The 72,089-nt window shown below is 34.8% G+C and overlaps 4 protein-coding genes and 1 pseudogene across 5 annotated transcripts; 4 read left to right on the top strand and 1 right to left on the bottom strand.

Annotated features, from left to right (window-relative positions):
- The first annotated feature begins 1,141 nt into the window (after positions 1-1,141).
- LOC114191471 (protein CANDIDATE G PROTEIN-COUPLED RECEPTOR 7 pseudogene) lies at positions 1,142-3,551 on the top strand (annotated as a pseudogene). Its single transcript, XR_014996837.1, has 2 exons — positions 1,142-2,667; positions 3,108-3,551. The product of XR_014996837.1 is annotated as a protein CANDIDATE G PROTEIN-COUPLED RECEPTOR 7 pseudogene (transcript).
- Positions 3,552-13,315: 9,764 nt separating this feature from the next.
- Positions 13,316-14,213, top strand: LOC114192767 (pathogenesis-related protein 1A-like). The gene has a single exon (XM_028082579.2). It carries the CDS (start codon positions 13,348-13,350, stop codon positions 13,918-13,920), a length of 573 nt encoding a protein of 190 aa, XP_027938380.1. The 5' UTR covers positions 13,316-13,347; the 3' UTR covers positions 13,921-14,213.
- A 671-nt stretch (positions 14,214-14,884) lies between these two features.
- Positions 14,885-16,994, bottom strand: LOC114191166 (zinc finger BED domain-containing protein RICESLEEPER 2-like). The gene is made up of 3 exons (XM_028080348.2): positions 15,460-16,994; positions 15,048-15,374; positions 14,885-14,956 (listed from the first exon to the last, which is right to left on the bottom strand). The coding sequence occupies exons 1-3, from the start codon at positions 16,318-16,320 to the stop codon at positions 14,885-14,887; spliced, it is 1,260 nt and encodes a 419-aa protein (XP_027936149.2). The 5' UTR covers positions 16,321-16,994.
- A 13,325-nt stretch (positions 16,995-30,319) lies between these two features.
- Positions 30,320-34,466, top strand: LOC114191636 (Pentatricopeptide repeat (PPR) superfamily protein). The gene is made up of 2 exons (XM_028080935.2): positions 30,320-32,873; positions 33,040-34,466. The coding sequence occupies exon 1, from the start codon at positions 30,715-30,717 to the stop codon at positions 32,629-32,631; it is 1,917 nt and encodes a 638-aa protein (XP_027936736.1). The 5' UTR covers positions 30,320-30,714; the 3' UTR covers positions 32,632-32,873; positions 33,040-34,466.
- Positions 34,467-34,638: 172 nt separating this feature from the next.
- SGR9 (RING/U-box superfamily protein) lies at positions 34,639-36,161 on the top strand. The gene has a single exon (XM_028080936.2). The coding sequence runs from the start codon at positions 34,945-34,947 to the stop codon at positions 35,743-35,745; it is 801 nt and encodes a 266-aa protein (XP_027936737.1). The 5' UTR covers positions 34,639-34,944; the 3' UTR covers positions 35,746-36,161.
- Positions 36,162-72,089: the final 35,928 nt, after the last annotated feature.

Below are 72,089 nucleotides of genomic sequence, written 5' to 3'. Positions count from 1 at the left end.
AGTGTATTAACTGCGACATAAGTTGTGGCAATATGAGGCATCCGTAGAGAACATTCCAAGGATATAAATAATTCATTACTCTTCTCCAACACTAAAGAATAGAAGTAGAACCTAAACCTAAACTCCCTTTGTAATGTTCTCTTTACCTTTGCAAAAGCACAAAAATTATACTATGTAGGAAACGGATTTCACAAACCGTTTCAAAAAAAAAAAAAACCCTAAACGGAATGTGAAATCCGTTTCATCTATGTAGGAAACGGATTTCACAAACCGTTTTAGAAAAAAAAAACCTAAACGGAATGTGAAATCCGTTCCATCTATGTAGGAAACGGATTTCACAATCCGTTTCAGAAAAAAAAAAAAAAACTTACTACAAAACGGATTTCACAAACCGTTTCAGAAAACAAAAATAAATAAAACCCTAAACGGAATGTGTATTCCGTTTCATCTACCTAGGAAACGGCTTTCACAAACCGTTTTAGTAAAAAAAAAAATCCTAAACGGAATGTGTATTCCGTGTGATCTACCTAAACGGCATGTGTTCCCTTTCACGAATGTTACAAACGCATCAATGAAATATAAAAAACAAGACATGGATCAGTGAAATATCGCTAAAATCAATTACAACATACACACTTAACTGCGCAAATGGAGAAGATGGGGTTGCACGAAAACAGGAGCCTGCGTGCGCTGCTGGGAGAAGAACAACGGAGAAGAACACTAACAGCGGGAGAAAAAGGATGTGGAGAAAAAGGATGAGGAGTGTGTGGAGGTGGGGAGGGTGCGTGGGAAGAAGAGGAGGGATAAAAGAGGTCAAAGATTCTTGGGGGTGCAGGGGGTGCAGGCTGGAGCAGGGAATCTGCTTTATTTGGGGGGTGCAGTGTATGGTTTCGGGGGTGAAGAGATACGCGGTGAATGGCTTCACAGTAACTGATTTTTTTACCATAGACAAACATGGAAATAATTTAGGTTTTAGAGGTACAAGAGAAATCATTGAAGGTGTAGGGAGAAGCCCAAAAAAAATTGGGTCGGTGAAGAAGTTGGGCCACAATAACCCAATGTAAAAATTGCCACTTTTCGGGAATATTAAAATTTGTTGCAATATCCGCGTTGCGTGAGGACTAATTGCTCACGACGTCGTTTGCAAACGCGGCATTGTTTGTCCACATTGCAATCATCGACGCTGCGACCGTATTTGCCTTCAACCATACGCCAACAACCCAAGGGAACACTCGTTTACTTCGATCTTCAGGTCATTGCTCCTTTCCTTTCCCTAATTTCTCATTTCCAATTTCCAACGGTCAAAACCTAGCCGGTCAAAAATGGGGAAAACTGCCTTAGCCACCGTCGTCGCCGCCTTCCTGCTCCTCCTTCTCGTTCCCCCCTCCACGGCGGAGATAAAAACCCTCACCATAACCTCCGACACTCGCCCCATGATCCTCTTGGAAAAATTCGGGTTCACGCACACTGGCCACGTGTCGATCGCGGTATCCTCTGTGTCCGTTGTGGCGTCGTCAGGGTCGCAACCAGACCCTTCCCGGTTAGGGTTCTTCCTCCTGAGCGAAGAGTCCCTTCTCCAAGTCCTAATTGAGATCCAGCAAAACCCTAGCTTCTGCGTCCTTGACTCGCACTACATCAAGAGCCTTTTCACCTTCCGCGACCTTTCTCCCCCTCCAGCCGCCTCCGTCAACCGCACCTTCCCCGTTACAATCGCCAATGAATACAGTCTCTTCTTCGCCAATTGCGCGCCCGAAACCTCCGTCTCCATGGCGGTCCACACGGCGCTCTACAACCTCGACCCCGACAACTCCCGCGACTACCTCTCCGCCGGCCAGACCCAGCTTCCCTCCCTTTTCTCCCTCTTCTCCGTCGCCTACTTCGCCTTCCTCGGCCTCTGGCTCTACCTTTGCCACTCCAACCGCCGCTCCCTCCACCGGATCCACCTTCTCATGGGTGCCCTTCTTCTCATGAAGGCCCTCAACCTCCTCTGCGCCGCCGAGGACAAGCACTACGTCAAAATCACGGGTACACCCCATGGCTGGGACGTCCTCTTCTACATCTTCCAGTTCATCCGCGTCGTCCTCCTTTTCACCGTCATCGTCCTCGTCGGCACTGGCTGGTCCTTCCTCAAACCTTTCCTCCAGGAGCGCGAAAAAAAGGTCCTTATGATCGTCATCCCCCTCCAGCTCCTCGCTAACGTCGCTTCCGTAGTCATCGGTGAAACCGGCCCCTTCATCAAGGACTGGGTCACTTGGAACCAGGTCTTCTTGCTCGTCGACATCATCTGCTGCTGCGCCATAATCTTCCCTATCGTCTGGTCCATTAGGTCTCTCAGGGAAACCTCCAAAACCGACGGAAAAGCCGCCAGGAACCTCGCCAAGTTAACCCTCTTCAGACAGTTCTACATTGTTGTCATTGGCTACTTGTACTTCACGCGCATTGTTGTCTTTGCACTTAAAACCATTGCGGCGTACAAGTACCAGTGGGTGAGCAATCTCGCCGAGGAGACTGCTAGCCTAGCCTTTTATGTGGTCATGTTCTACATGTTTAGGCCTGTGGAGAGGAATGAATACTTTGTGCTCGATGAGGAGGAAGAAGAGGCCGCGGAGATTGCCCTCAGGGATGAAGAATTTGAGCTGTGAAACAAATTCACTGACTACATATCAGGTTCTTCAATCACTTTGTTGCTACTTGATAGTTGATCCATCTACTGTTAGAGATGTGTCGATACTTGAATACTGTGTCAGTATGTTAAGTTTTTGTGTGTGTTTGCAATTAATATGCGGAACAGAAGAGAAGGAAGAGTGTGATCATGTTCTCTGCCATTTTCACTTTAGGAGCCGTACTGTACACGCTTAGTTGTTACTTCTCTCTCAAATGCATTTTTACTGTCCACAATCTCAACTTTTCTTGTTGTTCTCTATTTTTGTTCAGGGTTGTCATTTAATTAGTGATAGCAATTGCTTCTTGATTTATGTTACATAGGATGTCTTGCAGTTTTCTTCATGTGTGTGTTCCTTCTATGATAAAAGGCATTCCTGTCATAATTTGTAATATTGATTGATTTTTAGATTTAATTCACAAGGGCTTTGATGTTTTTTTATCAGTGCATGGTTGCATGCGTGGATGACTTAGGAGAAAATTGACATATTGAGCAAATGAAGGTGCAATTGAACAGAGTAATACCTGGCTCCGCATTTTTTTTCAGAGTACCTTGAAGCAAAGCAAGACTTGATTGATGGGCAAGTGGGGATTTTGTGGTTTAACTATACTGCGTAACTAGTTACGTATTAAATGTATGTATGATTTTTTATTCGCCCTTGGTATTTACTTGTTCTATTTTGTGAAAGATGTGCTAGAAATGCTGTTGTGTTTATTGTTTGATATATAAACTGTGCAGACTCATATAAAACGGATACTCAGTGTAGAGTTTCCTGCTTGAAAGCGTTAGAACTAGTCACCTTATGTCTGTTCTTATCTCAGTGAACTTCACTTGTTTAGGAAAAAAAGCCCGACCTTACGTTGTAAAAGGTAGGCCATATTGGTTTTTACATCATAATCTCTCTGGTATTCGTAGTGTTTCCCCAACCGTTCGAGTTGAATGGAGTATAGATCTAGTTCTGCGTGAGAGGATAATCTTCTATTGGTGCTCATGTAGAAACTGAGTATAGTTCTAGTTCTTGAAGTTTGTTGATGCAACAGAAAAGTTTATGAACTTTTAAGGCACAGGATATAATTTGTGTTGGTTTACTCATCCATTGAACTTGGTGCACTCATGCTTTTGGTTTGAAGTCAGCTTATATTAGTGTCATCTTTTGATTGCTGTGATGCCGATGTTTTGTATGTTCATATTTAGAAATGATGCTTTGAGTGCAAAACGGTGTTTAGTCCGATACTCCGATTAACCCTTACCTCCTGAATTTTGTATGGTCCAAGTGATTTGGTAGTTTATTATAGTTGTGTACAGATTTTTGCAATGCATGGATCTGATCTTCACTTATGGGCTCTTTAGAGAAAATGGAAGTAATGTTTGGTTATATCTTCGAATGATCATCTGCCACCACAAGATAATTTGTTATGAAATTTTACTTAAAATAGAAAGGTATAGATAGAGTTTTCTTTCCTTTATTAAAAGGCTAAAATACTCTTTTAATCTTCTAATTCTTATAAAAAATTCAATTAGATCTTTAGTTTTTATTCAATTAGATCTCTAGTTTTTATTTGGTCTAATTTAGTCCTCTAATTTTATAAAATGATTTAATTAGATTGTTTTTGGTTAAATTGATGTTAGATTTTGGTTGAAATTAATATATCAAATCACTTCATTTAAGAAGTTTAAATATTCAAATTAATTTTATTTTTTAGATGAAGTGATTAGAAAAATAATTTAAGGTTAATCTAACTTAAAGTATATAATTGAATTATTTTAAAGAATTAGAGGACTAATTGAATAAGATAAAAAAGGAAGATCTTATTGAATTTTTCAGGGAAATTATAGGATGAAATTAGGATTTTAATCTAACTTTAAACTTGTTCATACAAAATTTTGCTTGATGAAATTGCCATATAACTTATTGTTTTAGAAGAATTTATTGGAAATTTGCAGAAGCCTAGTATAGTTTAATTACGTGAGTTTGAGTATCATTTTGTTTAAATTAATCGTGAATAATTATTTTTTAAATTTAGTTTAGTTTTATTATTTTATAAGTTTAGAATTAACACTTCTAATCATTATTAAAACCAGGTTACGCACATGCGATTAATAAAATACATTTTTTTTGGTAGAAAATGTCAAAAAAAATTGTACTTAATAAATGTTAATGAGACTTACATTTATATGGTTTCTATTTAGATTTATCTGTGTTTTGAAATTTGATTTAATACATGAAAAATGTTAAAAAAATTGTACATGATAAATGTTAATGAGACTTACACTTATATGGTTTCTATTTAGATTTATCTGTGTTTTGAAATTGATTGGATACATGTCTGGTTTTCTTCAAGCAAGTAACATTTTCAAAAATTAATTGGTAAGATTTGGGAGACATTCATAGCAAGGGATTGATAAGATTCGTCCTATTCATTAAATTTAGGCATCCACGTGTTGGAAAATACAATACTTTTTTATTGGAAACATGTAATGAATTTTAATCAATTTTATTACTCATGAAAATACTTTGATCATAACAATTTTTAATGTTCTTATAAAAGTGTATTATGACTTTTTAATATTATTGTAGTTGTTAAAAATAATCATTTTGTTAAGAATGTGCGTGAAAATAGGTTTTGATCCAAAAGTATTAATTTTAATCGTTTTTAAAAAAATTTATGGTAATGTTTTAATCATTTTTTGTAACTGTGTTGATGTTATATTGAAGGATTATGCTAAACTTGGATAAACAAGTGAAGTAAATTCTTTAGTAAGGTGTTATTGTTTTTGTATGATGTGATCTTTACATGGTTGTAGAATTATGTGGATGATCTCCTGAAAGACGACAAAATTTATTGTGAAAAGAATTGAAATTATGTTTGATTCAATTATATATATATATATATATATATATATATATATATATATATATGTATGTATATGTATGTATGTATGGAGTATTATTTAAATAGATGTTTTTGGCATTAGCATTTAGAGAGTGATGAAGGATTATCTTGTTCCTTTTTAAGAATATTGAATATGGTGTGAGTTGATTAAGAAAGCTAAGTGAAATCCCCACTGGACATTAAGATAGCAAGCTATCTAGATGTGAAGGTTCCTTTCACAAAGCTCAAGAGAAGAAGATGATGGATTGATTCAAAATAAAAAGAAAATGGAAAGCACATAAACCATAGAAAACCAAGAATAATTAAAGGAAGATGAAAACATAAAATGGAAAGGGAAGAAATGGTAAAAATGTGAGAAGCACGCCATTACAAGGCTAGGCTAGAAGCCATGGCAACCTTGAAGATGAGTGGATGTGTGCCGCCACTTGCTATGCAAGATAAGGCTTAAAAGTATTCACTCTCAAGGGAGGAAACTCTCACAAATGGTTGAGACACAAGAGTGTTTTACTTCAAAATCTTCAACCCTTTTACATGTCTAGGAGCACCCCTTATATAGAAGAGTTTAGGGGCCTCTAAGCAAATAAAAGATACCTAAGGATGTCTCTACAAAAACCTAACCCTAGCTTCTAGAAACTAGGTCAAATAAGGTTACAAAAAATAAGAGACAAAAGAGCTAGCTATGGTGTGTGCAAGGCTAATTTCATTCTAGCACAAAAGGAGACAAAGAATGTGTCTCATATGTCTCCAAAAAGTGGCCAAAGAGTGCTAAAAACAAAGGAGACCAAAGGTACATAGGTACACTTGCTTCATGCCTTTTACTTTATGCTTTATGCCTTTGCTTTACTCTCTCTTCCACATCATTTATGCTCCCCAATCACCATGCGCCACCTAGTATTGCTTTCTTACTCCTAATTAACCTACAAAGCAAATAAACATAGATTAGCATGTTGGCTTAAGTCAAGTCAACTATAGTCAATAAGTCAAACCTAGTCAAAGGTCAACAAGTCAACTAAAGTTGATTCAACTAAGTCAACTTTGGGAATCAAAAATAATAAACACATATGAAAAGGGATGAAGGATTAATGAACTTCCTTTCTAAACATGCTTAGTCTTCTTAAGCATGTGCCTTCATCCTTGATTGGGGTCAATCCTTCATCAGAGAGGGGGTGGTATATTATTGCCATTTGTCTTTCTTTTTGTATATATTACTTTATGTATAAGTCAAGACAATCCAATTGTCCTTACTCAATATATTTATTTTTTCTGATAAAAAAATATATGAAACTGAATATAAATAAAAATTTTAAAGTATTGAAATGTTAACTTTTGTTTATTATATTTCCTTTTCTTTTTTTATGGTTAATAGGATATTATGATATTTTTTATTCATCTAAAATTTTCTTTTATCAGTTTAGAAGTTATAAAAAATTAAAATGTCTTTTAATAAAATACATGAAAATATTAAGTTTTTTTAAAGTATATTATTTATATATGGGTTAACTATATTTTTAGTCCTTTAATTATTAAGCGATTTTAGTTTTAATTTCTCTTTTAAAGTTTTGTCTAATTAGGTCTTCATTCTTTCAAAATTCATAGGATAGTCCTTAATGGCAAACAACATTACTGATTTTATTAGTGATTTTTATGACGTGACAAACAAAGTGTCACATCACCACCCTATTTTAAGACATGTTTAGTGTGAGACTTGCTACTTTGGAAAATGAATAATTAGACATGTTATTTTCATTTAGCAGGGATGGAATTTGAGGAAGACACCACATTATCGTTTATTTCACTCACTCGAACTAACAAGGGATTTGAGAAATTCCATAAAATGTATCACATGTGATTTGGTTTTCATATTGAAGGAAGAATCACAATTTTTATGAAAGGTTCTAACATAGGTTAAGAAAGCGACGTAGAAGAATTTGGAGAATAAAAAATGCATTCAAACAGAGGGGGTTGAAATCGCGATTTCTACAAGTGAGGTTAATTTGCATAAACGTTTCATTTTTTTGAATGTTTATGTGTTTGGTGATGTCATTTAGGGTTATGGTTGTTTGAATTTGTTCTAATTGAATGCTGATTGAAAATGTAGGGTTCGAAAGGAAGAGAGAATTGATTGAACCATTCGAGGGATAATTTGAGTCCCAAAGGCTGAAAGGAACTTTAGAAACCTAGTCACCCGCACTCCTATTCTTTTTGGTTTAGATGTAGAAAAAGGTTGTTGCTTTATCTACCTGGATGTTAAGTCCAAAGGCAAATAAGTTGATATTCTATTGGTAAATGATTAAGTTTTGTCATGTTTGTTTTTGTTATTTGCAATTTTCTTATTGCATCAACTAATACCAAATTACATAGTATCAGGGGGAGACTCCAGTCCTACCCCGTCTTCTTAGGATTAAGGTTGCAGCACAGTTTGATGTAGAAGTGGCTATGATAGCAAAGAGCAGAAGAGAATAAAGATATGTATTCTATATAATAAGATAATAGTTGAGAGCACTGCTAGAAAGATAAAGATGGCGATAAGAGATTCATTCTGTCTTTCTTCACTTCTTATCTTTATCTATGATATTAACTTGAACTTGAAGACGAGTCTTATTCATAACTAGAAAGCAGATCGAAAGAAGCATAGGTACACTGAACACTAACCCAATCCAGATGAAACTACTATTATCGGAACCCAGCTTCTCTTTTTTAGCGAATAAAGATTGAAGTCGAAAGTTCAATATGTTCGTGTTTCGTCTATTATTTATACTTTATTTTTTGTATTTTTATCTTTATGTATTTAGAAGTGGTAGGTGATGTTTTGTTTCCTCATTAACATTATTGTTTTTACCTTTTAGAAGGACAATGGTCATTTGAACTACATAATGTTGAAATTGAATAGAAAATTAATGTTGAATATAAACTTTTTAACTTTTATTTACCGACGTTAAGTTTGTAAATCTCACAAATTGATTTTCTTAACGTTGAAATTGAATAGAAAATTAAATAACAATATATCTAAATTATACTACACTTAAAATAACTAAATTCCTAGATCATTGTGCATTAATTTAGTTTTAAAAATAAATCTAATTTAGACCATTAATCTAATTCACTTTTAAAGTTGAGATAGACCAATTTGGCAGCGAAATGGATCTTTGACAATCAAATTATCAAATTTAATTTAAAAAAAGCATATACTAATACCTAAATGTTCTCTATTTTATAGAGTTAATTCCTTGAATTCACCACAACAATCTTAAGAATAAATAAACAAGATTGTACCATATGAAAATTGCAACGCAGTCAATTGTTGAATGATTAAAATAAAAATTAAATCCTCTGATAAACCCAAAGATTCACCCTAAAAATAAATGTCTCTTCAACAACATTAACTAACGGGGAATGATATTATAATAAAGAAAATTTTAATAAATTTTGACAATCCTTTATCCTTTATCCTTTTTTCAACCAATGTGAAAAACTTAATTAAATATATAAAAATTAAAAATTAAAATTTAAGTATCTTTAGTGTAAAAAACAAACTTTGTCAAGTTTATAAAAATTTTCCTTTTATCAAACTATAATTTTTGTTAACTAATTCATATTCAACTAAAAAAACTTGTTATCCTCTTTAACTTCAAAATTTGCAGGTTCCGTCACCTCAATACGCCCCATCTATCAACTGCCAGCCTCATAGATCCCTTGCACATATTGATCTTTCCACTATGCTGAGTTAAAAATAAATGCATTAAATAAATTAAATTAAATGCATTAAATGAGGTTAAACGGAAAGCACTCCAATGGAAGAACACAATGACAATGCACAAAGAAAGGAGAGAAAGGTATGTCGTAGAACAAATGAGAATGGAAAATTGAAATGGAGACAAATTCCAATGCATCGAGCCTTAAACGGTTAGTCGCATATTAAACAGTTTCATCTTTAAGTCAAAATGAAAATATTATTCCAAAACAAAATTGTTACCAAATTTAAAGAAACTTGTTACAAGAACCTATATCAATACCCCAAATTTTTCACTGGATTTTTCATCCCTCACAATTTTGGAAGAGGGGAAGGGAAAATGCTCATGGAGCTTCCGATTGCAACTGTCTTCGTCGATGAATTTCCTACTCAAGCAAAGGAGCGCGAAGGAAGAAGAAGTACCCTGCCATATCCATTGCTGTGCGATTGAAGAAGAAAAAGAGGAATGTCTCTCGTGGCAACGTAGTGAAAGCGACGACACGACGACAATTAGCGATAATAGGGTCTCGTCTTGGAAGGACCTTCGATCTGGGTAGATATTGGAGAAGAATCCTCTACAGAGATTTAGGAGGTGAAGCAACCTTTCATGGAGATTTGGAGGGAGAAGCTCTACCCGAAAAGAAGAAGATGGAGTGAAAAATCATTTTATTTTTTAAATTAAATAATCTGTCACGTGTTTTAAATAAAATACTAATATAGCACTCCGTTTGCCAAGTTAAAAAATAAATATTACCTATGTTAATCATTAAAGACTTATGCCATGAATTTTGAATGAGGACTTAATTAGAACAAACTTTGAAAGAGAAACTAAAACCAAAATCTTTTAATAATTAAGGAACTAAAAACATAATTAATTCTTTATATATATATATATATATATATATATATATATATATATATACTTTGCATAACACATAAGAATTACATAAAACAAAATCAATCATTCAAAAAATGAAAAATAGGCAATAATAGCCTCTAAGCATACCGTGTTCTGTCCAAGAGGGCCCCTAAGAGCCAACTAATCAAATGTCAAACATTCTAGTCATGGACCTTGCAATGGTAAAGGTCTCATAGTGAGTTGGGATCACATTTCTCGTCAGTGACTACAAAGAAAAAAAACATGAGAGAACTGAACTGAGAATACAACTCAAAAATCAAATATACAGTTTATGATTTCATCTCACAAAAAACGCTTAGACCTATTTGGGAACTCAGTACCAAAAAATTACTTAGCCATTAGGGTTTATCACTTTTAATCAACAATGCAGTAAATGAGCTTCTATCACTTACCTAGACGCTTCACAAATCCACCAGCTGCGAACGAAAACCCCCTTTGCCTCACAATGTCCAAATGTTGCCACTGAATCACCTCCCAAATGTGCCACTCAATCACCTCTTTGTCGCGAACGGAGCGGCTTCTCTGTTCGCAAAGAAAGGGCTACTCAAGCTCTTCTTCAAATGTTCGCAAGTGTCCGCAGAGAAAGGGATTTTCTTCGTAGTCGAAGATAGGATCGTTGCAGAGCTGAAGGATGAAGGAAATCATAGACAAATCTAAAAGTCGCTCACTCTTGATACTCGGTGAAGGGACATAGTGGGTCTCACACTCTCTTTGTGCACTCGTTCAAACTCACCTCTCGAAAGGGGAAAAAGGGGATTGTGAAATCTGCAAACTTTCCCACCTAATAATTTCATAAGAATTTGTTTTTTTTTTTTAAATTCAATCACCTCTTCGACACGCTATCAATTTATTTTCTATATATTTTTGCTTCTTTAAATCGGATTTGTGTCCCTTAAGTCGACGCCCTTTGCGTCGTACTGCAATCAATGTCCATTTTAGGACGTTAAAATGAAACATTCTTATAAATTTTGACTTTTGAAATTAGTTCATATCACGATATAACTGCTAAGATTGAGAGATTTTTTTTCCCAGACAGCACTATTCCGCTTTTTTTTACGTGAATAGCACACTGTACATTAATATTACATGGATGACACATTTTTTATCTTAGTTGGGAATTCGGTCCTCCGGGAGCCGAATTCCAACTTGTTATGTTTATTTTTTTTTTTTGGTTCCAAGTCAGAATTTGGTCTCTAGGGATCTGAATTCTGAACTTGTTTTTTTTTTTAAATTAGAATTAATTTTTTAAAATTTTTGTAATAAAATAGATATAAGATTTATTTTTTATCTTTTATCTTTTGTAAAATTTTTATCTTAAAGGTTAAATATATATTTTTTTAGAAATAGATATAGATTTGTATTTTTAGTTATTTTAGGTATTATTTGAAAGAAAAAGAATAATAAATAATACCTAAAATAACTAAAAACACAATACTACATCTATTTTAAAAAAATATATTTAACCTTTAATGTAACATTTTTTACAAAAAGAAAACAAAAAATAACTCATATATATTTTATTAAAAAAGTTTAAAAATATTATTTCTAATTTATTTAAAATAAAAAAACAAGTTCAGAATTCGGATCCCTGGAGACCGAATTCTGACTTGGAATAAAAAGAAAAAAAAAAGCATCATAAGTTGGAATTCGGCTGCCAGAGGACCGAATTCTCAACTGAAAAAAAAAAAACCGTGTCTTTCACATAAATTTAAACTACAGTATGCTATTTAAGTAAAAAAACTGATCAACCGTGCTTTTTGGAAAAAAAAATCAAGATTGAGAATCTTGATGAATAGCTATAGAGAATGAAGTAACAAGTAATGTACAAATCAAAGCATTATTTTTTCGAAAGGCACAAAGAGCAACACTACAGTAGACAATTAAAATAAAGACAATAAAACCAAATAATGAGAAGAATAACAGGTCCAATAACTTGTTTAAGGATGTAATTTAAAGCTAGATATGTTAATATAATTATGGAAAACAAGTGTGGAAAATAATAACTAACAATTTTCCTTTCAAGTATAACCTGGATCTGATTGATCATTTAAAACCACTATTCATCATTTGGAACTGCTTTTAGCTGCCATAATAATATGCAGCCTCATGGGGCTCCAAATGGTTCCAAGAATCACAACAAAAACCGAGCTTCCAACAAAAGAAGGGGAAAAAGAATTCTGAGTTTACTTATCGTGTTAGAATCATAACCTTTTGGGAATTAACTTTTTCAAAAAATAAAAATAAAAAAATTATTCGTATAAATTGTAATTTATTTTGACTTATATATTGCTCTTTTTGGTCTTTATATATATATATATATATATATATATATATATATATATATATATATTCTTATTTCTTATTTTCATTATACCTATAAAAAGTTTTGAAATTAGAGTAAAAACAAAAATCAGTTTGTAATCTTTAGCTGCCGACAAAGAAATTGCTACCTGAAATTTATTGGATGTATGCAATAAAATTCTAACCTGATAGATTTTGTCTTCAACCTTTTAATTTACATTTTCTTAACTAAAGAAAAGCTTCAGTGTCCAGAGAAGATCTACAAAGATAAACATCAAACACATTACATTTCTTTTTCCAATCTAGGTTTCTTCAAGATGCATGAAACATTTCTCGAAGTAAGATTATCATACACTTTTTTATTTAAGATGTTTTAGAAAAAAAAGAGTAAAATACTTTATGTATAACTGTTCTAATTTTTATAATTATACAAATTAATTTTAACTTATAAACTCACTTTTCTTTCTTGAAAATATTTGTATTGAAAATTTATTTTTATGGGTCTCCTGTTCCATACACTGACCTAGAAAAACAAAAAAAAAATGACAAAATTGACAAACATTCTATAAATTGGATTAAAGTAGATTAATTTTTTATATTTTAATAAAAAGTAATAAAAATAGTATTTTTTACCTTATTTAGTAATTTGTAATGTATCATTCTCCTTATTTGCTTTCTACTTTCTTGACTATTCACACGCTCTATCTTTCGATGCAATTCGATAGCCTTAACATTTGCAAATAGGAAACTAAAAATAGTAACACACATATATATAAAACCCCCAATCCCATATTTCTTCCTCCGTAGTAGTTGCTCTCGCAGGAGGAAGGTTCTTCAAACCATGTCTTCCTTCCCAGTCATGTGCACCGTTCTCCTCCTCCTCCTCGCCACAGCTGTCTCCGCCCATGATCGCGTCGACGCCAGAAATTACTTCGGTTACGTCCCCGCGATTGTCGACGAGACCTTCGCGAACCAAACGTTGCTGGCTGAGGAGTTCATGAACACACATAACTGGGTAAGGAAGCAGTACAACCTTCCCTTGCTCGCTTGGGACGAGAACCTTGCGTCCTACGCGCGGGAGTACCTCATGCAGCGTTACGAGGATTGCAAACTCATCCACTCCAACTCCAACTACGGCGAGAACATCTTCTGGGGGAAGACGCGCCATTGGAACCCCTCCGATGCTACCTTCTACTGGTACGTGGAGAAGGACTGGTACGATTTCAAAACTCTCACGTGCGCCCCACCGCCAAAAGCCTGCGGCCACTTCACCCAGGTAGTGTGGCGGGACTCCGAACGAATCGGCTGCGCTCTTCAGAATTGCCACAACCCTGATCTGGGCATGCTCATGGCGTGCGAATACGATCCTCCTGGTAACTACGCCAACGAGAACCCTTTGCAATCACATGTCTGATCACAATCACCTCAAACATTCCAACATTACATCTATCTAATCGTAATCACATAGTTCTGTTAGCTTCTGTTCAGATTAATTGACAGACCGCTTCGGGATAAATTTCCATGTATGATCGACCAGATGGCTGATACAAATGTGGTTTAACCATTGTAATGTAGGTTTCTCGTCAGAGTTTAGGATGTTAGCTTAGGCAGGCCCTCATGCCCATTTCCTTGTGGCTTCTAGTATTAGCTTTGTGTGTATTTATAGCACATCTATTAATATCATTCAATATACAATTCTTTTGCAAATTTCTATCGGAGTTATGTTATGAAAAACTTTTTTCATCAAAAGTCTATTTGGGATTATGTTATGAAGTTGATAATTTTAAAATTAGAGCTGTTAAAACGGGTCAACCAGTTTAGCCCACCACGGGTTGGCCACTCAGTGAGCCTACCCAATCCGGCTCATTTATTTGCGAGCCAAGAAAATGCTAACCCGGTCTGGCCCACCACGAGTTGATGGGTTAAACGGGTTGGTTCACTTATTTTAAAAAAAATTATTTTTTCAATTCTAAAAAAAATTAAATTCCTATTCTAATTAAAATGTAAATAAAGGTAAGGCATTGAGTGGCTTTAAGTTACAAAATTAAAAATAAAAATAAAACACAACCATTATTACAAAAAAATGCCACTAAAGTTCATGATTCAAATGCCATCACTGCAAATATAAGTGAATTCAATTGAATCTAATGCAATATTCACGTAATTGTAGATTTGTCATCCAAACTTGAATACACCAATAATTTAAGAAAATTATACACTGTCATCCAAACCTCTTAATAATTTAACAAAATCATCCACTCTTATCCAAACCTTAATACACCATTAATCTAACAAAATAATCCACAACATTACATGATGATGCACATCCAAAAATCTACATATGACACACAAGTCACATCCAAATACAATCCAAATTATTATCCAACTAAAACATTAGAGTCTTGAATGAAGAAATCCACAACATTTTCATCTCTTGATGTATCTTCTTTGTCCCATCTACAATAAAAAAGAATGTTAACTAACAGTATTGAAATACTAAGTAATAAATAATTAAATTAATTTCACAATAATAACAATAATGTTACCTGTTAATTCAAAACCATGCAACCAATTTTGAGTTAAAATGAGTGCCTCGACACTCTTGGGAAGAATGGAAGAACGATATTTGGTTAGCACACGAGAACCAAGACTAAAGGCAGACTCACTAGAAACGATAGTGATTGGAATGGTAAGCACATCACAAGCCATCTTAGACAAGTTTGGATATCGATCTCGACGATCCTTCCAATAGCTCAATACATCCAACTTATAAAAAAACTTTGGATCAAGATTCCCTTCATCTAAATAAAGATCCAATTCAGACCTTCCAGTATCATTAACATGTTGGCTCAAATAATCAACATATTCCGAATACAATATTGAAAAAAAAAATTAATATGTGATTCATAAGTAAGAATTAAAATATAGATAAATTTGAAAATTAAAAACTTACATCAAATGCATCCATCACTGGCTCATCATTTGAAAAAGAAGTAAGTTGTGTTGGAGGGAAAACTTGAGAACTTGAAGTATTTGAGTCATTTGAATTCAATTTGACATATTCTTCAAACAACTTATAGATGTTGTGCTTTAAAATACTAATCTTTTCTTCACAAGTACAAGGATTAATCTTTGAATAACAAAATCGAATTGCTACAAACTTCATACGTGGATCAAGAATAGCCGTAATAGCAAGAATGTCACAATAGTGATCCCAATACTTACTAAACTTGTTCACCATATTCAATGACATATCTTTAATTGTCGGATCATCACTTTTTGCATTTTTCCGCAACAAACACTTAATTTTCCAAACTTGCATAAAGTAATGATTAGAAGTTGGATAAGAAGAACCTGAAATCAAATTAGTCATTACATAAGATGGCTTCAAGAACTCACACATTTTTTCAGTTCTTTTCCACTCATCATTTAATGGACAATGAACATAATTTCTGTCACGGATAGCCAAACATCCAAAGGCACGTTGATATCTAATTGCACTCTCAAGCATAAGATAGGTAGAATTCCATCCAGTAACAACATCCATTCTCAAACCTACTTTGGTATCAATTCCCCTCACTTGAATAACACATTCTTTAAATGCAACTTTTCTTGCCTCTGATCCTCTCACATACTTGATACTCTCTCTAATCTTATGCAAAGCATCAGAAGCCACCCTTAATCCCTCTTGCACAATAATATTCAACACATGTGCACTACACCTTACATGAAAGTAATCACCATTACATATCAAACTATTTTGCAATTTCAATTGCTCACTCAATTTTTTGCAACACCTCATTGGCACTACCATTGTCTAATGTGATAGAAAAAAATCTTCCTATCTATTCCCCAATCAAGCAACAAAGCAAAATTTTTGTGTGTCAAATCATGACTAGTATGTGGAGGTTCCATTTTACAAAAGGCAATAATCTTACTATTCAACCTCCAACTAGCATCAACAAAATGAGCAGTCAAACAAATAAACCCTTCTTGATTTATAGAAGTCTAACAATCAGATGTCAAACAAATTTGACTATGAGATTTACGCATTGCAAGTTTCACCCTTTCTTTGTGTTCATGAAATTTCTTTGAAATGTTAGACACATTTGTATTCCTACTTGGAACTCTTACTTCTGGATTTAGATACAGAAGTAATTCTTTAATCCACTTATATTCAACAAAATTATATGGAAGCCCATGTTGAATAATAGCCATTGAAATAAGATCATCTACAACTTTTTGATCAATTTCCCTAGATCTTAATTTCCCAGCGTGATCAATTATCATTTTCCCCACGTCATTGTCCTTTAATTTCTTTAGGACCAAACACTTTGACAAATGACGCAATATTGTTGAGGTTCCTATTTTTGTACCACCAGCAACGTATTCTGCACCACACCCATTGCATTTTGCCTTTTCTTTACCATCTTTTATACCAATTTTTGTAAAATGATCCCAAACTTTAGAAGTACCTACCCTAGGTCTCTTACTTTCTCTATCACAATCCTTATCCTCATTCTCAATCTCTTCTACACTTGGTGGCAAAAAATTATTCAAATTATCATGAACACATTGATCATCTACGGTTTCAGAATTCATTTTGTTTTGTAATAATAACACGATATAATATCATCAATCATTCATTCAAGTCTAAAAGAATTGATAAATACTCTATGAAGTATGAACTAATATAGTAATATTTAACAAAGAAAAAACTCTCTGTGACAAGTATCAATAACTTTGGAATGCACCTCTTGTATCAACAACTCTTCAACAACAATCTGCACTCTAGAATACATATTTGAAATTTTTATAAGCATAGGCAGTGATGGCGGTGGGACAAGAATATAATAAGATAGGTACATAGTTTCTACACGTTGGGAACTGAAGTAAAAGATTTGACTCACAATGGAGCCAAAGGGCAAATGGCATCCCTGTTTTCATATTATCAGTGGGTGGGGAATGATTATGCATCATCAAACCACTACTTTATTGGACTTGAAATATATACTAAATACTTTACTAGGCAAGTGAACAACATATACTAAATACTCCTCTTGAAAAATTACTACAATTTAAACACTTAGAAAAATCTCGAAGCTTGCCAACAAAAGTGTCAACGTATAGGCAAGGAAATCAAACAAAATTGGCCATGATGGCTTACTCACAATTCATAAAAACAATGTTTTTTAGGATGATATATGCTAAATAAAGTCTTCCAAAATGATTTGGATATACGTGCACAAAACAACGTGGCAAGCTAATTAATTTAGTTTTGGACACATATAGAATGATATATTTATGTCGCAAATTCAAAGAAAATTAAAGTGAACCATATGATTATGCAATTATTATTTTGGCTAGTGAGAAAGGATAAATTCCATGTCAAACAAACACATCCCAACTAATTCTATGCATGCACATTTAAGAACAAAGCATTCATGCATGTATATCAATATTTCATTAACCTTTTAATCTAGCACTAGTTTATCTTCTGACATACCTTTCCCTCAGTTTAGGAGTCAAATGTGAGCAAAACCTTCTGCTGATAAAAGTGATCAAAGTAGCAAGGCTATACAGTTAAAAAAACCTCAATCTCTTTTCAATCAACAACAACTAGATAAACTTTTTTAAAACAAAACATTAATTTTAACAATTATAAAGGGAAAATAGGGAAGCGGAAGGAAATGTTGCGTCCTGTCATTTAGGACCAAAGCTACTGTCATAAATCTTCCTAATCCCACATACCACCGAACCACATATGACTTCCCATAAATCTTCCCAAAGTTACTGTTATTTAGCTTATTCTACTGAAGCTATTTAAACTATTGCAGCCACCGAATATGCTTTCTTCTACAATCTCAACCTTCTCTTTTAATACAAAATAAAAGCAACTGAGATAGAATAACAAACAACAACTGTAAAATCAAACCAAAGCTACAATAACACAAGCTTAAAAAAAGTAAATCCTAGTATTCCTTATCACACCTGACTGCGAAGGAGGAGGAGCTCATTCGGATGGGAAACAACACAGCGCCGTTGTCTTCGAAGCCTGTGCTGCGTAGGAGCACAATTGTTAGTCAGAGAAGTGATCGCGTTGTCGGGTGGAGACTGAGAGCAGAAGTTGTGAAGAAGGAGAAAAAGAGAGAAACTTTCGTTTGAAAGGAGACACATTTAGGTTTTTAGGGTTTCTATTTTTATTTTTTAATGTAATTTAAATTAAATAATTTAATATTTATAATTGGGTGGGTTGGTGAGCCAACCCGGCTCACCACGGGTTCAACCCGGGTGAGCCGGGTTCTTAGTGGACCGGGTTCATTTTTGGCCTGTACGAAAAATTTTAATTTTTTTAACCCAACTCGGCTCGAACCTGTGGTGGGCCGGGTTGGCTCACGGGTTATAACCCGTTTTGACGGCTTTATCTAAAATTATCATTTGGGTCAATAATTTTATTTCACATTTGATTGACACTCAACTGACAAAATATGATACTATTGTTCTCGCCAAGTCTGAGCAGGGTGACACCGAGGATGTAGGCCTCGGTATGCTCGGATGATTAACGAGGGTAGATACTCATACAGATACCACTCTCTTCTATGTTAAAGTAGTATAAAACCAGATGATCCTTCTTTAATAAGAAGACCCCCTTTTATACACATGATTTTCCCCCTTGTACAGTCATGGTTGCTCGAATCTCAGGAATAACCACCGAATCCAATCCTTCCTTGGACTGAATTCATCGAGAAGTCAATTATTTTCACTACTGGAAAATGGGCTTATAATGATAGGTAAAACGAGCTTACTATGACAGGTATTCTAGTGTCATAATTCCAAGAGTCATAGAAAATGTACACTTTTTATGAGAGAGTCACGACTAGGATTCTACTTAGTTTCCTCTAGCCACCTTCCTCTATGATAGTCTTCTATTCCTAAACTTCTACCATTCACCACTCCACACCACTACCGCAAGAGCCTTCAAGCTTGTTTCCATTCCATTCCGTTGTGACGTATGGAGCTTCTTCATCTTCACCACCGTCCAAGAAGTTTTATCACAAAGCTTCATATGGTGCTATTCCAATGCTAGAGTGATAACTATTATTATACATGAACTCCACTATATGTAAGATCTCACTTCAACCTCCCAAATGATCCAGGAAGTAACCCCAAATACTTAGATGTAGTTGTGTTGACACAACACTTAAAACACGAATGTCAACACCCAATTTCGTCCGGGTGAATAAATTTATTTTGAAAAAAACATTTTTTTAGTTAATGGAAAATAAAAAAATGTGAAACAAAATTTTCTTCAAAGATTTTCAAACTTTAATTTTAGAAAAAAAAAGAAAAAAAAGAGAGATAAAAAAAAAGGAAAAAAAGGAAGAAGAGCCTAATTTGTTATCACATCCCTCTTCATGAGCCCAACAGCTCAACATATCTTTTACCTTTGTTCTGATAGAGAAATTAGTGATATAATTCTAATAATTAAAAGCAATATCTCTTCATATAATTAGAATCAATATTACTAATTGGGATTGATTTTGTTAACGGTTAGAATCGATATTACTGATTTTGATTGATTTTGTGCTCTGATTTGCTATGATTTGATCTCTATAATGTGTTGCTATCATGACCAATTCCTTCCTTATATTGTTCATTACAATTAAGGCTGAGATTGCATTGATATTGCAAGGTGCATGTATAAATATGCGCTCTGTTAGGACCGAAAAAAAATTCTCTACACTTCTCTAATTCTTTCACATCACCACTCCCACATACACACCTCCTCTTTCATCTCTCCTTAAAAAAAACATATTGAAGGAGGTAAAAAAAAAAGATAAGAAGATTCTCTATACTCTCTTTTTCTCTCTCATTACCACCCACACGGATGCATCTCATTTTTATCTATCTTAAAAAAAACACAAAAATGTTATAAAAGGAGACAAGAAAAAAAGAAAAGGCAGAAGGTACGTCATTATTAGTTTCTTTTTCTTTTGATTTTTTTTTAATTTTCATTAATTTGTTTAAATCATAAAAAATATTTCCTATTTCTTTGGTGTCTGCTCGACCGCTAGCGTTGCATGACACCCATTTTAGACTTTTGTTCTTTTTTTTCTAAAAAATATATACCAATCTAAGAATAAAAAAATAGCTTTGTTTGATTACTTTTTAATATCTATCTGGTTGCTCACGTCGTAGTGACACCCACATCCACTTTTAAATAACTTTAAAAAAATATAAAAAATTGTAAAAGATTAAAAAGATTAAAAAAAAGAATTTATTTTCATTGTTGGTCTGGCCGCTCGCGTCGCATGACACCAATAATAAAATAATACTAAAAATTTGAATGAAAATGTTTTCAAAATTATTAAAAATAAATAAATCATTTTTCAAATATTTTTCCAAATAGCTTTATCAAAAAGAACTACGTAACCCTGATTTTCCATTATAAATGGAGATACGTAGGAGCGAGGATTAATCCTTATCGGGCCCACAAAACCAAAAAAAATATTTTTGTTTCTTTTGTAAATTCATTTATTATTATTTTTTGGGAAAAATAAATATTTTGAAAAACCACATAACTTTTGCACATTTAATTAAAGGTACCGTCTTAGGACGGGCGTTGTGGGGTGTTAATACCTTCCCTTCGCGTAACCGACTCCCTGACCCAAAATCTGGTTTTTCGCATACCTTGTTTTATCTTTTTTTTGGTTTTTCTTTAGTTTTCCAAAATAAACTATGACGACGACTCCAAAACTCTTTATTTTTTCAAATTTTATTTTTTGGTTCGTCGTCCCGTCGCGATTTCGGTTGCGACAACGAAGAACACCCAAGGTGAATTCGTCAAACCAATTTAAGTCGTTAAAACCAAAACTCATTACAAGTTATATCAAGTTCAAAACTCAATCAAACTACTACATTTGCCTTATTCAAAAGTAAACACTTTTAAATGCTTTTCATAAAAAATCTCAAAAAGCTTTCCCATGAGCTCCTCATAACTATGCTTTTCCAATAGCATATGCATCCACATCTGCTCTCGTATAACACACACATTATACGATCATCGCACACACATATACAACAAACCAAATCAAGGGTGAGCTAACCAATTAAAACCTTATACAACAGTATTTTACCCACATATAACTCACTGTGCATTAACCCAACATACGCATAACTCAACCAAGATAACCACCCATCACATGTTTCCACACTAAAAACATGCAATCATCAACATAATATGACCATGTAATATCCAATGGTATGAAATTCTCTCATAACCCACCTGCTAAGACTTTGGCAAGTGTACCAAGTCGCACAAGTAGTAATCGGTAAGACTGAGATATCGTTTCCCAAGAGACTCGTGTATACTAAATAATTGTGTAATTAGTGACTAATTTAAACTAAAGAATGAATCCATATTTTGAGTTTCATGTAAGAAATTTAATTTTGCATAAATGATTAAAATTAAACTTTGGAAGTTAGAGGCACTTAGTGAATGGAAAAGATTAGAAATGATATAAATTGATATTGTCGGGGTTAGAATTCACTAACTATGCTCTCATGCAACTACAATTTTACATCTTCTACATTAATATGCTAATGTTAACCCACAAATCTACTCAAACCCTAATTCCTTAGTGGAATGAGCCTAAATTTCCTTATTAAGAGTCAATCCCTTGAACTCTTAATAAGCAAATCCGCATTATGCACTAGGGTTTAAGAGAACCAATAGGTCAAGTCCCATTCCTAGATAAAAGTTTCATTGGGTTTTCTTGTTCCAATTCAAGGTTCCAAAAGATATTTCCACACCCAATGAACCAAATATCATGCAATGGATGATCAAATCAATGCAAGCATTAAGTGAAAAAACAAGAAGACTATCAATTAATGAAAGAGGCATATATATATACATACATATATATATATATATATATATATATATATAATCAAAACATTGCAATTACATAAGAGTGCAGTGGCTACATCTAACCCCAGCAAAAATGGGTTTAGCTCTCCATTGTCATGGAGAGCTGAAGCTTGCAAATAGAAGAAGATGAAGATACAAGGAGGAGGAAGGGATAGTTCCCACAATCCCTAGCACACCTCCAAGCTCTCCAAGAGTGAAAAACCGCGTCCCAAACTGCCAAAGATGTATTCCCACTGAGCAAACCAGAAGAAATAGGTTAAAATTGCCACATCAGCATAAGTGTCGCTCAGCGTCGTCCCCACACCGCTCAGCGTCCAAAAAATGCGAGTCAATCAACGCTCAGCACCCAAAAATGCGAGAAGAATGGCACTCAGCCTTGAATTCTAACGTTGAGCGCTGGAAAATGAGAGAGGAATAGGGCTCAACCTTGAATTCTGGTACTCAGCCTTGAACTGCTATGTTCATATCTTCAATTTTGGCTTTTTTTCTTCTTTCTTCTCCGGTTGACAACTGCTTTGGCTTGAGACAAAAACTTCCTATCATTAAATTGGTCACAAAAATGGGGATTATGGTATAATTAGATCTATGTAACCCATATTGTATTTATTCACAAAAACAAAGTAAAAATGAGGATTAAGTGGGTAAAAAGCTTAAGAGGAGTTGATTTTGTTAGCAAAAGATAACCAAGATAATGGTAAAAATCTGTAACATCTCGTCAGGATATTATGGCTTTAAAGTAAATAAAATAATAAAGTCATAAAGACGTCGCTTTTACGAATAAATATCATTTCCCAAAAGTGCGGTAAATTTAAACTTATATAAATTCAAGGGATAAAACTAACATCCACAATTACAAAAGTGGAATAATCCAAAACTATCTCATAAAAGTTTACACTTTATTTCCAAAATATAAATAACATAAAGACTCCCATGCTATCCCCGCGCCGTGTCTAAGCATCACCGGCACCACCTGCATCAACATCCTATGCTCACGTGTATCGCGCACACGATCCTCGCCAAACACAAGCAAATAGGGTGAGCTTAATAAAACAACACACAAACATATTGATATACATAGATGTAGTCATTTATAAATTTTATGCAAACATCTAAATAAAATCTCTCACTTTATTCCATATCACCTAGCCACAACCAGATCATTCGTGTTCTACCTCTTTTAGTAATTACCCATCCCAAGGTAATTTGCTGCCAAACCTATCGGCCACAACCGATAGAGCACGTGCGGGAAACCATTGTTACGGATCATACATCGTAACGCCAGGTGGAGTTCCCAAATACGAACATAAGTCGTATTGTCCCAAGACTACCAAACTCGTTAGCTAATTACTGAGGAGGGTAATCTATCTGGCCCATATGTACTGGCCACAACCAGCACACTCACACCGGCAACACTCGCCAACCCGAGCTCAACTCAAGGGTTCCTCATGTTCATCCACCATCCCGAGCTCAACTTGAGGGATGCCATTCCGAGCTCAACTCGAGGAATGCTACATGCTTAACCCCTATCCCGAGTTCAACTCAAGGGATACGTTCCGAGCTCAACTCAAGGAACCCAGCAATCTTACCTTTGAAGGATCATCAAAAGCCTTGTAGATCACGCTTAAAAAGTCCAACAACTAGGACTTACAGCAGCCAAATCACCTAGCGGGGGACACGTACCGCTAGGCGCTATCAGCTTCCAGGCTGCCTGGCGGGGGACACGTATCGCTAGGCGCCAAGCGCCTCACAACCACCAACAAATGAAGACACCGCCTGGCGGGACAGTTCACACCGCCAAGCGCATCCACGCTAAAACCTCACTGATTCCATCGCAACCGCCTGGCGGATCCACCTTCACCGCCAAGCGGAGTTCATACCAGACCCCACTGACGCTGTTGCTATCGCCTGGCGGTCTAACACCACCGCCAGGCGCTATATCAGTACAGGCACAATTCTGTTTTCTTTACAACCCTACACAGATTAAACTACTCACCCAAGCATAACGACTTACGCTATCTTCCCCAATTTATGGAATTGCCTTTCCAGTGGCTAACTTACTATCCAATTCCCTACTTTCATCTAAATTCAACCATATAAGGGTGCAACTTGGTTTTCTCAAATTTAACCTTATTCAACACTACCACACCACAATGCACTCCCAGTGCTTATTCCTTAACTTAATTCTAGTCATTACAGCCATTCTCAACTCATTCCCTTTTCTAGTGTTAGCTTTGAGTTAAACTCCCATTCATAACAAGAGGTCAAGTCTCTAAACCCCTTGCACCCAACTTATCCAAGTCCATAATTCCTACTCTGCCATAATTGATATAAGCAAGACCTATAATAGCTAATATCATTACATCCTAAGGTAATCCCAACCTCTTAAATTCGTGCCCACGAACTCCCTCATCAAATTTCCCCTGATATCACAGAATTCAATCAACTAATCCCAACTAAAATTGTAACAGAACCCAACCCAGCGCCTGTCATCACAACCACGCAGCAGCACTGCCACTACACTGGCGCCTGACGACAAGCCCCATGCCGCCAGGCGGCACGTATAATTCTGGCAATTTTCCATAATTTCTGCATCTGCAAACTCCACCCTTTTCCAGTTTTTCATTCCAGATTAATCTCCTTTACCTCTCGCGCAAACTCACTTATAATCATAATATTTCTAAGTCTATACACACATCAATTAATAATATTCAAAAGCATTTCATTCGCTAGCAATACTCGCGACATCAAATCCCTAATTGTTCAACTCTAAAACACTTCGTCACTGTTCCATTTGATTACGACATTGATTACAAGGTTATACCAACAATTTAACATCAATACTATCCTTGAAGAACTCTAGTTAACCTTCCCTCCGATCAAAAGTAACCCAGAACCCATAAAACACTAAAAATGAATCATTTAACTCGTGTCGCCTGCCGGTTCAGTCAAATACTGCTAGACCCATCATCCAGAAACTCAGAAATGGTAAAACCCTCATGCATCGCTTGGCGGTTAGGGATGTACCGCCAGGCGATTCCTTCCTCAGGAACCCATAATCTCCAAACCAAGATGAGTCGTCTAGCGGCTATGCATAGCCCGCCAAGCAGTTTCTGGAAATTTTCCAGAAACGTCACAATTCAAGCATAAACAGATTATAATCATACATTTCATACTACACATCATGCAATTATTCACTCACATAATCAATAACGAGTAAAACTCCCCTAACCTGGTTTTCCTTCGCTTAAAGCTTTAACAATTCAAAGTTCTCCCTACACTAAGTGCCTCCTTAGCCTCCTCTCAATTCAGCCCCCAAGAATCTCACTCAAACCTCACAAAGTCTCAAATTTCGTGCTCTCTTTCTGAGTATATTTTCCAGCCTTGCAAAACCCTCTCTATTAACCCACTTTTGCTTTTTAAAGGGTGCCTAAAAACTAGGTTAATTACCTAGAACGAAAATTAAGTTTTAATTAGTTGTTGATGACATTTACCAACTCATTATGGCTATTTTCCAGCCACCTCTCGGCTACCATACTACTAGGGTTTTCCCTCAACCTTTCATATTCAAATCAAAGCCAAAAATACCAAAAAAATAAGGTTTTAATTTGGGTTCTCCAAGGTTTAAACCCATCACCATTCTAATGCCAAGTCAATGCTAAACCATCAATCCAATTCATGTTTCTTGCTAACTAATACACTTCAAGCATTATATCATAAGAAACATGGTTAAACATATTATCAAAACAATAATAACTAAATAACACACAATTGACATACATAGGGCTCAAACCCAAGTCCTCTCACATAATTAAGTACTCTCAACAATTTGAGCTAGTACTCTTCCACGTCATACCAATCAAAATTTAATGCCATAAAGGCTTCTACTACCCGCATTTATTAATTAATCATTTAATTAATTAATTAAATTTTGCAGGTCTTACAAAATCTACATTATCACCACCACTCTACCTTTCCTACGTGACAACGCCTCTTAGAAAGGGCTTTCCCCTACTTTCCATAGACTTACAAGCAACAACTCTACTTGCTCGACAAAGCCTTAGGTAATAGCACTTTTGCTCAACTCATGCCAAAGACTTATGGCTAAAAGAAACATTTTTACCCTAACTCAACAAATCCCTCTAGGTGAAAGAACCATCTAGGCTTTACAATTATCAGAGAATTCATACTGTTCCATCACATATGTATACACATACATACAAAATCTCATCATAAGATCAAACATACTTAAATTCATCATGCAATTATATCTTATCATGTCACATCATCAAAAGATAAACCATGCATCATCATCACATTATAACCCAAGCATCATTTCCTTACTCTTAAGGATTTTAACATACAACTCACCCAAAAATTATGCACCAAATAATACAAAATCAACAACATTTTTAATCAACAACAACACCATATTTAAAAAAAACCACAACAACAAAACAAAAAGTTCCACAGGTGACTAGTGAATTTTTCCACAACATGTGGATTTAGCTCCAAAAAATAAAATACGAACTAGCAAGTTCTAAAAACGACTTGTTGATTCTTCCACAACCTCTAGATTTGGCTCTAAAATATATAGAATGTAAATTATCAAGTTCCAAAGGTAACCAATGGATTTTTCCACAACCCGTGGATTTGACTTCGAACATACAAGAGTAAAAATAGCGAGTTCCACAAGTGATCAGTGGATTTTCCCACAACCTGTGGGTTTGGCTTCGAAGATGCAAGAGTAAAAATAATGAGTTCCACATGTGACCAGTGGATTTTCCCACAACCTGTGAATTTGGCTTCGAAGATGCAAAGGGAAAACATAGAACTAAAATTCACCCAAGCATTCACACAACTCATGAATTCTTAATAAACACAATAAATTTTACTGCACTTGAACCTAAACTAACAGTACACATTGGTATCATACTCACTCCACTAACTTTATGCAATACCCAAAAATTAACCAAATCATACTACTCCAACACAAACCATAATTTCATCATCACAAGGAAACATCTCCAATTGCTATTACACCATGGATTTTCCATATGCTTAAGAACAACAACAAAAAACAATTTTATTCCATATAACATTTCACCTTTACTTTTCTAAATGACAAATTCAATCCATCAATTACTTTAAACGGAATTTTCAATCAGCTTACCTCCAAACACCTCACACTTCACAAAATTCCATAGCCATATCCAAAAACCTATTATCAAATCATGCTTAGTTCAACCATAATTAACACTCTAAAGGAAAACAAGTTCCATTTACAACATTGTTCTAACCTAAAATAAATTCACATGGTAATAAGATGAAGATCAAAATCCCTAATTTCCCCCCATTGATTCATCCAAACCAAAAATTAAAGTAACTGAATTTAACATCTTAACCCCACCATCAAAACAAAATTTCCATCCATCTCATCTCATATTCACCACAAAAAAAAAAAATGACAGCAATCATAGACACAAAAATATCTTTCCTTACTCCATACTTAATCCTAAACGATACATTTCACACTACTACCATGAATTCAACCAAGAAACTTGTTATCATATTCCATCCTAAGAACGAAATTACCACTTTATAATTTCATATTTTTAAATGCAACCAATTCTCCATACACAACAATCTAATAATGAGGCTTAACACCCTTTACACAAAAAAACGTAAGCCAAAGATGCATTCCTCAATTCCTTCATTCCATAAATCAATTTACAATCATTTCTATACACACAATCATTTTTGTATACATAATCATGTAATATCAAGAAAATGGTTTAACACCCTTTACACCAAAATGTAACCCAAAGATGTATTTCACAATTCCTCCATTCCATAAAACTACAAAAAAAGAAAGCAAGTACTTCTACCCTTTTTTGCTTTAGCCAAGGTTTAAACTCACCACCTCTAAGTTCCAACCCAACACTCCAAACCATATAAACTACCAGATCTTTCTTATCAACCATACACACAACAACATACAATAACACCCACACCTTTAATGCATTCGAAAAAAATAAAATTATAAGCATGCCAATTGTATTATGAATAATTTATAAAATACAAATTACATCAAAGCATACTCAACACCTCAAAAATAAATATATAAAAATATTATTTAAATATAAAGACACCAAATACACACATCAAGAATCAAACCTTGACCACCAACCCATGACAAAGCTTTAACCAATTGTGCTACATATCACTTCAGTTGAATTATTTATTTATTAATTTAAATAACATTTCTCACTCCAACTACCATTCTTGTAATAATAATTATTTTTCTTAGGCCATGACAGACATTATCCACGACGTTAACCTTCTCTGCACAATATCTTGGGACCCTATCAAAATTATATACTATCTAACCAAGAATTCAATATCCTCTCACACCTATACAACGAAAAATGACCTCTCACTAGAGGATCTACCCATTCATACCCATCCTTGCGAGGCAACCCGATCTTGGCAGGCTCTTCGACTAGGTCCTCTTTGGTGTTGGTTATAGTCTCTATAACTACCTCAATTGCTCTAGATGTCGAACCATTTTATGATAAGGATCACCAATTACTCCTACTACTTGACCCCTCCCCTAATCCCATATTCAAACCACTATGAGACATACCTTCCAGTAGGCGGCACTTACAAAACACTCTTCTTATAGATATATCGGCAGTAGACGCAACTCACAAACACTTGATAGGAAAATGCCATAATGAAGCTCCTTTTTGTAGAATAATTTGGAGACCTTTCATCTTCCCGCCCCCTCAGTCCAACCATCAGATCTTTGCAAATCCAAGGGCTAAGGGTAGGTAAAGACTCTACATCTTCTCAACTTGTTTCTTATGACACCACCAACAACATCTCTTCATCTTCACACCCCTTCCCCTTCACTCACCACCATGTCAAATAAATCATTTCATCATTAAAACCTCTTTGTCGTTACACTTCTTGAGGGTGGGGGCTACTATACCTATAGGAGTACAAACCCAAAAAAGTATAAATTTTCTTTACAAACACTCAGATGACCAAGGACAAAAGGCCTACTACCCAACTCAACAAAACTCATATTGTCGAGGTCCGAGAACCAGTATGTACCCTTCCAACACTGCATAATCTCTTATAGTCTTCACCATGACTTATACTTAAGACTATGGGATAATGTATTGATCAAAGCCGAATAGTCCCCGACCTCAACAGAAATCTAAATCTCTTTTAGCCTTCAGTATGACCCATATTGAAGACTGGAGGCTGATGTGCTAATCAAGGCTAAATAGTAACCGACCTCGACATAAACTCTAGGCCAGATACGTATAAGCTCATTTAGTCTAGCTCAAACCTAGTCCCCGACCTTGACAAAGATTCTCGGTCAGGTACATAACAACTCATTTAGTCCAACTTATAACCCATTCCCAAGATTCAACAACCATTTCCCTTGGCCAGGTACTTGTTGGTCCACTAAGCCGATATGTACTGGCCCCTCAAATCGTATAAACAAGAGTAGCGTTAATTTAGTTGAAGTTGTCAACCATCTAGAAGTAGTTAAGGCTCCTAGCTTAGGCCCATCTAGGTAAGACTCATAAATATTATCATAAATAACACATGGCTCAAGATAAATTGATTACGTTTTTCATTAATTACTATACTAATTACTTGCTGAGGCGACTAATTAACTTAAGTATTGGAGTGTTTTCTGCAGACACAATTCTCGTTTAATTAAATAGAGACGAGTGTTTAAAGGAGGATGAGTACCTAGTAAGACAAAGGATTTGGAGTGCTTAAAAGCCTTTGCAAAATATTACTTCGACTCTATAAGAACATATTGCACAATCCGAACTATATTTCTCAACATAATGAAGATGAAGAGTGCGGAGAGAGGTGGAGAATTGGTGTGGGTAGAAGAAGAGAAGTGTGGAAGAGAGAGATATAAGACCGATGTTGGAAGAGGAAGATGAATAAGGGAGAAGTCAGTAAGACTCTTGCAAGAAGAAGATGAGTGCGGGACAGAGAAGGGTGCGAGTGAAGGAAGAAGACGAAGTAAAGAAGATAAGAACAAATATATCATTTTACAACTTTATGGGCTGCAGGTTGAAATATAATAGAGGTACAAAAGGAACTGCCAAAAAGTGACTCATGGATGTTAAAAGCCCTTAAAAATAAATTGGGCCTAAGACCTAACCCAAATTATACTTTATGTTGTTGAATACGGAGAAACGGGTGAAAAATTTGAATTTAGCAAGTGCGTAGATAAATCAATGAATGAGGATCCGTAGCCTGCTGGCTCCGACCCTTCAATTTCAAACACAGTCCGCCGTAACCGGCAACCTCAGGCAGCGGCTCTCCCGCCCCGGCGTCGACTTCTCCGCCTATGGCTCCGCCATTCAGTACTGCTCTGACCACCGCCTCCTCCGCCAGGGGAGGCAGCTCCATGCTCGCCTCATCCTTCTCTCCGTCAAACCCGATAACTTCCTCGCGTCGAAACTCATCCTCTTATACTCCAAGTGCGACCACGCGCGCGAAGCGCGCAAGGTGTTCGACGCGACTCCCCGCAGAAACACCTTCACATGGAACGCCATGCTCCTTGGCTACTCCTTCAACGCAATGTTCCGCGACGCGCTTAATCTATTTGTATCGCTCACCTCCTCCTCAAACGCCAACTCCTCCCCCGATAAGTTCACCATATCCTGCATTTTGAAGACGATTCCGTCGTCGTTTTGTAGCCCCAAATTGGCGAAAGAGGTTCACTGTTTCGTTCTTCGTCGCTGGTTTGACTCGGATATTTTTATTCTCAACGCGTTGATAACGTGTTACTGCAGGTGCGACGAGGTTTGTCTTGCGCGGAAGGTGTTCGACGGAATGTCCAACAGAGACACCGTGACGTGGAACGCGATGATTGGTGGGTATTCTCAGAGGAGGTACTACGACGAGTGTAAGAGGTTGTACATGGAGATGTTGACTTCTTCTGGAGTCGCACCCAATGTGGTTACGGCGATGAGCATGATGCAGGCATGTGGACAGTCCATGGATCTTGCGTTTGGAATTGAGGTACACCGTTTCTTGGAGGAGAATGGAATTGAGATGGATATTTCGCTTTCCAATGCTGTGGTCGCTATGTATGCTAAGTGTGGTCATTTGGAGTATGCGCGGAAGTTGTTTGAAGAAATGCGGGAGAAGGATGAGGTTACTTATGGGGCAATTATTTCAGGGTACATGGATTACGGGTTTGTGGAAGAAGCCATGAATATTTTTCGACGCGTGGAGAACCCTGGATTGAATATGTCGAATGCTGTGATTTCTGGTATGGTTCAGAATGAAGAGTTTGAAGGGTTATTTGATTTGTTACGGGATATGCAGGGTTCTGGTTTGTGTCCCAATGCTGTCACACTTGCTAGTGTTCTTCCTTCTTTTTCGTATTTCTCAAACCTGCGAGGAGGGAAAGAGGTTCATGGTTATGCTATAAGGAGAGGTTATGAGCAAAATGTATATGTGGCAACCTCCATTATTGATGCTTATGCGAAGCTCGGGTATATTCATGGGGCAAAAAGGGTTTTTGATCTTTCCCCGAATAGGAGCTTGGTTATTTGGACATCGATTATATCTGCTTACGCTGCTCATGGTGATGCTAGTTTGGCACTTGGTCTGTATACTCAGATGCTAGATAAAGGAATTCAACCTGATCCGGTGACGTTAACTTCTGTATTGACAGCTTGTGCTCATTCCGGATTGGTCGATGAAGCTTGGGATATCTTTAATTCGATGCCTTCACAGTGTGGCTTTCAACCCTTGGTAGAGCACTATGCGTGCATGGTGGGTGTTCTTAGTCGAGCTGGAAAACTCTCAGAAGCAAAACTGTTCATTTCTGAAATGCCAATTAAACCAAGTGCTAAAGTTTGGGGTGCTCTGCTGCATGGGGCTTCGGTTTATGGTGACGTTGAAATGGGAAAGTTTGCTTGTGATCATTTGTTTGAGATCGAGCCTGAAAATACTGGGAATTACATGATTATGGCCAATTTATTATCAAATGCTGGGAAATGGGAACAAGCTAGGGAGGTTAGGGAAAGAATGAAAGAAATTGGGTTACAGAAGGTCCGTGGAAGTAGCTGGATTGAAACGAGTGGAGGGTTACTGAGTTTCATTGCCAAGGATGTGTCCATTGGTAGATCTGATGAAATTTAGGCGTTGCTGGAAGGGTTGCTTGGTTTGATGAGGGAAGAAGGATATGTTTTACAGGAAGAGTTAGACTACGAGAATTTTAAGTTAATAACTGGATGAGGTAACTTATACTGAAATATGGTCATTCACCTCTAGTATAGCCAGAGAAAAAGAGGTCACTCAACTTCTGAGATGCTGAAACTAGATAACACATTTATCAAAATACTCAGCCAAAATATGATGCTTTACTGGGTGCACTAGGTTAGGTATGAACTGCCCTTTTTATCAAGCTTTACTGTGTATACTAAATTTATTCTTGCTGATTAATAATTTCTTTTGGGTGGTGAAGGACTGAGATTTTACCCTTGCCTGCTTTGTGTGGGTTCAGTTAAGATTGCTTTAATTGATAAAGCTACTCTGATTTGCATCCAGGTAGGTTGTCACTTGTGACACAATTCTGCGATTAAGCTAAAAAGTTATATTCTGGCTGGCAGCAATAACTTTTGTCCTAGTTCCAGACATTATGTTTATGGGCAAAGGAGCTTCCTTGTCGTAAAATACTTTGTTTAGGCTAAAGGAAACACATTACTGAAATGGGTCTTGGGAAAAATTGAGCTGGCACCAAGGTGAAGAAGGTGAAGGTGAGAAGCAAAAGGGAAGGTAAAAAGGGGAGTGTATTGTGATATGATGATATCATATATTGATTTAATTGTAAAAGAAACCCACACTGTGGTCATGTTATGCGACTAAGAATCCCAAATTTCAGGACGAATTTCTTTTTTTTCTCATTAAAATGTATGATATTTAAGTAGACACGGAGATGGGGACCTAATATTTTGTGTAAAGCTAACAAAGGGACACTTTCTGTTGAAAATGGCCAGAAGATTTTTGGGAGATCGCCAAATTGGTGAGATGAGACTTGGGGGAATGCATTTAACATTGATTTTGACGCTGCCAGTTGGAATTTAACTCAGGAAGCATAATTGTTTCATTTGTATAGGCTTATTTTGTGGGGCTTGTCTTGCACCCCCTGTTCCTTTTCACATCTTTACCCCATTCGTGTCTCTTTTCTTGCTAATAAAGCATCCAAGATCTGTTAAATATCCTTTCCTTTAATCATAGCCTGGGTTCCCAACATTGTGCCCTCTTTCTCAATAATAGACAATGGGCTAATGGCTACGAGGCTTTATATTTTAATATTTTGTGCAGAATGCCCACGATCCCAGTAAATACTTTATCGCTTCCATATTCGCCCCACGAAAACAATTTGCAAGGTTTCTACGATGGTAGGTAGAGACACCGGAGCTTTGAGAAATTAGATCGCGCATGAAAACAAAGGATGATATAATGAAGATAATGAAGATGCCCAACTACAGCGGAAATGCATTATTGTATGCTTTTTGTAAATTTGGTTTAGTGACAAGAGGAGCGAGCCATGCGCATGGGCCATGAAGGAACTTCCTCTTCTGCTTGTTTTGTTGACCCTAGCAAAATCGGTCGGGAGAAAACATCTGAAAGAGAAAACGAAAAGCACTAGAGTAAGAAACGTGCTTGCTCTGGACATTTAACGTGTGGACAAACCATTAGGTCACCATGACCACAGGTCACACCACCTTTATTTATTCCACATTCAACATAACCCTCCCGGATTTTCTACTGCCTTCAATAACTAAATAAAATCCACAACCTGTTACTGCCAACATTCAGGACAGATTGATTTGAAGTTTAGAAGAAAAATATTTTTCAACTATTGAACAGATTTTAATGTGTTTAAATTGTTTTTAACTGTAAGTTTTACATTCTCCATTCACTACATATTTGAATATGACTGCGATATGAAAGATTATTGATGTTCAGAACATTAATGACCAAGTCAAAGAGTATCAAATGGTATGTATTGTTATTAATTACTAATGAAAATCTCTTCGATGTATATTTCATTCTACTGATCCGTGTATTTATTACTTTAATTTAATATATAACCTGACAATAATACCATTAAACTGTTTAGAACTAGAATGATTATTACCTCCTGCAAAGTTACAGAAATGATTGTCATACTTATACATACCGAATGATGAAGTGAAAGGTCAAGCAGTGACGTTTCCAATCATATCTTCCCAAAAATATAAGGGACAACCGACATAGAAGATAATAATCGGAAACAGAAACGGAGGACACATTGGTCAATACAATCAAGAGTGCAAGACCTAGTTGTGTATTTATTTTAGTAATAATCGGAAACTCCCAACACACTCATCCACGTACATAAAAAGCCACATTCTTCTTCCTCCTCCATGGTCTGAAAAGCAAAGTCCAAAAGCACATGATCCCACAATGGAAGAAACATCAACATCTATCATCATGGCGGCACTCTCCACCCTCACCCCTTCCCAATTCTCAGATCTCACGCACTCCATTCTATCCACTACGCTCCACCACCATCGCCGCCTCGCCTTCCTCCTTTCTTCCCCAACGCTCTTCTCTCTAACCCTCCACCACCTCCACAACCTCTCCCTCCCCCAGAAGACGCTCCTCATCGCCCGCCACCTTCTCTCCTCTCTCCACCTCCTCACCGCCACCTCCCCGCCGCCGTCCACAACCACGAGGCAGCGCGACCTCGACGCTGCGCTCCTCCTCCTCCTCCTCTGCGAAACGCACAACCACAATCCACATGCCCTCGAGGCACCCTTTTCCCAATGGAGGGTCAACCTCAGCACCATCTTCTCCGATTCATTGTTGACTCTTTCCTTTGCACCCTTTGGGTCATGCACGGTGCTGATTCCCTTCGTTGAGACCGTGACGCGGTGCTGGAGACTCGTCGGTGCACTGGACTGCGGCGGAGGAAAGGAATCGGGGGAGGTGGCTGCATCGGCTACGGCGGTGGTGGCGCTGCCATCGGTGGAGGTGAGGACCGGTGGGATAGAGTGTGCGATATGCAGAGAGGAGATGACAATAGGGAGAGACGTATGCGAGTTGCCATGTCAGCACTTGTTTCATTGGGTGTGTATCTTACCCTGGCTTGGGAAGAGGAACACGTGTCCTTGCTGCAGATTTCGGTTACCGTCCGATGATGTCTTCGGAGAGATCCAACGGCTGTGGGAAATCTTGGTTAAAACGGCTGCAAAAGATTCGTAGCTACTACTTCCTTAACCGTTGCAACAAGAAAAACATCAAATGGTTACAGAATCTGGGCAGAGAGGTTCACGGGGTAGAAACATCTTACTTAATGTTGATTAATGTTGCACTGTTATTTTTTAGTTTCTTACCTAGGTAGGTGGGTCCACAGTTTGGGGTTTGTTATTTGGTGATTTTATTGTGAGGACTTTGATTTTGATGTTTTTAATTTAGAGAGGGACTCATGTGGTAGAGGGCGAAGTGTTTGATTGTGTGGCCAAATGAATAGATGATAGATAGATAAAACGTACAAGTGTGAGGTTCTGGATGTAACAATCGTCAATGTAAAGACAGTGTAAGACTCGGATAGATATATGTCCATAGAATCAGTCATAGATGAAGGGTGATGATAAATAAACATCACATTTTTATCTCCACACCTGTTTAATACTTATAAAAGAATATTTTTATTTTAAAATATTCAACATTGGGAGGTGAATCAAGTAAGAATATTAAAATATTAATATTTTATAAACTGTTAAATAGCTTTTAGTTTCAGAATGTGTTCCTCATTGTTTATTGCAGTTGCCACTTGATTTGCATTAAATGCTAATTTGCCACAAGCCTCATAATTGTTTCACTCATTTTGAAGTGGCAAACATTCTATCCATAGCTATTTCAATATAATAATATAATGTAGAATCACTAGTATTTATACACGTGCAATGAAGAGTTTTTTTTTTTTTTTCTTTTTATAGGTTTAATTATGTATCATTTTGTAAGAGTATATCAATTTGATATGCACAGTTAAAAACATGGGAATTATGTTTTCACTCTTGAAAAGTGTCTTAATTAGATTTAAAAAAAATAATTAATGTTGTTAACAATACGTTACATGCTATTTTCTATTTTTTTTTATAATTTTTTTTGTTACGTGTGGTGTGACACATGACAATGTCAGTGTCACGTGACAGGATAATATCACGTATAGCAAATGTTATTGTATTAATTTTAATTTAATCTTCATATATAACTCATTATTTTAATTTAGTCCGCACTTTTGTATTTTTGATTCAATTTTGTCTCAATTTTTTTTTATATTTAACATATATTTTTATAATCCATTTTTTATAAGATTAAAACTAATTAGGTATAAATATTTTTACAAAATTAAGTTTATATTAAAATTTAGAAGTCAAAAAATACATTAACAAATATGGGTTAATAATATACAATAATGCAAGATGTTAAGAAGTTATTTTTAATAAAAAAATATTAGTATAACATTTATACATATAATAAATTTGGTCTAGAATTGGAGAGAGACAATATTGTTCTATTTTGAGAAAAAAAGTGGGTGACTATATTGTTCTATTAGTATAACATTTTTTATACCACTAAATTTTAATATAAATATCAGTACTTAAAAATATTTATATTTAATTAGTTTTAATCTTATAAAAAATGGATTAAAAAATATACTTCAATTACTAAAATAATTGGGATAAAATTGAACAAAAAATACAAAAGTGGGGACTAAATTGAAACAATGAGATATATGTGGATACTAAATTAAAATCAGTACAATAACATTTGGCACATGTAACATCATCCTGCCACATGACACTAACATTGTCATGTGTCACTGACATTGTCACATGTCAATACAAGGACTTGACAAGTGGTAACAAAAAAAATTTACAAAGAAAAATTAAATCAAAAAACCAGAGACTGACATGTGGCGTGCTGTTAATAATGTTAATTATTTTTTTTTTCTGAAAGGGATCTAATTGAGATACTTTTTAAAAGTGGAGACGCAATTAACTTTTTTAACCGCACCCGCAGGCAACCACATATAACCCTATCAAAATGGGTATCATCCGAGTAATTAAACATTTTTTATAATAAAATTTAATAGTTAATAATAAAAATTAATTTATAATATATACAAGATTATTAATTTTATATATTATTTTTGAATTAAAATAAGAATAATTATATTAATAATAATTAATAAAATAGTTAATAAAATATTTATTAAAAACTTACATATACTAATTTAAATTATAATTAAATATTTTTTGAAAATGAACCCGAAAGAGTTTAGAAGTGATTGAAAAAAATAAATGATTCATGTAAAAAAATCATAATATATTAGTTGTAATAAGTAATTGAATTTTTTTATAATAAATCATTTAACTTTCCAATAAAATAATTTAATGTTCGGAACGGTACACAATTCCAGTTTTAGAGCCAAAGTCTATGAGATGTAAAGGTTAAAAAAGTTTGCTAAATTTAATATTAAATACTTTTTCTTTTTGTCAAATTTCACTTGATTTGTTTTAACTAATTCTCTTGTCTGGTTAGTTTTTAAATTTGACATCATATTTTTGCGCAAATTTGTTTTAGTTTCCACTCTATGACTTTACTTTTTCTCACACCATCTTTAGGTAAGTTTCTCTTTTTTTTTTTTTTTGTTAAATTTGGCATCTTCTTTAGCCACCTATTAATTTATGGTCTGATTTACTTCATCTGCAAAATAAATAACTTTTTGGTTTTGTTTTAGTTGACTAGTAAACAGCTCCCAATCAGACCAGGCTTGATTTAAACTAACTCTTTAGGTAAGCTCTCAGCCAAGCTGAGTTAGTTGCTTTAAATGGGCGTCCCTACCCCCCCAAATCGAGCTTTGAGTTCCTTTTGTTTTACGTTGTGAAATTGGCAATTCATGAACACTCAAAGACAAGAAAAAATAATACAAATGACAAGTTTATATAAATAACAAGTTTATAATCCGTGATCTTTACTCTTATGTTAAATCAACGACCTTCATCAACTCCCAATGAATAACTAGGTGTGAAAACTTACTTATCATATGCATGTGATGTTTCAACAAAATAAAATAGTAAAATCAAATACAAACTTACAATATATCTTATAAGTCAAGAATAAAGCTTGACTATCTTTCGACTTATCATTCTTCATTAAGGCTTTTTGATAAATAAAGAAAGTAATTGAATAATTGAACTAGTTAAACTAATTATGAGCCCTCAATGCTTAACTATGAGCCCCTTAGTGCTTAACTGTGAGCCTTCAGCACTTTGATTTCTATCAAGGCCGAATAATAATATGATCTTAGCAATCTTTTTAACGACAAATCAAACCTCTTAATTTTACAAATGGTCAATATAACTTTGCATTCATCCAAGGGTAAAAAGTAAATAAATAAATCAAATATGCTAGGCTAATCAGTGAACACTCAACGTATGAATGTGATTATAATATGAACATAACAAATTTGTAAGAACAATGGCTCCAAGCCAAGTTGAAATCAGTCACATTACATTCTTGCTCCTAGCTGAGCTCAAATCATAATCTGTAGTATATTTAGTCAGGTTACATGCCTATTCCCAACCAAGCTCGAATTATAGTCTGTAGTATATTTAGTCAGGTTACATGCATGTTCCCACACGAGCTGGAATCATAGTTTGTAGTATTTTTTAGTCAGGTTACATGCCTGTTCCCAACCGAGCTGGAATCATAGTTTGTAGTATTTTTTAATTAGGTTACATGCCTTCTCCAAACCAAGCTAGAATCGTCATGTTTAATATTTTTTAGTTAGGTTACATGTCTACTCCCAACCAAGTTGGAATCATCGTGTGTAGTACTTTTTAGTTAGGTTATATGTCATCTTTTGATCGAGCTGGAATCATCATCTATAGTATTTTTTAGCCAAGTTACATGTTTATTCTCAATTGAGTTAGAATTGTAAGATTCTAGTATTTTTTAGTCAGGTTACTATCTGATCCCAATCGAGCTAGAATATCGCTTTAAGCGAGCATCCCCCCAGCCAAGCTTGGAGTTAGTTGATTTAAATCAGAGGAATGAATATAACTACCAAATCAAGGTTAATTTACATAACATGTACATCTATAACTCAAAATATACATAACAATCACTACAAAAATATATATTTTTAGTAGGGGTTTAATAGCATAGGTTATAATAACCCCTAGTAAAAACTAGTAAAAAGTAGACATTGTAGAGGTTTTAGAGACCCTCGGTAAGTAACATAAGTTTTTTTATGAAACCCCATACAAATTATTATCTATCTTATTTTATTTTCTTTGCAACTTTTAAAATTTTTAATTTGGCCAGGGACTTTTACTTTTTCTCTTTTTCTTTATTGGTGTGTTGAGAAGACGGATAATCAGGTTCGTGCTTATTAGTGTTTGCTCATGGGAAAATGCGTACCTCTCATTCATGTCTCTGATTTCATCTTTCTGCGTTCACTCTCTCAATTTCGATCAAGGTAAACTGCGTTCGCTCAAGGTGCTGATCTCGCTCGTGCCCTAGAAGGAAGGCGTTGGTACTTTCAATTTCAACGTTCTTCCTGAAATTAGGTAATAAACCTCGTTCTCGTTGCTTTCAATTTCATAATCGCAATTTCGATTTCATCTCCATGCTTTCATTTTTGTTTCAGTTTAATTTCGTCTCTTTGATTTCATAATGCATGTCATTGTTCACGCTGCGTGTTTGAAGCTCAAGCACTACAAAAAATTTATTTTTTATTAGCGGTGTAATTTTAGCATTTATATTAAACCGCTATAAAATAAGAATGTTTCTGTCAATTATTTTACCCGTCGCAAATTTTACATTAGTTAAATTTTTTTATTTTAATTATTAGGTGTGAGGTTACTCGAGTGACTTTACTTATGGAATGTCTTTCAAATAGGTTTGGGAATTTCGACGAGGGAATGAGATTTCATATCGCTCAATGTTGCAAACAATATCAAACCAAAATTCAAATTGGTTGTAGAGTACTTATTGCACAACAATTCAGTGGTTTGTAATTTTTTTCATGTTTTCCTCTTTTGGCAATTTTCATTCTTCTTTTCTTCTGATCTTTGTTCTCTCTAGTTTTTAATTTTCAGGGTTGTTCTCGTCTTCTTCGTTTGCTTCTTTATTCTCGCTCCCAAATTTCATTTACAATATTCGTTTTTAGATTTCATACAATTATCAATATAATTTTGATCTCTTTTTCGGTCTCCTTTTTTCTTGAAGCAATATGGTCTTTCTTCTTCTTAGTAAAACGGTAGGAGTATTTTCCAATCATACTTTGATTTATAGGTTTGAAACTTGTTATTCTATTGATTTTCCATATTTTTTCCACCCTAACCTTAACCATTATTAGGTGTAGTTGTGATTAAAATGAAAGAGTTCTTTAAGTATAATTTATGGTAGAAGTTACTCCTCACACTTTAGGAGAAAATTTTCTGTTTATTATATTTTTCTCTTATTCTGTTGTTTGATATAGTTACTATTCTTTTCAATATTATTTGGTTCAATTTTGATTTCTGGTATTGATAATCTTGATTTTTGAAAAGTATACGTGTGTATATATTATTATTATTTTTTTTATCTCTCAGTAGTCAAATTTTATAGAATTGTTACCGTTCTGGTTGAAAAGAATGCTAGGATTTTTGGATTTTGGTTGTTACCATTCTGATTGAATTGAATACCAAAATTTTAGCTAAAAACTAGTTAGTTAGTGAGTGTGATTTCAAACACACATATACACCTAATTATCCTTCGATGTTATTTCATATAGGATATGGTAGGCTTTGTGATGCTTTGGTTTCAAACTAGTTTGAAACTGTTTGACCACTGAACTAGTTAGTGTTTGATGTGTCAAAGCAATAGAAAAAGGCTGACCATCAAAATGGAAATCAGCAAACTGGTTTGAGAAATCCCGTACTTAATGGTCTCATTTCCCTGCTGCCCACTTCATTTTAACCTAGAAAATGAATAATTGTTTTTGTATTTGTACCTCATGGCTCAAAGTCCATGTATTTGTTTACAGTCTGGGATGCTAATGGCTCACATTTCCAAACCCATAAGATTTTAATGAAATAGCAATTGGGGATCTTCAGGTCAGAAAATATATGAAACCAACCTTTATTCCATTTATTTTGATTTAGATGTTTAGTCATACATTGTTTTGTTCACATTTCTTATTATGATCGAACATTGTTTTTAGTTCATTTGATGTATACTCATTCTAAATAATTGAATTAATTTCTAATTCCTAAATGGAAGTAAAATCTGTGCATTCCATACAATTAATATGTTATGATAGTCGTTCACTTTAACTAGGAATTACAAATTTTTTTCACACGTGTTGAAAGAAAAAGTAATCAATGCTTGAAAGAAAAGTGATTAGTTTTATCTACACCTTCGATTCAAATTGGTATTCTATGTTTTTTTTAGAATAAACTTTAGACAGAACGACTTGCCGAATGAAATCAGTGTTACACCTTTATATACAATTGATCAATTACCTTTCTTTTTTTACTGAAAGAATAATCTAAATAGAAAAAAAATTAAAGTCAGAAATACTTGTTTTGGTTGGCCTATTTTTTATTATTTATATTATTCTTTTATCAATTCTTACAACAGATGAACAATCTACTTTGAAAAGGAAATGATTATAATAAGTCTTGAGGGATAATATTCTCATTCGTTGTCACTTAGTTTTAAACTTTTGGTCAAATAAATTTCTATTATGACACTTTTTGTTCCACTAGATCAGTGAATTATTGTTAGGGATTCTAAAGTTCATGTGAGTTGATACATTTTTAGGCATTAAAGTGAGGTTTGACAATGAACCTGAGTTTAAGCTGAGGGCACAACTTTTAGTGGTTCAACTTCAGGTATTAATAGTTTTCCTTCTTTGTATTGTTTGCTTGTAAGATCTTAATGACTTTAATTTTAAATTTAACATGTCCTAGTTTTGGCTTCAAAGTGGAGAAGAGGTTTATTGACACTGGTGGCTTTCAGAAGCATTAGAAATTTTAAGTTTTAGCACTTACAGATTGTTCATAGGCATGGACATGACTAGCAAACACAACATCAACCTTGTGCTCCACCTACATTCATATTATAGAAGATATTATTGATTCACCTACATTCATAGGTACTATATTGTTATTACTCTGACATTTTGTCAATTTCTTTTGTTATTCTCCCGTGTGCTTTCAGTTTACTAATTTTCCCTCTCTGCTCGTGAGATTTCATGAGAAAGATAAGAGTTTTTTCAAATCCTTGATATTTGATTGTGCTCAATTCTTACAAAGTTTTTTCGCCAGTTACCACTAGTTATTTACATGAGTTTTGATGACAAATAATCTTAACCATCTATGTACAATTATATGATGATACAGAGTAATTTATAACTCTAAATAATGATTATAATGTGTCTTTAGATGGCGTTCCAAAAGAAGGACTTCAAATATAAAAGGTACTTTTAAGGATCAGTGTTCTGAATTTGATGACAAAAATAGTAAGTTCTTTAATTTTTTTTTGGATTCTAAGCTTTGTATTGCTTGTGTTTAGCATACTATTCGGGGATTATTTACATGCTATCTCTTGTCAGTTTAAAAATGAGTTTGCATTTTGGAAGTTAATATTACCTGTAGGTGATGAAAGTGTTCTTTATCTTTGAATGTGGAATGACAGGTGAAGTTTGCATTAGAAAATCCTGGAACATAACTTTTTTCGGATGATATCTTACCACTCCATCCACGTTTGAAGGGTAGAAAGATATGGAAGGAGGTTCATGATTTGTAATTTTAACCATCACAAATGTTCACTTTTTTTTTTTTTGTAGTGAAGGTAATAACACCGTTCTTCTTGCTTTCAGTTTTAGTTTCACCCTGTTATTGGTTAAATTTAATCATCCTGTAAAATGTTTTCCTTCATTTTGGTGTGCTATCAAGGTTCAACGGTTGAGGCTCCTTAGGTATTACCATCATTCAACTCGAATTTATTTTGTTAAGTTCACTCTGGTAATTTCTCATTAACTCCCAACCTTGTATCTTTATCTAACTCAACTCTAGTTTACTTAGCTATTTATGTGTTATGTATCCTTTTCATGATTATGAAAATGATGAAGCTGAAAAATCTAGCCAAATTGATTATGATGATGATGTAATAGACAGGTAATAAAAAGCTTTCATTCTTGGTGTAAAATATGTTAAATTTTAAGAATTTAATTTCATGTTCCTCTTTATAATAGATTGTTGAATCGTGATGAAGTTACAAGTGAAGAGACTGCTTTGAATAGTGAAGATGAAGATGTATTTCTAAAGGCTTTTAAGGTTTATTCTATCATATATTTTCACATATGCATTAAAGAGTGAGCTGAAGTTGTGTACAAAATGCTTTAACGTGTCTGATTGTAAGCTAAAGCTTGAGCACCTGTTGTTGGCTATCTAAAGGACTGAATTAACCTGTTATTATCAGTTGTCATGAACAGTTCTAAGAGGTTTGTAGGTTAGTTCGTAGAAGCCTATATACAGGTTAGTGTTGAGCACATGAGGGAGGTTTTTCATTCACTTATACTTTTTCTCTGGAGTAGCTCTTTGGTGCTTAAAATTAGAGTGAGTTTAACGATTTTAGCTTCAGTTGCTGCAATAAGAATTTCCACGTCAACAACCACAACATTAATCTGGATAACACCTTCCTGTACTGTTGGTAAAAGCATACATATGTTTGTTTTGAAAATCCACTCAAATATTGTAGGTGAAGATGCTAACATTGTTGGTAGTGTTTATCAGTACCAGACCACTAGAGGTTCATGCTTCATGATGGCAAAAGAAGCTTGCTCTCGAGGTATGCTCGTACTAGAGTTTTTTCTTGGTAGTGTTTATCATATAAGAATTGTACTTCTTCAATCATCGACTATGAGAATTTCGGCAGTGCTCATCATCCTAAAAAACCATGTAAGTTGAGCTGTAATAGTGAAAATTATGCTCATTGTAGGTAATTAAACTCTTTTAGATATTTTTTAACTTTTATTTCCTTTTCTTCTACAGACCAAATATGATTCTGCCACAAAACTATCTGAGTTTACAGAGTCTCCATTATTTGCATGAATTAAGTTTCTATGATCCATGAGGAAAAGAAAAACCCTGAACATGCAATACTACAACAGTCTAGGAAGCTAATTCATAAACCATGTTTGGGTTCGCATAAAGAGCATGGTCACACTAATGTCCAAGAACAGTATAAGAGAAAACCAGGGAGGTATCTGGAAAGGTTATTGTTAGGAGTTGTAAGAGATGTGTGAAGTTGTTCCTGTTTTTCCTTCATCAAAATCCAACATAGTAAGAGAGAGATACTTGAAAGGTGAACATATTCTAAAAATAAATTATATTTATTAATAGTTTGTAATTTTTTTTAGCCCTTATTAATTGATGTTATCTGTTAGTTTAATTATTACTATCATATACTTGTAATAAATTACAAGGCTTTAATCTATTTTGAAACATAAACAATCTTAGTGTATGGTTTATATATCCTTTAATTATTAATGAAAAAAGTTAGTATATATAACTTGGGCGTTGCAATGTACTGTAGATCTTGGGAACACCAACCAGAGAAGAAATAAAGTGCTTGAATCCAAATTGCGAAAGAAATTATGAACCTTGTTGAGATACAAGGTATCTTATTAAGGAAAGTGTTTGTAATGAACAAATTATATCAAACACCACATTAGAAGGATGTTATTTAATTTTTTTTATGTATACTTTTTTATTAAAGCAACTAACACTGTAATAATGACTTATTAATTTTAATTTTTACGCTTTGTTATTTACATTGTTTGATATTAAAATTGTAGTCTTTGTTCTTTGCTCCTTTTATAAATATTATTTGTAAATTATAAATACCAAAAATCTAAAATTGTTGCCTTTTATAATTTTGCTTTTATTTTAGGATTTATGTATTATTAAAAAATACTAAAAAAACAAAAAAGGGAACTCCAATGAAAATTATTTAGAGTTGATTGATGACAAATGGGGATTTAAACCACTGACAACAATGAGAGTTTCAAACCACAAAAAATGCAGTAGTGGGGGTTTTTAACCCTAGGCAATAGCAGGGGTTTCAAAAACCCCAAGCAGTAGTAGGGGTTTGAAAACCCTAGGGAGCAATGAGGGTTCCAGAAACCCCAAGCAGTAGCGGGGTTCCACAAACCCCAAGCAGTAGCAGGGGTTCCAAAAACCCTAGGCAGTACCAGGGGTTTTGTAAACCTCCAGTAAGTTGCACTTTTTCAGGGGTTGATAAAAACCTCCATTAATCTGTTAGCCACGCTAGTTCTTCCAGGAAAATTTCAAACCCCTGGTAAATCCATTAGTAGGGGTTAAAACCCCCAGAAACGCCAAATATAACTCCCACTAAAATTAATTTTTTTTTTAGTGAATGGCATTAATTATTAAAATAAATTTATTTATAGTTCAAGATATTATTTAAATTTTTATTTTTATAAATATTTAACTTTAATTAAATAATTTTCATATGTAGAAAATCATATCAAATAAAGAATTAAATGAAATAATTTTTATAAAATATCATTTTAATAGTTAAGCTTGTTAAAATATTTAATTTTGTTAGAATAAAATTGTAAAATATTTAAGTTTGTTAAAATAAAATATCAATGTAAAATATTTATGTTTGTTTTAATAAAATATCACTGTAACATATTTAAGTTTGTTAGAATAAAATATCATTGTAAATATTTAAGTTTGTTAGAATGAAATATCACTCTAAATATTTAAGTCTATTAGAACAAAATATCACTGTAAAATATTTAAGTTTGTTAGAATAAAATATCATTGTAAAATGTTTAAGTTTATTAGAATAAAATATCTCTTTAAACTATTTAAGTTTATTAGATTAAAATATCAATGTAAATATTTAAATTTTTTCGAATAATTTATCACTGTAAAATAGTTGAGTTAGTTAAAATTATATTACGTATATTAATATCTAGGTTTCGTAAAATATACATTATCGAAATGTCGAAGTTTCTCTTCTTGTTCGTCGTGTTGAGCCAAAACATGAGGAGCGCCTCTAGGAGCGAGTTGTTCTTGTATGATTAACCCCCGACTATCATGATCTTCATGAATTCTCACGGTTTTGAATCCATTGTTTCAACTCCTTGTTTGCTTTTCACAGTTGTTCTTGCTCGCATTAGCATCCACCATCCTTTGTTGCGACTTCTACGCTTTTTTACGCAAACACTCATGTTCGGCTTGGGCAACATTAAACTGAGCACGAGCCTCCTTGGATCGTTGACAAATATCATCATTATCGCACCACAACTCCTGAATGGTCTGCAAGATTTGTTGATGTTATTCCTCATGGTAGTGAGTTTTTAATCATGAGTGGGGTTGGGATCAAGTTTTACCGACTTCTCCTGTGTGTGCCAATTTGTTTCAATAAAAAATTATAGGCCTTAAACCGAAAATAAAAGATGTAGAAAAATCTCTTGACTCAAATAAATAACACCAAGGCCAAAATAATTTTGTCCCTTGGTCATGGGAGTTAGTACTTTATTTAGGGTTAAATATGATTTTGTCCCCTTAACTTTCGGTGAAAATTGAAATTAGTCCCTCTTTAAAACTTTGGCTCAATTTAGTTCCTCAACTTTAGAAATACATGGATTAAGTTCTTTTAACCAAATTTTATTAAGTTTATTTTTAACCAAATTTTATTAAGTTTATTTGACGTTTCAAACACATTTCTTGGTAACATTTAAATTGTTTACATCATTTGAAACATTTTCACTTCAATCTTAGCTGAGAATCGCATTTGAAACGTCAAATAAGCCTAATAAATTTTGGTTAAAAGTACCAAATTCATGCATTTCTAAAGATGGAGAACTATATTGGTCCAAAATTTCAAAGAAGGACTAATTCCAATTTTCACTGAAAGTTAAGAGATCAAAAACATATTAACTTTTTATTTATAAGCAAAACAATTACAAATCGTCTATTCTTCGAGATATTATAGAATATTTCAGTTACAAAGGATAATAACAAAAAATTATAAAGATTACAAAGATAAAAACCACATATTAAATCTCTTTTATGGTAGTATCTGTTAATAAAACTTAAACTAAATATATGATGAACATAGGCCCAATTTCTAGACCCATAAACTTTAGGTCAATTTTTTTCACATGAAATATCCCTCTTTGAGTATCAGGTAGGGGCCCGGATGACCAAGACTGTACAAGTAACTATATAGACTTTAAAGCCAAACAAAGTAAAAAGGTGCCATAGATCTCGATTTCAAATTCAATTTCAAATTTTAAATTTCAAATTCTAAGATTCGTCTAATAAGTAGATCTATGTATGGACAAACTCATGTATTTTGTATTCCTAAATGCATTTAATCAACATATGAACAAACTCTTTAATGCATATTATTATACTCGTATGTGTTATTAGACTCAATTAAAAGTATTCACTCAATTTTATTATATTAATTAAAATATTTATGTGATTAAAAGTAAAATATTCACTCATGTAATGTTTTAAGAAAACTATAATATATATATATATATATATATATATATATATATATATATGACTAGTTTGTTGGTGATGAAAAATTGCAATTCATATGATTGAATTTTTTTCATTCCACCATGTTATCTATACTTAAGATAAATAAGTAATACAATAAACTTTAAAGTAAAAACCAATTATTTCATTTTGACATAAGCGCAAAATTTACTATTTAAAATATTGTATAATCATTAATTTTAGACACCATTACAAACTAAGTTGAAATTTACATATTGATGTGAAAATAAAAAGTCATTTCTTAGCTAAGTCATATGACTTAAGACAAAGAGATTTGTAAGTCCATGAGGTAAGATGGAATTGTTTAAGTTGAAATATGTTGGGAGATTGAGTCGACTAGGCTTAGCCAACATATAATATATTAAGAAGTAAATAAAATTGTGAAATAAATTAAATTAAAAAAATAATCTTTTAACAAAAGAAATAAAGAAAATTATATATATATATATATATATATATATATATATATATATATATATATATATATATTGTAACGTCCCATTTAATTATTAAGCGAAATTAAAAGAAACATCACACAAAATAGTAATGTCTTGGGGTCCTTAACATAACCCCTACAAACTGGACACACCACGATGCCAACAGAAACCAGATAAAAGTCTAACAAAATGAGAGTAGAATAGTAAAGCATAGAGCAATACATGGGTCGTAGCCCTAAAGAAAACCCATGAAGAAAAGAAACATAAAGTCCAACCCAGATGGCTAAGTAGCGGAATCGCCATTTCCTTGCTAACCGTGGGAACCTCGCCCATCTGCTCCCATCAATTTAAATTGATGATCATCGCAAGAAAGAATAGCCACATACAAGACAACCATACAACAAACAGGGTAAGCTAGAGCCAATAACATTTTCATCATACAGTCAAATATACTTTCACCATCCAATATCCATACAACAACCAAGCATGTTATGACTTTTCAATCAATACACTACGACTCGACTCGACTCATCTGGATACGTATAACCGGGTCGGATTCAGCGGATGCTTGCACTTGTGGTGGATACCTCTGCTCACCCCCGAGCTGCTCACCCTCGAGCTATGTGTTACAAGTGTTACGATGGATCAATTTTCCCTCACCACAAGGTTATCCCTTAATGAATTTCAGGCCTCCTGCTACTCTCACCACAGGAGTCAGTTTGGTCTAGGTGAGACTAACTGACTCCTTAGAGTGTCAGGATGCAACCTTACCTTGAATCCTTACCTAGTTATACAGATGGGGCACCACTATGGACACCCACTAACAGGGGCCATGAAATTACGTCCCGACCACTAAAGCACGACCCTGGGAATCCCACCTAGAGAATCCCAAGGAATTACGCACTGACATAGACCAAACTTCCTTAATCAACCAAACAGATTCAGCATGCATACACACAAATATATACATACATCTCATACAATTTCTCATGATTCATCGCCTTCGTATTCTCAACCAAGTCATACAAACTCCTTATTCTCGAACCTAGAATATGGAACTCCATCTCATATCGTTACCATGCCACGTTGATACCAACCCTTTCATGTCTCATGTCGAATTCATACCAAACTCATCATTTCAATTTCATGAATCATCTCATACAATTTTCATGCTAAGTTCGTACCAACCCATTATTCACAATTCATGATTTACCTCACATATGCATACTCATTTATCTCATACTCTCATCACAATACTTAAATTCAAGCCATACATTCACCAACCAAGTCAAGAAAACAATCACATTGCGCCCTGCCTCGCCCAGCACCTCGTTCATGCCGAAGGATCTCGCCCAGGCGAGGAGGACCCTCGCTCAGGCGAGCTCCCTTAGCCTGGGCGAGAGCTCAACTTCCAGCATAAGGACTTTGCGCGCGTTCTCGCTTAGGCGAGACCCTCCTCGCCTAAGCGAGACGTTCGCTCGCTCAAAACTGTAGTGGGTCGCCTGGGCGATCATTCATGAAGAAATGCTTAGGCGAGCCCCTGTTAACCTCGCCTACGCGAGACAGACTCGCTTGGGCGAGTTTATCAGACTTCGCCACTGTTCCTCTTTGCCATCAACACATATCCATGCCCAAACAGTAATATAATTCATACCATACACTCACAGTGACATATAAGCACGCAAATCATGAACACACCATCAAAACAACCATCATTGTACCAAAACAATAAGGTTCTAGCTTCCCTTACCTGGAAGGTTTAGCAAAGACCCCAACGACACGACCACGAGCACAATAGCTCTAAGGATGAACTATGGGCTGAAAAGGGCAGAACGGAACCAGAAAAACGAAGTTAACTGAGGCTTTTAATCGAAAATACGAAAAGATGGTAAAAGGGAACCAGCACAGCTAGAAAAGACACTTACATGGAGCACAAGTTCCTTTAGCTTAACGTGACAGCGGAAGCAAACCCTAGCGGAGGGGGTTGACGGCTGTAGTTTTAGGTTTTCTGAAAATGAGAGAAAAGTGAGACTTAGGGCAACGAATGGTGATTTTATCTACTGGACCAGCTCTTAGGCCCATTCGCAAGGGCAGCCCCTTACATTTTGGGCAAGAAAGAATGAAACATTTTTAATAGGCCTTACATATATCGAATGTCGAAATCTAATGTATTTTTATTTTGGATGTCGAAATTTGGTTAGTTAATTTTCTTAATTAGATTTCGACATTCAGTACCTTCATATTTAGGGAGTGAAGTCAAAAGGTTATTTTGGAAATTTTTTAAAAAATTGGAGGTGTTGAAGAAACTATTGGAGGTGTAAAGAGAAATTGCCATTGCCAAGCCACATGGTGTGAGCAAGGGAAGGAGTTGCTAGCCTTAAAGATGAACACCTACAAAACAAGCTAACCCACTCCATAGTAAGATTAAGATCTTTAACAATCTTCTTTTCACCAAAATTATCCTTCCTTTGCAATCACATTGAAGCAACTTGAATTTGAAAAAAAAATGAACCTAGTTGTTATAAAGAGGATCACATTTGAAGTTGTAGAGAAGGTTACCATAGAAGAAACACTTCCAAACTAAAGTCTAATATGCTTCTACTAGTGCAATACTTTTTCTGTTAACACTACCCCTCACATTATCCATGACTCAATGCAAGAATAAAAAATAAAATCAAACTTTAGAGCAATTTAGCGAGTAGAAGTGTTAGTAAACAAACATATATAAAGAACGACCTTTTGTACACCCCAAACACAGAATGATATGAATATTAAACACATAAACATACACATTGAGCAAAAATATTAACACTAAAGACACATGTATAAAGAATCAAAAAAATGGTATGAAATTTGAATTTTAAAAAACCTATTCTAAAACTATCAAAAAGGAGAAATTAAGAAAGAATAGTAGTACATTATTGGTGCAAAGTAGCTATAGAGGGAGAGGGGATGTTAAATAAAGCTTGTAGAAATTTGAAAATCTTTTTGTGTAGACATATTACAATAAAAACAAATAACGTAAGGAGTAAGGAAAAGAAGAATGCACAAAAAAAAATTATGTTGGTTCACCTTCACCTGAGGCTATGTCCAGTCTACTAAGCCACCTGCTAAGAAATTCATTAATCAACCTTTGACTAGCAACGAGTATCAACCTTTTCAGGTTATGAGTTCATCCTCTCTAAGAACACGAGTACACACCTTTCCAAGTATCATGTCTCAATCTCCCCCTAGGATAAAGAACCCATAATTACAATAAAGATTCTCTCTCATGTAGGAGAGTCACAATGACACTCATAGGATTCACTTTAGATAGTGAAGGATTTATAATGGTTTCGCTTAACCTAAAATTACTCTCTAACAAGATGGATATGACTGTAAGACCCAGGAAAAATTAATTAATTAAATAATTAATTAATTAATAAATGCGGGTAGAAGGCTCCTTTATGGCATTAATTGTTGTTTAACGTGACGTGGAAAAGTACTAGCTCAAGTGGTTGGGAGTACTTTGGTTGTGTGAGAAGACTTGGCTTCAAGCCCTAAGTATGTCAATTATGTGTGATTATTTTTGTTATTGATTTTTTAAGGATATGTATGAGTATGTGATTAGTGTTGAAAAATATTGTTGATTTGTGAGTATCACCAAATGTGATTTGCCATAGTGGTTGTGCTTTGGCCTTATGAGTGGAAGGTTACGGGTTCAAACCTTGGTGGGCAAAGCATAAGCTTTATTTTTGCTAACTAATAGTTGTGGTATGAATGTGAAGGGGTAAAGAGAAGCCTAGCAGAATGGGGCACTATCTTAAAGGCACCTATAAAAGCCAAAAATTAGGTAAAGGGAAGGGTTTTGGCAGTGTTGGGAATTGGCCTTTGAGAGGAGCACGGGTTTGGGAGAGTGAATTGACAGAAAGGTTTTGGAATCAAAGGGGGTTCTGTCTTCGCAATTATTGAATGGAGGGGAATAATTGAGTTTTCTATTTTGTGTGGATTGAATGAGTATAAAACATGTTTCTGGAGTTGTTGTGCCATTGGATTGTGTCGATCGTGTATCTGAAGCGTTTTGGTATTGGTTTTGGTGAATTGAGAGCGTGTACAGAGGCAAAACCCTGCAAGTCTCGCCCAAGCGAGTCCATCTCGCCTAAGCGAGAATTGCAGAGCTACGTTTCTAGTTTAGAGGACTTGTAGCTCGTCTAGGCGAGCTGTTTTAATGTTGAGCGAGTGATACCTCGCTTAGGCGAGAGTGACTCGCCTAAGCGAGATGGTGACGAGATCAGGTGTGTTGAGCGCGATCTTCCGCCCAGGCGAGGGGGTTTTAAGGTTTGAGCGAACCCGAGTCTCGCCCAGGCGAGATGACCTCGCCTAAGCGAGATGTCTTGGTCCTGTGTGGTGTTGTGCTTGTATTTTAGCCCAAGCGAGATGGGAATGGATGTTTGGGCGAACGTGTGGCTCGCCCAGGCAAGAGGATCTCGCCTTAGCGAGATGGCGTGTTTTGGTTGCTGAGTTAAACTCGCTCAGGCGAGGTGGGCTAGCCTAAGCGAGATTGAGGGTCTAGCTTGGGCGAGGGTTCCCTAGCCTAAGCGAGTTTATGTGATTAACTATGTTTTTATGTGCTTCTGAGTGTGTTTAGTTGTTATACCATGGTTAAATTGTATATGCATGTGTGGTGGTGTGTGGGCTTGAAGGGCTAAGTCCATTAGGGGTCTGGGATGTGCTCGGTGGTTGGACACATGATGGGGATGGAACTGGTTGAGTTCCTGTCGGCTACTAATGGGCGAGGAGTCCTTAGTATGGTGATTGCATGTGTCGGGCGCACGATGGGCAAGGAACTGTGATGTTCCCGTCGACTACTATTAGGCGAGGAGTCCATAGTATGGTGATTGCGTGCGTGCCAGGGTCCAAGTGTGAGACATGGATGTTTTTACTACAAACGAGGAGTCTGTAGGGCAGGACTATGAGCGGGATAGGCTCATAGGGTTGGACCACGAATGAGTCAGTTTTGTGGGAGCACAGGGAAGTCCCAAGACCTAGTTCATGCATATGACTCATGAAGGACTATGAGGTCCTAGTTGGGTGTTTTGGAAATTTTGAGTTTTGTACTTATATTGTTTTGGGTGGGGAAGCATATTTACTTCATATATATCTGTTTATGTTTTATTGTGCATAGCTCACCCTATCTGTGTGTGTGTGGCGATGATCGGATAACTTGTTATCCGGGAGCAGATGATGTGACAGGTGGGCCAGGAGATGCGTAGACTCGGAGCGGGGGCTATCTTGGGATATTTTGTAGATACATATGTATACGTTTACTGTTTTGTTTTTGAGAATATTATGTAAATCCGGCTAGAGCCGTTAACTTTTATTTTAGTTTTTATGAATCATGGATTCCTGGATTTATGGATTTTAATTGTGAAAGTTTTAAAATTTCCCGTGTTTTTGGGAAATAGTTCATAATCAATGTGGAATTTAATGAAATTCGAATTTTAAGTATTTTATATCAGTAATATTCCTTTGGGATGTTACAATGACAATGTATGTTCAGAAAGTATTCTCTCTTTATCTTTTCTCTTTTTTATTCACGAATAGATATGATGATGTTTCAATACTTCTTCTTTTCCTTTCTTATCTTGTATATCTTTTTCATCTAGGTCTTTTTTTATATAGTTGTGCTTGTATCACTTGACCGCGAATGCAAAATATCTTCATATCTTTAGATATCTTCACTTTGGAATTTCTTGATAATCAATCACAGGGTATTGCTTTCACTTAATTATTAGCTCTTTCCTTTCAACCTTTTAACAATTTGAAACATTGTAATTTTGAGGCTTTAATCAGCTAGAAATTCTCTTGTAGTCTTCAATCTGCCAAGTCCTCTTGTTGTCTCGTGATTAGTTGATATTCATATGACAATATTTAGAATTATCAATCAGAGAGAAATTTACTAAAGCAAAAACAACCTTTTAAGTAAGTAAATTTAAGTCTATTCACAAGGGAACAAACTTAAAAAATTTGTGGTGGTATTTTGTAAATAAAATTCATTACTTTAAGTCTGATAACAAACTTAAATTTATGTTTTAAGTCTGTTCAAAGAAGAACAAACTTAAATTTTGCATTTGTTCAGTTTCCCAACAAACTTCAATTTATGTTTTTATGTATGCTAATTCTCTAAAAGACTTAAATTTATGATTTAAACTCTCACATTCGTGGTGCCACCCACAGATTGCAACTTTCTCCTACCCACACGAATTGCCATTTACATCCCTTCTCCCCTCCAACCGACGATGTCCACTTCCAGCAACATACTAATAGGCAAATAAGGACGAAATTTTAAGTACAAGTGTTTTTTAGGCCAAGAAGGGGGGTTGAATTGGTTGTTTTGCAAAAAACTTTAGTCTTTTAAAGTTTAAAACTCTTTTGAACAAAATGAAGTTGACCACAAAATTGGAGAATGTATCAGTTTTGGAACATACATTTTAACTAGTTGAAATATCAAAATATCATTTTGATATTTTGATAGAGAATTTTATAGTAAACGCATAAAACACTCAAATTACAAACTTGATTGATGTGATTATCAAGACCAATCAAACTAATTCCAAATGCACCGGATTATTAACTTATGCAATTACCCAAGAAATATTGTTAAAGATCAATTAACTTTGATTTCTTGATACAAACAACTTTGAAAAAAATAAACTGCTAAAACTTAAATCAATGCACATAGATATTTATACTGGTTCACTCCAATGGAGCTACATCCATATGATCAAGACAACCTTAGCATGATCTTCCACTAAACATGAGAATTTACACTATTCTTACCCTTGCATTCTTGTAAACATAAATCACACTACCTAATTTCTTGAATCACACAAGAAACACCAAAATGTACAACAAGAAATACTCTTGTAGACATGGACTCACATAAGAAACACCACAAGTGCACAAGAAATATCAACCCTGAACGATGACTCTCCCTAACCAACCAAGAACCTTTCTTCAATGCATAAACCAAGAGCAATCAGAACTCCAACACTCCAAGTTGATCACGAAACAACAGTACAACTGACTTCTTCAAAGAGAAAGAGATTTTTCAGATTTTCCCAAGTGATTTTGCGGTAAAAACATATATCTCTTTTTTTTTTCCCAAAAAAAAGACAATCTTTATAGCTTGTTAATTAACATATTGAACTCGTTGGAAATACTTTTCAATCTATTGATTTCACTTACTTTAAGTGAAATAAGCCGATTGATTATTATTCCAGTCGATCAAATATGTTGTTTGTAACATCCCTACCAGATATTACAAATTTAAATAATAAAATAGAGAAATAATACGTTAGCATCATTTATTAAAACATCATTTCCTAAAAACGCAAAAAATTTAAAATTGTATTACGTCATCAATAATACCTTAAATACAAATTATATAAAACTCAATTATATAATCCGAGTCTGGTAATTTAAAAGTTTACAATTGATTCAAAAACATAATAAAAACTTTGATAAACTCCTTTCCCAACTAGCCTAGCTCTGGCTCTATGTCTCACCAGATCCACCTGCAACGTCATCTGTTCAAGTGTACCGCGTACACGATCATCGCCAAGCACAAGTAGATAGGGTGAGCTAACAAGAAAATAAGTCATATATACAAGCACATACGTACCATAAACACACCAAAGGAAATTTATCCTTTGATTCCATGCCACATGGCCATAACCATGTCAACCGTGTTCTATGTCTTCTGATGAGAATCTCAAGATGTCTTGCTGCAAGACCTATCAGCCACAACGGATAATGCACGTGCAAGAAACCATGTTACTGATCACACATCGTAACGCCAAGTGGAGTTCCCAATACGAATAACATTCGTAACATCCTAAGACTACCAAACTTGTTGATTTTATATCAAGAAGGGCAACCTATCTAGACCCACTGTACACGCCACAACATGCACACTCACAGCGACAACACTTGCCAACCTGAGCCACAACTAAAGAGTTCCTCGTGTTCATCTGCCATATCGTGCCACAACTAAAGAGATGCCATTCTGAGTCACAACTCAAGGAAAGCTATGTGCTTAGCCCCTATCCCGAGCCACAACTCAAGGGATACGTTCTGAGCCACAACTCAAGGAACACCAGCAAGCCAACCTTCAAGATATCACCAAAACCTTGTAGATCACGTACCACCAAAACAAGCAAAGTACCTTTGCCTCACAGTATCGCCTGACGCAACACGCGAGTCGCCAGGCGCAACAGGCCTCCAGATCGTCTGGCGAGGAACGCGTGCCGCCAGGCGCCAAGCGCCTCATCCCTCACTATCTCTGCAACTATCGCCTAGCGAACGATCTCTGCCCCCAGGCGCCATATCAGTATTTGCACAATACAAAGTCAGGTTTAGGTTCAGGCTCCCTTTCTCACACCTTCTCATACATATTCCCTCAACCAGTTAAATTGCCATATCCTTGCAACATAAAAGTGCCTACAATACCCTACCATCATCATAATTATCAAGTCAATTACTTCCCAATTAACATCAATTTGTCTCGTAGTATCAATCCCAAAACTTTCCAACCTTAACACCTATTCAGACTGTTCCATTCAAATTAACCATCAATTACACAAAATCCATGGCGTTTCAACATCAAATCATTCATTAACAGTTAAAACTGCTATTCCTCCCAATCAGAATCAACTCAGAACCCCAAAATCATCAAAATCGAACCAAAATTGATTCGCATCGTTTGGCGGGTGTTCATCATCGCTAGGCAATTCAACAAAACCTAGAAAATTGGGTGCTCAGGGATGTGTCGCCTGGCGATACAGGACTTCATCGCCAGGTGATTCCTCATAGAAACCCAGAAAACACTCAATAATAGCATGAGTCGTCTGGCGGCTACTCGTAGCCCGCCAAGCGGTTTCTGGAATTTTTCCAGAAACACAAACATTGCAGAATTAACAAATTAAGAGCATCTAGTTAACATACATTTCATGCAATTTAAATGATACATTAAGAATAATGATTCCAGCTCCCTAACTGGGTTTCCTTTGCTTAAAATTGGACCAATGTTAAGGTTCTTGATGATCTCCAATGGCCTCCCCTTTACTCTCCAATCAATAGCTCTTAATCTCTCTGCAACTCAACTTTGGTGCTCTGAAACTTTGCAGCCCAAAAACCTCACAACAATGCAGTGTGGTTCTCTCCTCTAATTCCCTTCTCTCTCACCACTACCACCCAATAATTACGCCATTTACTCACCAAAACGAAAATTAATTAGCAATGAATTACTATTCAATGACCATAATTTAGTGGTTTTGCAGCCCTCCTTTCTGCACATCTAAGGTGGCTAGGGTTTCTCTGCCCTTTCACCTTCACGTCCAAAGGAATTTCGGCAAAAAGAAAGTTTATTTTGGATTCACCAAGGTTTGAACCCATAACCATTCCAATGTTAATTCCATGCACAACCATTCCACCAATCCATGTTTCAAGATAATTCTTAAAACTCTAAGTTTATATTACCATGCATCATGATCAAACATATTATTAAAATAAATCAAATAACACATACATGTCTCATGGATTTGGAATGCGGAAAACTCTTCTAAGGTGAATGTGGCATGCTAAAACAATATGTAATATTTTTCATTTAGTAATTATTTTTTGTTAATGTGAACCATGTTAGTGTTAAAACAAAATGTTAGTTTCTTTGTAGGGGAAAGAATCATGGAAAACTATTCTGACTCTGGCATATTAGAGTGTTGGAGTTGTGCATGGGTAGATAAATGTTAGTAATGAAATGATGGTTTAAGCCAAGAAGGGGGAGGGAGTTGAATTGGCTATTTAAAACTTTTTCAAAAGCGTAAAACCCCTTTTGATTGAATCAAATAGACAACAAAATTTGAATGCAAAAGGTGTAGGACAATACACTTTCAACTGGTCAAAAATAAAAGCAATAGGTTAATTTGTTCATACAGCCATGAATCAGTTGATTAAAATGTCAAAACAATCAGCTAACATTCTGGGAAATTATGCATAATGCAAATTTCACGAATTTCACTAAAAGAAATACTTTCTTACACGCGATTCGTTCCAAATAGTATATCTAACAATGTTACACTATCAAATTACACAAAAATGCTTTCAAACACAACAAAGAATGACTTGCGTTGTTTTCTTGAGATTTTAAAGTGAGTGAGATGAAGGAAAGAGAATTGGACAATTGTTTTTATACTGGTTCACTCAATGACAGAGTTACATCCAGTTTACCAAGACAATCTGAACCTGATTTCCACTATTATCAAAAGTTTTACAAATCACAAACCAAGATTACACTTTTGAATAATAGAAAACACCATGATTTTTGACTCACATAGAAATCTCAACCATAACCTTGTAAGAATCACTATTACAAACCTGAAGGTGGCTCTCCCTAGCCATCTAATCTCAAGTTCGTCAAGCTTATATCAAGTCAAAATGCCTTCAAGATCAACCAAGATCTTCAATCTTCACCCTACAACTATGTGATTCAGAGAGAGAGATTTTTCCAGTGATGAATGACAAGTTTTTGCGCTCAAAAACTCAAAATCGTGTCTCTGCTCTCTAAAACACAACTTACATAGTCTAGTCTTAAGTGAAATCAATCGATTGAATTTTTCATACATTCTGTTGATTTCATTTTACTTAAATGAAATCAGTTGATTGAAAAACAATTCAATTGATTGAATATATTCATATCAAAAACTATATACAACAAACCTTTTAACATGTTGTATCTAGGTTGTTCTTTGTCTACGAGGCATGGTGTATCTAGGTTTGGCTCTTACTAGCAAATATAAGTGCAAATGCATGATGATTATACACGTATTTATAGAATCAAGGTGTTGATTATTAAAATTAGTCAATTAATTTACATATATATCATGGATTCAATGCAGTACCTGGAATCAAAGCCAATTAAATATAATGGAATCAATATCTGATCATAAAGCATGATGTTTCCTAGGCATCCTTCGTGCTATCCACTCAAAATAATTCATAATAGATGCATGCACAATGGAAATCATGCAATAAAAGTGCTTTATGGTTAATGCAATATGAAAAGTTGGTTTTAGCTAATGCACTAGTTGTTATTTACTACTACTACTACTACTACTACTACTACTACTACTACTACTACTACTACTACTACTACTACATTCCAAATAAAGTCACGTGATGAGTAATTTGACTAGGTCAATCAATTAAAATCAATTTGAGAACATCCACATCAGTATAAGTGAAATCATCACATAAAAATATAGAGTCATTCAATTAAAAATGCACCAGGTTACACAATTTGAAAGCAGCGCCAATTTAAATGAAATCTATGTGTTGGTTTTGCAAATTTAACAAACTAAAAATTTAAGATTGCACAAAATTCATGGTACGATAGTTTACGTAAAATTTATGTATTATTTTGTGAAAAATAACATATTATAAACATGTCAGATCACACATTATGCATATTTTGACAGTTTAAGTGAAATTTATGTGCTGATTTTGCAAATTCAACAGATTGGAATCCTAATAGTTCACATTTTTTGCAGAATTTATCACTTTAAAAGCAACAAGCACATGATCCAATAAAATTAACAAACCAAACAAATATCAACACACATTCTTCATATCTAGAACACCTAATTCAGTTATAAGATTGTTGAATCTATCACGTGCAATTTTAGTGAATAAGTCAGCCAATTAGTTTTTACTTTTCACAAACTTGATTTCACTTTCACCTTTTTGAACATGACCCCTTATGAAATGATGTCTGATTTCAATGTGTTTAGTTTTAGAATACTGGATTGGGTTTTTAGTTAGGTTGATTGCACTTGTAATATTACCTTTTCTGACTTGACACCAAAATCTATGAGTTGATGCTTTAGCCAAATTATTTGTGCACATCCATGTCCAGCTGCTATGTGTTGGCACAAGCAAGCTTGAAAGCAAAAGATTGGTAAAGCCATGTGCATGAAGAACTTAAGTGTTTGATGAAGATTGATGAAGATCCTCTTAAAGATTAAGTTTTAGTGTGTTAAACCTGTATATAACATGTTAAATGTAATGTGTTAGTGTTATACATTGTTGATAGGCTATATGACATAGGTTATATGTCTTGTGTGCCTTAGTATGTCTCTTTTAATATGTTAAAATGGGTTTTAATAGGTTAAAAGACTTGTTGTATATAGTTTCTGGTATGAATGCATTCAGTTAGTTGAATTATTTTTCAATCGACTGATTTCACTTAAGTTAGGTGAAATCAGCTGACTGTACGAAAAATTCAATCAACTGTTTTCACTTAAACCAGATATATAAGCTGTGTTTTTCGCGAGTAGAGGTGCGAATCTAAGTTTTTATGAATGAAATCATGTTATTCATCTCTGGGAAGCGTTCTCTCTCTGCAATACACAACTGCAACTCGTGTTTTGAAGATCTTGGTTGATCTTGGTTGATCTTAGGTGCATTTTGGCTAGTGAGTAGCTTGAAGAACACATCTATGGTTGGCTAGGGACAACCACCATCAGGTTTGGATGTTCTTGTGCCTTTGGATGGTTTGCCTAATGCGATTTCAGGTCTGCAAGTGTTATTCTTGTAGGTTGTGTCTAGATTTTTGTGAGTCAAAAATCTTGTGTGTTTGTGTGTTTAAAAGTGTAATCTTGTTGTGTGATTTGTAAAACTTTTGAATATAGTGTAAACCAGGCTTAGGTTGTCCTGGAAAACTGGATGTAGCTCTATGATTGAGTGAACCAGTATAAAAACAGTTGTGCATTCTTCTTTCCCTCATCTCACTCTCTTTGAAACTCTTTAAAAACTCAAGAAAAACCAAGATTTTTTATCTTTGGTGTGATTTAAAGCGTTCTTGTGTAGTCTGAGGCTTTATACTTGTTATAAATACTGATTGAAACATGTTTTGTATGTAAAAGATTCTTGTTTGAGTTGAATTCGCGAATTCTGCATTCTGCATAATTCTCCAGTATTTTAGCCGACTGATTTGTCTTTTTAATCGACTGTTTCATATCATCAAGAACAATTTATTTTGTTGTTTTATATTTTAATCGACTGAAAGTGTACTGGTCTGCTACATTTACATCCAAACTTTCCAGTCTATTAGATTCAATTGAAAAGATGTTTAAGCTTCAAAAAAGTTTTATAAAGCCAATTCAACCCCCCTTCTTGGCTAAACTCACCATTTCAAAACTAACAACTGGTGTCAGAGCAAGGTTCTTGAAAGGTATTCAAGTTGATCAAAAATCTTTTTGAAATGGCTAAAAGTAAACTCCCTTTTGCCGAAGGTGCCTCTATTTATAGACCACCTATGTTTTGTGGCCTAAACTATTAGTTTTGGAAAATAAGGATACAAATTTTCATTGAATCTATAGACAAAGGAATTTGGGATGCAATAGTTAATGGACCATATGCTCCTAAATGTGTTGTTGAAAATAAGCAGGTGGACAAGCCTTGGAGTGAATGGAATGATGAAGAAAGGAGAAGAGCTCAATATGATTGCAATGCCAAAAACATCATCACTTCATCTTTGACCATGGATGAATTTTTTAGGGTCTCCCAATGTAATAATGCAAAGGAAATATGGGATGTCCTAGAGGTTACACATGAAGGAACAAATGAAGTGGAGAGAGTAAGGAAGCATGCCTTGATTCAAGAATATGAGCTTTTCAAGATGCAAAAAGGAGAGTCCATAGCTGAAGTGCAAAAGAGGTTCACTTACATAGTCAACCATCTTATGGGTCTAGGCAAAGAATTTGACAAAGAGGAGTTAAACATCAAAGTGCTTAAGTGTCTTGATATTAATTGGTAACCAAAGGTGATTGCCATATCTGAATCCAAGGATTTATCCATCATCACAACAATTGCACTGTTTGGTAAGCTTAGAGAGCATGAGATTGAAATGCAAAGGCTAAGTGAGCTTGAAACAAGTGAGAAAAAGGTAAAATCCATAGCCTTGAAGGCTAGCTCTAAGAAGAGTGATGAAACCGAGGAAGAGGTTGTTGAATCTACTGACAATGAGAACTTGAATCTACTAGTCAAGAAGTTTGGAAAGTATCTCAAGAGGAAAGGCAACAAAGGTAATCAAAGGAGGTACAATTCTAAACAAAATGATTCAAGTAATTCTTCCAAATTCTCATGTTATAATTGTGGAAAGCAAGGACATATCAAGATTGAATGTCCTAATGTTAACAAAGAGAAGGAGAAGGTTGATGACAAGAAAAAGGAGAAAAAGGGCAAGGAAAGGTGTGCCTACATAGGTTGGGAGGACAATGATGATTCAACAAGTACTTCATCTCAAGAAGGAAGTGAGGAAGCAAATCTATGCCTCATGGCCAGATATGAATCATCTTCATCAAGCCAAGTAAGTTCCTTGTCATATAAGGATAAGAATGACTATTAATAATTGTTGCATGACTTTGAAGAGTTGCATAGTGAGGCAAACAAAATGGTTTTCATGAACAATTTGTTAAAAGGATTAAATAGCTGGCTAGAAAATAGAGTTAGCCAACTAGAATCAGAAACAGTCAACTTAAAAACTGATTTCGAACATTTGGAAATGATTTACAGTAATTCAGTCGATTGTTCTGAAAAACAACTGGCTAGAAAACCTTGTGAAAACTGCACTACTTTGAAAAATCAAGTGAAATATCTTTTGAAAACTTGTGCAAAGTTCACAAGAGGAAAAACAAATCTAGAAGCTGTTCTTGGCTCTCAAAATTTTGTTTTTGGAAAGGCTGGACTTGGTTATACACCTATCCATGAAAAGTTCTCTAGTTTCTTTTCCAAGAGTGAGCCAAATGCTATGCCCTTCATTTCCTGTAACTATTGTATGAAGAAAGGTCATATTCTTAAGAGTTGTCATGTTAGAAAGTGTGATGTACCTAAGGGAATTATGAAATGGATCCCAAAAGGATCTAGAAAGGCATAACCATATTGGACCCAAACTATCAAATGGTATCATGTAACACTATGTTGTTTTGCAGGTCATAAAACAAGAAAAGAAGGATCTATGGTACCTAGATAGTGGCTGCTTAAGGCATATGACAAGAGATAAGACCAAATTTGCAAAGTTGGAATTGAAAGAAGAAGGATTTGTAACCTATGGAGACAACAACAAAGGAAGAATCCTTGGAAATGGAGTCATAGGCAATGGATCCTCTTTCAACATCAAGAATGTGCTGCTGGTAGAAGGGCTCAAACATAATTTGATAAGTATAAGTCAATTATGTGACAAAGGCTTTAAAGTGATGTTTGAACCAAATAATTGCTTGATATATGATGCACATGGTAGAATTGTTTTGATAGGAAAAAGAGTCAACAATATATATATATACTTGATCTGCATCATGCATCATTTAACATCCATTGTTTGCTTACAAAAGAGGATGACACTTGGTTATGGAATATAAGACTTTGTCACATAGACATGCAGCATTTTAATTGGCTAAACATAAAAAAAATTGGTTGAAGGACTACCAAAACTCAAGTTTGAGAAGGATAGAGTGTGTGAAGCATGTCAAAAAGGAAAGCAGACCAAGGTCTCTTTCAAACCCAAAAATGTTTTTCAACTTAAAGACCTTTAGAGATGGTTCACATGGATCTATTTGGTCCATCTCGAACCATGAGCCTTGGTGGAAATCTTTATGCATTAGTCATAGTAGATGCTTTCTCTAGGTACACATGGGCTCTGTTCTTAGCTGCCAAAAATTACACTTTTCATGCTTTTAAAAGACTTGCCAAGATACTTGAAAATGAAAAGAGTTCCAAGATAGTGTTTATTCGAAGTGACCATGGTGGAGAATTTCAAAATGAAAGGTTTGAACACTTTTGTGAAAAGTATGGCATTAAACATAATTTTTCTGCACTAAGAACCCCACAACAAAATGATGTTGAAAGGAAAAATAGGTCACTTGAGGAACTAGCTAGACCTATGTTAAATGAGAATTACGTATCTCACAATGGATAATCAAGGATGACGTAGTTCTTAAAAAACTATTTGGAAATGTTGATATTTTTATATTTTTAAAATTTTATATGTTTTTTGGTATTTTTTAATTATTTAAAAATCAATGTCACACAATGCGAGCGGCCGGACAGACCCTAAAAGAGAAAGGAAAGAAAACATTTTTTCATTTTTTTAAATTTTATAATTTTTTATATTTTAATATTACGAAAGCACAAGTTTAGTGTGAGAAAAAGTGATTTATTAGAAGGAAGTGAGGTGAAAGTTTAAAAAGTGTTAAAAAAATTAAAATAAAAGTCCAGAACAAAAAGTAAAACCAAAAAAGAGAAAATAAAAACTATAGGTGTGCAAGATAGTAAAAATGTGGTGCAGAATGTAGTCATTGGAGGTGTGTGTAGTGAAATATGGATTGTAGTAAGTAATGAACTTCCAGCCCATAATGAATAGAAAACAACGTATGTGTGAATAGCAAAAATGAGGGGAGCAACAAATGGATATAATTGGCCCAATACAATGAACTCATGGGAGTATAAAAATTAACATAGGAGGTGCGCGGGTAAAAGCTGAAAAATGGATTGAAAATACAGAAAAGGTGTAAACAATGAAAATTAGGTTGCAGTTAGTAAACAAGGACCAAACACACAAAAATAATTATGCAAACATAGGAGGTGCAAATATTAAGGTGGAAGGTGCACGGAGAAAAATAAAGGGTCAGATCCAATTTGTTTGAAAAAGAAAAGAAACCCTAATTAGAACTAAAGTCTTTCTTCACTTCACCAACGATAGCCCCTTCTCCATTGCCTCGAGCCACCAAGTTCTTTTCTTTCATGGCAGCCTCTTCTTCTCGACACCAAGACCCTGTCACTTATCACTGTCCACCAAAACGCCCTCCATCTTTGCTTCACCACACCACCACGTAGTTGGCTCACCGGTGACGCCAATTGACGCTGGAGACATCGACCTCCTTCGCAAAACTCAACGATTTCATTCTCACACACGCGTTGAAACCTATCCCCGAGAGATCGTCACCTCGATGTAACCAGCCAAAGACGCCATCGACGATAATGACGTCCACCATGGACCTCAACGATGAGAGCCTAGGGATATGTGACCTTCACGACGACAGCGATGTTAGGCGCGACTCGAACTACTTCCACGCGAACCCCAGGGCCACTGCCATTAGTGCGCGTCCTCCCTCCTTTGTTCATCTCTCTGCTATGATTGGATGTGGCTGATTAGGGAATATGAGACTTGCGTGTTTGGCATTGGAATTGGGGTTTCAGTTCTCTTTTTTTATATTTTTTATGCAGGTGTGAGATGAAGATAATGGTGAGCGAGTAAGCAAAGATAAAAGTACATGTGAAGATGTGTTCTGCAAAATATAACTATTTGTGGTTTTTTGTGTGTTTAGGTTTGGTTTGGCAATTTCTTGTAGGTGAGCGATGAAGACGAGAATGAGGGTGGTTCAGGTTCAATGCAGGAAGATGAGAAATGGGGATTGCGTGGCAGTGATGATGGTTTTTGTCTTCTCTATCAAGAAGACGAAGGTTGGTGATAATGGATAAAGTGGGATTGATGGTTTCGTGCGTGTTGGATAGAGATGATGATAGTGATTCAAATGAGTTTGAGAGTGAGAAATGGTGATGAAGGAATTGGAAAGGAGAAGGTTATGAATGGATTATGATGTGTTAGAGCGTGGAAGGGAGTAAGCATAATAACAACAATGCTCAATTCAAACCAGTTCAATGCATACATTCACAAGCATCATAAGCATCATTATTACACAAAGCTAACAAAAGTTAAGTAGTTAAAGAAATTTACCTTGATATTATTAAAATTAAAACTAAAAAAAAATAGAAAAGATAAAATAAAAATAAACAAGATAAAGAGAACAAGATTAAATAAAATAAAACAAGATAAAATTAAATTAAATTAAATTTAAAATGAGATGAAAGTAAAAGTAGGAATATATTTTCCTCCTCTTAATTATTTTTTATGTCAATTTTTTATTTCTTACCCGGACAAAATTGAGTGTTGATAGTTGCCCCTATTTACTTAGATTTTACTAATAATATGAATAATTGAGTTTTCATAATATCATACTAAAGGATAAGTAAAGATAGAAACACTAATTTCGCCCGGGTTTCAAATGGGGAAAAGGGTGAATAAAAACTAATTCAAAGAGATGTGATGACCAATTCTATGAAGAGGGCGGGATCTGAAAAAAAATGGATTCAACCATTCCTAAGAAAAAGGTCTTATCCAAAAGGGAAGAAAGAAATCACTGACCATTCTTTTAGAAAGGGTTGTGATGCTAGACAAGCTTTGATTTTTTTTGTGATGCCAGACAAGCTTTTTTTTTTTAATTTTGAAATTCTCCCTTTTTTTAGATTTTGTTTTTGAAAATATGAATATTATTTAGATTTTGATTCTTTTTCGAAATTTTGAAATTTTATTTTATTTTATACGTGGATGAGACCATTCCGAAGGGGAAGGTCCCTATCTGAAAGGATTTCGTGGCCATTAACAAGAAGAGGGCCCTGACCAAAAGAACGATTGAGCCAATCCCAAAGAGAGGGCTTAGATGAAAAGAAATCGATGACCATTCCTATGGAGATGATCTCGATCCTATAAAGAAATCAATGACCATTGCCTCGTAGAGGACCTTGATGTAAAGAAATCGATAATCATTGCCTTGTAGAGGGCCTTGATGCAAACATAAGGAAATCAATGATCATTCCATTGGTGAAGGCTTTGATGTGACAAAGAAATCAATAATTGTTCTCATGAAGGTTTTAATCTAAGAGGATCTAATAACCATTACCAAGTAGAGGGTCTCAGTCCAAAAGAGAAAATGATTCACCCAATCTCACAAAGGAGGCCTATATGTAACAAGGTGGATTCGACCATTCCCAAGGAAAGGGTCTATATCTATAATGATTTGGTGATCATTACTACGTAGAGGGTCTCGACGTAACAAAGTGGATTTGACAATTCCCAAGGAGAGGATTGTTGTCTTAATGGAGAACCTCGACTTGACCATTCTCAAGGAGAATGTCGTTGTCATAAAGGATAACCTGGACTTGGCCATTCTCAAGGAGAGGGTCGTTGTCCAAAAGGAGAACCTGGACTTGACCATTCTCAAGGAGAGGGTTGTTGTCCGAAAGGAGAACCTGGACTTGACCATTCCCAAGGAGAGGGTCGTTGTCCGAAAGGAGAACCTAGACTTGACCATTCCCAAGGAGAGGGTTGTTGTCCGAGAGTAGAATGTATGGACCTGACCATTCCCATGGAAAGGTCGTTGTTCGAAAGAAGAACACAAGAACTTGACCATTCCCAAGGAGAGGGTCGGTGTTCGGAAGGAGAACCTGAAGATGATTTTTATGTGTTGGCAAACATCATGTGAATGCTTAACATTGGTGAAATTTGTACAAAATATTTGCACTTATTGAATTTTTTCAAATTTTCTCTTTTTAAACGACTTTTTTATTTGACTTTCATTGATTTTCATGATGTGTGAGATGTGATATGGTGAAAGTGCATGATAATGACGAAACATGTCAAAGGGAATCTCTTGCACTTTCGTTTTTTGCATTTTCTTTCTCTTACATTTGTGTAGTACCCAAGTTGTGTGACACTTGTGTAGAACTCGAGAAAAAGAAAGCGGAAAACAAAATAAAAGAGAGTCAATTTTCCAAAATGGTGAATATGCACATGATAGTGGAAAACAAAGAGAAAGAAGAAAGAAGACATTCTTCTTCAACATGAAAGCAACATTTTGCCTAGACTATTAGAAACAAGATAAATTTAAAGTCTCATAGTAGAGGCATCACAAAGCTTGTGAGAGAGAACATAAATCCTAATTTTCAAATGCATGAAATTTAAAGTTTAAATTTTACATTTGAATTTTGAGTTCAGAGACAACAAAGCCTCACTAAGAGATAACAAAGTAAGCCACGTGTACGAACTTGGGGAAACCATGTTTTGGTCATGTAGTGCGGTAAGTGTTGCAATTTTAAGAAGTTAGATTTCTCTTAAATTTTACCATATTTTTTGTATACTATTTTTTTTTTCTATTTTTATTATGAAGAGATCTTTGATTTTTTTTTTTTACCCCAATAGCATGGTTTTGTTTTTTAATTTCCCAGGCAGCACATTGTTCACATTATTTATCCTAATAGCATGGTTTTGTTGGTAGGTGAGAATTCGGTCCCCTGGGACACGAATTCTAGCCTACAAAAAATAATTTTTTTTTGAATCCTAGTCAGAATTCAGTCCCCAGGGACCCGAATTCTGAACTGGGTTTTTTATTTTATTTTTTTTCAAATAAATAAGAATTAAGATTTTTTTATTTTTTTGAATAAAATATTTTTAAGAGTTAATTTTTTTGTGTGAAAAATGTTGCATTGGAAGTTAACATTTTTAAAACAAAAATAGATTTAATATTGTGTTTTTAGTTATTTTAGGTATTATTTGAAACAATGAAAAAATAAATTATTTTTTTTGGCTTTTTGAATTTGTTGATTTTAAAATAGATTTTGTATTGTGTAGTAAGTTATTTTATGTGCAATTTGAAAATATAAAAGTCAATTTAATTTTTTTTTTTACTTTGTTGATTAATTTTCTTTTTATAAGTGATTTTGGAAAAGAAATTATGAATTATAATAGAGGTAACTAAAGTAAAAATAATTAATATATAATTTTTAATGTGGTGTTGTATTATTTATTTTTTAATGTTTATTAAATATTTTAAATTAAAAAATTTGGTTGAAGTACGAATTTATTTTTTATTTATATATTTATATTTTGATTTGTTTATAAGAATTTTATTGATAAAATATTTATTTTTACACAAAAATAAATAATGTAAAATTTATTGTTAGAATTTATAGTAGGTATTAAGTTTAAGGAAAATGATATATTAACATCCATTTATTGAGAACTTCTCTCACAACCTGAACGTAACATTGTCACTTTCTATTTTTTTTAATCTTTTTCAATTTTCACGTTGGTTCTCTTTGGAAGGAAGCGAGAAGAGAAAAAACAAAAGGTTCAAATGCAAATTGGAAGAGAAAAAGCAGAAAGTGTGAAAGGATGTGTGAAACCACTGTGCAATATTTTTGCTTACCCATGGCTACATAAGTCCTAACTTATGGTATACATTTTGAACATGTGTGAAAGGATGTACAAAACTTATTTCAATTTTCACTCTCTTCATTACCAGTGAGGAGTATATGTTGGTGAGTCAAGGAATAAAATTTTTGTAATTTAATTAACAACATATGAATTCATTCTCTTACTATGTGCCAACCCGTGACTTAATAAATGCTAACCCAGGTGCAAAACTTTGCACATGAATTTTTTCTTTCTTCAATAACTTCAATAGTGGCACTTTCATGCCTTGAGTTCATATGATAAAGTTAAATCTTCATACTCATATTCCTTCAAGTAAGTCTAGTTTGCCCCCTCTTTGTTGTTTAGAAAAGGAAAATAAAGGTGTTTATATTTCTTCTTCACTACCAGTGTGTAGTATTTTTGCTTACCCATGGCTACATAAGTCCTAACCTATGGTATACATTTTGAATATGTGTGAAAGGATGTACAAAACCTATTTCAATCTTCACTCTCTTCATTACTAGTGGGGAGTATATGTTGGTGAGTCAAGTAATGAAATTTTCGTAATTTAATTAACAACATATGAATTCATCCCCTTATTATGTGCCAACTCGTGACTTAATAAATGCTAACCCATGTGCAATGCTTTGCACATGAATTTTTCTTTCTTCAATAACTTCAATAGTGGCACTTTCATGCCTTGAGTTCATATGTTAAAGTTAAATCTTCATACTCATATTCTTTAAAGTGAGTAGTGAGTGTAGTTTGCCCCTCTTTGTTGTTTGGAAAAGGAAAATAAAGGTGTCTATATTTCTTGTTCACTACCACTACGCAGTATTTTTGCTTACCCATGGCTACATAAGTGTTAACCTGTGGTATACATTTTGAACATTGTGAAAGGATGTACAAGATAGGAATTTGAATAGTTCTCTTGGGTGTTGATGCCAAAGTGTTCCATGTCAAAGCATTGACAAGTCTTGTCCAAATTACAGGGTGAGAGTAAATTTCTGAATTAAATATCTTCCTTGGCACATTATGACAAGGGTAATATAATAAATCAGCCTTGGCACCTCTCAATAAGGTTGACAAGTCTTGTCAAAATTAGAAGGTGAAGTGAGACCATTTATTTCAAATATGCGTTAGCTTTTACAGTGGTCAAACTAAATTTCTTAATTGACACGTTATCCCAATTGAAGTATCTGTCACTTTTACAAAAGTAATATAATAAATCAGCTTTGGCATCTCCCAATAAAGTTGACAAGTGTTGTCATAATTAGAAGGTGCAAGTGGGGCCATTTATTTCAAATATGTGCCAGCTTTTATAGTGGTGACAATAAATTTCTGAATTGGCACATTATCTCAATTGAAGTATCTATCACCTTTTAGAAGAGTAATATAATTAATCAGCTTTAGCACTTCCCAATAAAGTTGACCAGTCTTGTCATAATTAGAAAGTGCAAGTGAGGCCAGCTTTTACAGTGGTGAGAGTAAATATCTTTCTTGGCACGCTATCTAGGTGAAAGTAGTCAATTCTATTTAAGGTTATGGTTCCTTGGTTTGAAAGTTGTGGAGTGCTCTAGTATAATAAGTAAAAATGGTTTTATTTGAGGAGTTGAACGCATATAAGTCCTTTAATGCTGCTATTGATTTCGAAGATGGAAGGTTCTCTTTATGTAGATTTCCAAATGGCGTTACTCTTAACCATATGTGCATCATCATAAGAAGTCATTTGATAGGACCATCTGAGCCCCTACTAAGCCATCTGTGGTACCATATCTCTGCTGAATTTGTTGTGAAAGGCATTGATGAATTTCTTTTTGTAAGGAGTGACGAAGATCTTCAACATGCCATTCATTGGCACTCAATGATGGTCCCAACGACGTTAATATTTTTTTATGTTAACTTCATGAAAGTTGAGAAGTGTGACAACTTTGTATGTTTTAACATTGAACTTATTGAGTTTATCTAAAGAAATTGTTGTTCGCTATTTAGCAATGAGGCATTTGGAATGATTAAGTTTTTTCATTACTAATCTTCGAAATTGTGTTAAACACAGTAAACTCTTACAAACACCAAAACACGACCTATTTCATATGCAATAAAATATTAAACTACATCTTTGTCCTTTTAATCACCGTAGTGGTGTCCAATTTCACACCGTGGTCGACGCTTGTTTTTGGTGGGGTTCCGCCTACGCACTTCAGGTATAGGTTCTTCTACATGTGAAGGATGTGGTTCGTGTTCCTCCTCGGTTTGATGATCATCATTTGCAACAGATGATGATGTTTCTGCATATGGATTGTGGACGTAGTAAACTGAGTCTTGTTGAGGCTGATCCAATCCTTGTAAGAAATTTGTACTTTGGGGATATGTACG

The sequence above is a fragment of the Vigna unguiculata genome, chromosome 7 (assembly GCF_037176805.1).
Source record: "Vigna unguiculata cultivar grain cowpea cultivar isolate G323 ecotype 2 chromosome 7, ASM3717680v1, whole genome shotgun sequence".
Classification (NCBI taxonomy): domain Eukaryota; kingdom Viridiplantae; phylum Streptophyta; class Magnoliopsida; order Fabales; family Fabaceae; genus Vigna; species Vigna unguiculata.
The sequence above is the reverse complement of the archived record's forward strand: the minus strand, read 5'-3'. Positions and strand labels throughout refer to the sequence as shown.

What these genes read in the sequence shown, in the direction of transcription:
- LOC114191166 (XM_028080348.2), bottom strand. Translation starts at nt 16,320, where the DNA reads ATGGTAGTGCCAATGAGGTGTTGCAAAAAATTGAGTGAGCAATTGAAA. An exon ending in CAGTGATGGATGCATTTGAT is followed by an intron (nt 15,375 to 15,459) that starts GTAAGTTTTTAA and finishes ATATTGTATTCG; the next exon opens with GAATATGTTGATTATTTGAG. An exon ending in GTTTTGAATTAACAGGTAAC is followed by an intron (nt 14,957 to 15,047) that starts ATTATTGTTATT and finishes TGTAGATGGGAC; the next exon opens with AAAGAAGATACATCAAGAGA.
- LOC114192767 (XM_028082579.2), top strand. Translation starts at nt 13,348, where the DNA reads ATGTCTTCCTTCCCAGTCATGTGCACCGTTCTCCTCCTCCTCCTCGCC.
- SGR9 (XM_028080936.2), top strand. Translation starts at nt 34,945, where the DNA reads ATGGAAGAAACATCAACATCTATCATCATGGCGGCACTCTCCACCCTC.
- LOC114191636 (XM_028080935.2), top strand. Translation starts at nt 30,715, where the DNA reads ATGAGGATCCGTAGCCTGCTGGCTCCGACCCTTCAATTTCAAACACAG.